At 44.5% G+C, this 70009-nt stretch overlaps 5 protein-coding genes and 1 pseudogene across 9 annotated transcripts; 3 read left to right on the forward strand and 3 right to left on the reverse strand.

The window, feature by feature from the left end:
• Positions 1-3901: 3901 nt before the first annotated feature.
• Positions 3902-5090, forward strand: LOC136484744 (uncharacterized). 2 transcript variants are annotated; one of them, XM_066481696.1, is made up of 4 exons: positions 3902-4037; positions 4277-4393; positions 4538-4663; positions 4763-5090. In XM_066481696.1, the coding sequence occupies exons 1-3, from the start codon at positions 3986-3988 to the stop codon at positions 4648-4650; spliced, it is 282 nt and encodes a 93-aa protein (XP_066337793.1). In that variant the 5' UTR covers positions 3902-3985; the 3' UTR covers positions 4651-4663; positions 4763-5090. The 2 variants fall into 2 exon arrangements, with proteins under 2 accessions (XP_066337793.1, XP_066337792.1); XM_066481695.1 differs by having other exon boundaries at positions 4538-4646.
• Positions 5091-11668: 6578 nt separating this feature from the next.
• On the forward strand, positions 11669-13908 carry LOC136484745 (uncharacterized). Of its 2 annotated transcripts, XM_066481698.1 has the most exons (4): positions 11681-12381; positions 12529-12681; positions 12837-12966; positions 13112-13904. In XM_066481698.1, the coding sequence occupies exons 1-4, from the start codon at positions 12354-12356 to the stop codon at positions 13146-13148; spliced, it is 348 nt and encodes a 115-aa protein (XP_066337795.1). In that variant the 5' UTR covers positions 11681-12353; the 3' UTR covers positions 13149-13904. The 2 variants fall into 2 exon arrangements, with proteins under 2 accessions (XP_066337794.1, XP_066337795.1); XM_066481697.1 differs by having other exon boundaries at positions 11669-12681; positions 13112-13908.
• Positions 13909-15857: 1949 nt separating this feature from the next.
• Positions 15858-37710, reverse strand: LOC136484746 (cysteine-rich receptor-like protein kinase 25). Of its 3 annotated transcripts, XM_066481699.1 has the most exons (7): positions 37635-37710; positions 36138-36305; positions 35571-35829; positions 35251-35479; positions 34849-34999; positions 33604-33858; positions 17344-17573 (listed from the first exon to the last, which is right to left on the reverse strand). In XM_066481699.1, exons 2-7 carry the CDS (start codon positions 36264-36266, stop codon positions 17472-17474), a joined length of 1125 nt encoding a protein of 374 aa, XP_066337796.1. In that variant the 5' UTR covers positions 36267-36305; positions 37635-37710; the 3' UTR covers positions 17344-17471. The 3 variants fall into 3 exon arrangements, with proteins under 3 accessions (XP_066337798.1, XP_066337796.1, XP_066337797.1); XM_066481700.1 differs by lacking the exon at positions 37635-37710 and having other exon boundaries at positions 36138-36340; XM_066481701.1 differs by lacking the exons at positions 33604-33858; positions 35571-35829; positions 36138-36305; positions 37635-37710 and having other exon boundaries at positions 15858-17573; positions 35251-35386.
• Positions 37711-52249: 14539 nt separating this feature from the next.
• Positions 52250-58038, forward strand: LOC136484748 (cysteine-rich receptor-like protein kinase 41). Its single transcript, XM_066481702.1, has 8 exons — positions 52250-52484; positions 52600-52756; positions 54649-54792; positions 54898-55153; positions 56095-56314; positions 56410-56542; positions 57189-57374; positions 57465-58038. The coding sequence occupies exons 1-8, from the start codon at positions 52348-52350 to the stop codon at positions 57849-57851; spliced, it is 1620 nt and encodes a 539-aa protein (XP_066337799.1). The 5' UTR covers positions 52250-52347; the 3' UTR covers positions 57852-58038.
• Positions 58039-62649: 4611 nt separating this feature from the next.
• On the reverse strand, positions 62650-63767 carry LOC136488717 (ethylene-response factor C3-like; annotated as a pseudogene).
• A 434-nt stretch (positions 63768-64201) lies between these two features.
• On the reverse strand, positions 64202-66348 carry LOC136484749 (protein neprosin-like). Its single transcript, XM_066481703.1, has 3 exons — positions 66234-66348; positions 65977-66123; positions 64202-64972 (listed from the first exon to the last, which is right to left on the reverse strand). The coding sequence occupies exons 2-3, from the start codon at positions 66088-66090 to the stop codon at positions 64595-64597; spliced, it is 492 nt and encodes a 163-aa protein (XP_066337800.1). The 5' UTR covers positions 66091-66123; positions 66234-66348; the 3' UTR covers positions 64202-64594.
• Positions 66349-70009: the final 3661 nt, after the last annotated feature.

Below are 70009 nucleotides of genomic sequence, written 5' to 3' on the forward strand. Positions count from 1 at the left end.
GCTACCACGCCCTGTGCCACGCATTGGCTCACATACCCCGTGGCCGTGACCGCTGCTTCACTGGCCAGCTGTGTGGCCGTTGGCTACCCGCTGGGCCAGGTGTGGCCGCTGCTGCTCTACGTCGTGCGTGGGTCATGGTGGAGCTACGGCCGTCCTCGCCCTTCATCGTGGCGGTCGCTCCACCCTTTGTCCCACCAACCGTGTCGTGCCACGGCGTATGCCATTACTTCCATGACTGATCATGGCCCCGAGTATAGTGGCGATGTGATGCTCCGCTGCCTCGCCCTGCTTACGCTAGCCGACCCTGGTGAGCCGCGTGGGTCTTACCGCTCCATTCAAGCATGTTGTGCCAAGTCCCTTGGGCCGTCACCTTACGCATGTATTCTTTCTACTGCCTTCACGTGGAGCCGCATGTCTTAATCTGCTCACTCTCGCGCAGGTGTACGCTCCATGGCATAACCACAGCTAGAGCTCCACCGTTCTATCCTCCAAATTTGCTTAGCTCAAAGCTTTCCAGTCCAATTCCTCATGCCGGTGAGTAGAATAGGAAGTTAGCTAGATGTCCCATTCTCGTCGAGCTTAGCCATGGTCTTTTGGTGGCCAATTTAGGGTTTTCCTCGCCGTAGGTCATCCTGCCACCGTGGGATGGCACGTTTGGGGGTAAGGCATTACGCTTGGTTTTAGTTCGATTCAATCCGGATATAGGCTCATCTTGATACTTTTGTGTCGGTGCGCGCCTTAGCTCCACCTAGGATGCTGCCGGTGGTGAGCTGACGTGTCGGTGTCTGCCTAGAGCACCGCCGCCCTCGCCAGCTCGCGCGAGGTGAGGCCACCTCGGCACTCGTCCGCCTCAACCAACACCACAGCGTGAATCCTGGTGAGCTACTGATGCTTCCCCGCTACCTCTACCCTTTTGAAGAGCGCGTAGGTTCATCGGACGGCTACGCCATCACTACGATCCACCACTCGCCGTAGCAGCGTACCCTAGGGCACCTCCCAATGCTCCATCGCTTCCAACCGTCATCGTCTGGATCATTGATGGTGGTTGGCTCTTTAGTTTGTCTAGAACGGCCCCTATTGCTTGGCGCAACCGCGGTTTGCCGTCGGTCGCCGCGCCGGTGAACGCGATGGCATCAGGGACCGTCCTGTGGTGAAGACGAGATAGTTCGGGGGCTTAGTTGCAAAAGGCGCGTCTTTGCGGAATAGTGCGTAGGTGCTCCGCGTAATAACTCGCTAGGTCAGGTGCTCTTTCGCAAAATGCGCAAGAGCGCTCATGCTGCGGACCTATTGGGCTGGCCTACTACACGCGCGGGTTCCCCGTCGTGGGCCGTTTAGGTTGCTGGGCCGAATAGTTGGCCACCGGCCTTTTCTTTTTCTAAAGCATTTTCCAAATTAGTTCTAAGGTAAATTTGTAAATTCAAGATAAATTTGTGTGAATGTCCAAAAGTAGTGAAACCAATTTTGTTAGGCTCCTAAAATCATGATCTATGGGAGTGGGAAGACTTGTCACTTTCTTGTCATGAGTTCTAGCTCTTTCTGAATCGACTCATTGAAGGTGGGAATGGTAGAGGTCTAAGCACCGCACTGAGTCTAGGACTCAGGCCCGGGGGCTTGGAGTCCAAGTTTGGATGGGGACCTGGACCCCATGACAGAGAGTGGTAGGTTGGTCTTGCTTGTGCCTAGGGTACAAGCGGGGCTTGTGTTTCGGGGTACCCAGCTGGGATACATTGATTCATGAATCACCGCATGATGCGGTACGGCGTGACTATGATCTAGCACCGTAGTAAGAACTGGAACATAAAAGAAGGTAAAATGGTTCTAACTGCTCATCACCTGCTTGAAAGTAGCATATGTGCTTACATAGAATGGTAGTTAATGAATTAATATGGACTGCTAATAAAAGTTGAATATAAGGACACATGTTTAGTAATGCTCCTGCAGATGCAATAAACCCACAAGCCAGATAGCCTTGCATATCCTTGGAGTCTTTTTTTTTTCTCCTGACGGGTAAGTCTTGCAGAGTACAATTAGGTACTCAGGGTTGTTCTACCCTGTTGCAGGTGACAGATGGATGATAGAGCTGACACTTGTGTGCGGGAACCTTCTGGTGGGCTCAGCGAGGATTTCCTTTCCGTTGCGGACATAGAGTTTATTTGAAACTTCCACCCAAAATGTTTTATAATGGAAAAATTTATAAAATGTTATTATGTATACAACTGATCATCATGTTAATATTTAGCTTGTCATTAAATGATTTTATTTCCACTGAAACTCTGATAACATGGTTGTATTCCGCTGTTATAAATAATAAATATTATACTCTGATGTTGCATGAAAAGTGATGTGAGAATTGGCTAAAATGTTGTAAGCTTTATTATCCCATTTATGGATTTTTGGGTTCTCCCATGGGGTGTGCTCGACAGAACTGCATAGTTTGGTGATCTCTCTTGGGTACTTAGTGTCTAATGAAAGACGAGTACCCTTTGGAGGGCATTAGATTAGGCGGTTCTGTCACAGGGGGGCCATGCTATCGTCGATGCCTCCATCTTGCGGGCCAGAGCGAAGGAGGCCCTCATAGCCCACCATTCTGGGCCACCCTTCGCCATGGGAGTTGAGGTCGAGTGCCGCCATGCCCATCCGGGGAGCATTGACGCTGCTCGAGCCTGGAAAGGGATATGCCGCGTCGGAGAAGATGTCGTAGCTGCCGACGGGGGAATACGGATCAGGCTGCGACAGGAAGTCCCTGGTGCGGTCGCCGTTGCCGTAGCCATCGCCATTGTAGCTGTCCATGTGCGACGCGCAGATCTAGATCTAGCGGCGGGGAGGACAAGTTGCAGCTACGCAACGGAGAGGAGGAGCTGGATCTGGGCAGCGGTGAAGGGCGAGAGCGGCGGCGAGTGGGAGCGGGGGAATGGATAAGGGTACCGAGCGAGCGGGGTGGGTGGGTGCGGGGGTAATGGGCATCCAGCTCGCGCCCCTAGGCGTTTTTGCCCAATTTTAGGCCTCTTGGGTAGCAAATGGCAATAGTTTAGCATCCTAGGATTTGCTCTTTTTTGTCCATAGTATTTAGATCCATTTTGTCAAAAGATGGGTTAAAATTGCTGGCCAAAACTTTAGCACAAGGAAATAAACAGGGCCTTAGTCAATGGCCTTATTGACAGCTTGGAGAAAGCTATCCAAAGTCCAAACTGATGCTGTATATTTTTCTCTTGTTGAATAATGGGGGAATTCCTTGTGTGCCATTAAAAAAATATCGCAATGTCCTATGAACCTCTGAAAAAGTTCAGCGGTCTTCAGCGCCACTGCACCAACTATTTTGGGTCCTCCATGCCACTGCCGTCAGTTTGAGCTCTAACGTCGTCAAACTGCAGGTGTGAAAAGTCGAAAATACCCTTAAGTCTAAATATGTCATTAATTTTTTTGAGCATCTTAACGACATTTAAATGAAAAAACTCAAAACTATAAAGTTGTAGATCTCGTCGAGATTTATAATTTTCATATAAAAATTATCTTCATTTAATTCCGCAAAAAATATGATTTGATATGATTAATATATCTTAGAAAAATCATATTTTTTTTTGCGGAATTAAATAAAATAATTTTTATATGAAAATTATAGATCTCGACGAGATCTATAACTTTATAGTTTTGATTTTTTTCATTTGAAGTCATTAAGATGCTCAAAAAAATTAATGAAATATTTAGACTTAAGGGTATTTTCGACTTTTTACACCTGCAGTTTAACGGCGTTAGAGATCTAAGTGACAGTAGTGGCATGGAGGACAAAAAAAAGTTAGAACAGTGACGTCGAAGACAGCTGAACTTCCCCAGAAGTTTGTATTACAATTTTTTTTTAATAGCACAAGAGGAATTCCGCCCCGAGTAATCCAACAAAACAAAAGGAGACTCGCGCAAGAGTGCGTCAACCCACGTTCCCCCTCGGTTGCCCTCGCCGGAGGAGAGAGAAGGACACCGGAGATCCGCCATGGCCGCCGCCGCTGCTGCTGCTGCCGCTGCCGCTGCCGCCGACCCTCCTGGTACGTGCTGCACAGCCTTGACCTTCCATCATCCCCTCCCCTGCACGTCTCTCAAGCTGAAAAAGCTCCAATAGAAGTTGCTTGTTTGATTGCAAAGTAGGTGTATTTCTCTCGTATCTCTTTGCCCGATCTATGCTGGATTGCTGGTTACCTTGCCCCCCATAGGCGATAGCTAACACTTTCTGCTGCCAATCGCCATGTGGCATGTGTTTCCTTCCTCCCGTCGCCTCCGAGCACAGGCTACTTCGTCGGCCACCCGTTGCACTACCAGGACCAGCAGCCACAGGCGGAGCCGCCGCCGGCGGCGGCGGAGGCGGCCGTCGACGACCAGAACGCTGTGAACGCACAAGTCCCTGGTGCGTTCGTGTTTCAGTTCAGTTCTTGCTTCCAGCTTCCTTCCTTCCCTGATTTCTCTCTCTCTTCTAGTAAACTTTTCCCATTGCATTTCGTGTTAATTTTTTTATGAAACTGGATCGGGATTTTTTTCCGGGCAAGAGCAGGTTACTACAAAGGGCGTGTGCATTCGAGACCAAGCGATGGCACTGAACACAATAACAACGCTGATGCTGCAGTTCAGCCGAATCGAGAACCGGGCTTCCTTGCCAAATTGTAATGAACCGTTTGATGTATGCTTTGACTTGTGTAGAGACTACTCAGAGCTCAAATCTGCTAATTGCCGTCAGTTTCAACGGTTTGATGCATGGTTCTCCGTTTGTTGTGCTCAGGTTCGGCGGGTGCTTCTCCGGCAGCAGCGGAAATTCGAATTAGACCCGTGAGGCCATGACACATCCCTGCGGGCAGTTCAGTGAAGGACATTTTTCTGGCTCAGCACGCATCGCACTGGTGCTTGTCTGGACGGATTGCAGTTGCAGGATCTTGAAATTCTCTGTTCTTTGTCAATTTGTAGCATCTTATTCTTAGCTAGAGTCAGTGAGGTTGTTCGCTGCACATGTTACCATTCGATTTTCGCTGCACTTGTGTAAACTGTAAACGGAGGGTTTATTTCATTCCTATAAAATATGGTGCTGTGTGTAAAGCCGGACCATTTTATGAGCAAGTTGGCAACTTTCCTTTTTTTTTTGGTATAAACCTCAGTTCAGTTGTCATAAGAGTTCTCCCCCGAATTGATACAAAACACTTTGGCTGAAGAGTTTTCACATCCAATGGGCTGTCTTTCCCGTAAATTGGATCAGTGGAGAAATTTCTTTTGAGAGCAATGGCCCTCTAAAGTATACTAATCTAATCTAGAACGCCACATGATCAGACAGCGGGAGAAGTGCTTATAAGGTACTTAGGGCCTGTTTGGAACGCAGGAATTTCACAGGAATCATACAGGAATTTCATAGGAATCAGTTCAATTTTACAGGAAAAACGCAGGAATGGGGAAAAAATCCCGCATTCCAAACAGGCCCTCATAGTTTAAAATAGCGGGCTACAGTAAATAGCGGCATCTTTGATATACAGCTACAGCGCCGCTATAGCGGAGCTATGCCAGATAGCGGTTTATAAGAAAGTTATAAAAAATATGAGTAATTGATTCAAAAAAACATAGCAATCATGAAATTTGATGAACACAGATATCTTTTCAAGGTTCTAAGGATGTAGGAAATAAAACTTGATATGATATTAGAGCAAGATTCATGAAACTCAAGTGTTCAATTTTGCTAAATACTAACTTTAAAACAAAATATAAATAGGTAATAATTAGATTGTCACTATTATACCCAAAATTAAAATAGCGGCGCTATTTCAAAGCTACGGCTAAGCAATTTAGTGACGCTATAGCGCAATATAGCGGTCGTAGTTGACATAGCGGCAAAAGTGACAATAGCTTAGCGTTGTCTCTCTCAAGCAGCTATAGCGACGGCTATTTAAAACTATGAAGGTACTATTAGAACCATCAGCATGTTCGCTTAGTCGTAAACGATCGTAAATTTCCAGCCAGGACAGTATTTTTCTCTCACACTAAACCAGCCAGCGGTAAATAATCCACGATCGTTTACAGCCTGCCGAACAGGCTGCATATTGCAAACTACTAAAATGGGAATTGCACGATTGCAGAAAGCCAGAAACAGAAAAGGTGATAGCAGCATTCTGTCTTCCTTTCAGGCACTAGACTAGAGATTATGAAGATTTGAAGACCAACTCAATCATTAGCGTTTTTTTCTAAAAAAACTCAATCATTAGCTTGTACTAGGCTAGCTTCGAGAGGAGGAACTTAAATGGTACCAAAGGGCTAAGGTGAAACATTTGCTGGAGGGAGATGCAAATACAAAATACTATCATCTGTTGGCAAATGGTAGACACCAAAAAACTCGTATTTTCTAGTTGGAAGATGGGAACAGTATAATCAGTGGTGATGCTCAGCTCAAAAAGCATATTACCAACTATTATAAAAATCTGTTTGGTCCATCGGAAATTTCTCCTATATTCCTTGATGAGTTACAAATTGAGGACATTCCTCATGTCTCTGTACTGGAAAATGAGTACTTGATAGATGATTTTTCGGAATCTGAGGTGAGGGCTGCGATTTTCCAAATGGAACACAACAAGGCATCTGGCCCGAATGGCTTTCCACCAGAGTTTTATCAGGTCTTCTGGAATATAATAAAAGTTGATATGATGGCTCTGTTCAAGGAATTTCATCAGGGAAACTTGCCTATGCAAAGCTTAAACTTTGGAACCATAATCTTATTACCAAAAAAGAAGGACGCAAAAGTGATTTAGCAATACAGACCAATCTGTTTGTTGAATGTCTCTTTCAAGATCTTCACAAAAGTTGCAACCAATAGACTAACTACTATCGCCCAAAAGATCATTAGACCAACCCAAACAGCATTTCTTTCAGGTAGAAATATTATGGAGGGCGCGGTAATCCTCCATGAGACGATACATGAGCTACATTCAACAAAACAGGATGGGATTATTTTTAAAATTGATTTTAAAAAGGCATATGACAAGGTAAAATGGAGTTTCCTACAACAAACTCTAAGGATGAAAGGGTTTTTACAAAAGTGGTGCACCTGGGTTGAGCAGTTTAAGCAAGGCGGAAATGTTAATATTAAGGTTAATGACCAATTAGGATCCTACTTCCAAACAAAAAAAGGCTTACAACAGGGTGACCCAATGTCGCCGATACTATTTAATATAGTGGCGGACATGCTGGCCATACTAATTGCTAGAGCAAAGGAAGCAGGTCAGGTAGAAGGGGTTATTCCTCATCTTATTCAAGATGGCATGTCTATTCTCCAGTACGTGGATGACACGGTGATTTTTATGAGCCATGATGTTGAGAAGGCGGTAAATATGAAACTGGTACTTAGTACCTTCGAGCAACTATCGGGGCTTAAAATAAACTTCACAAAAGTGAAATCTTTTGTTTTGGTAAAGCAAAAGAGCATGAGGTGTTTTATTCGCAGCTGTTTGGTTGTAATATTGGGAAATACCCCTTTTGTTATCTTGGCATACCAATGCACACTAGAAAACTAAGCAATAAAGACTGGCAAATAATTGAGAACAGAATTGAAAAGAGGCTTAGTGGGTGGAAAGGGAGTTTAGTTTTAATAAACTCGGTACTCTCTAGTCTACCGATGTTTATGATGTCGTTTTTCAAACTCCCAAGAGGAGTGCTAAAAAAATGACGGTTTCAGATCGAGATTCTATTGGCAGAATGACCAACACAAACACAAATATAGATTAGTTGAATGGGAAATTTTGTGCTAACCAAAAAATTCAAGGTGGCCTAGGAATACAGAATCTGGACATACAAAACAAATGTTTGTTGAGTAAATGGCTTTTTAAATTGTTAAATAAAGATGGCATGTGGCAGGAACTTTTGAGGAATAAATATATCAAAGATTTCACTATAGGGAGTTGCGTAAAAAACAACAACATACTCCCATTTCTGGAAAAACTTGATGAATGTTAAAGACACTTTTATGGTTTTTGGTTCTTTCAAGGTGAAAGACGGGACGCAAACCTGGTTCTGGGTAGACACTTGGTTGGGTAACCAGCCACTAAAAGACAAATTTCCCACGTTGTTCAATATTGTGAGAAGAAAACAAGATTTTGTGGCAAAAGTACTTAGCTCAACCCCACTAAACATTTCTTTTCATCGGAATTTAGTGGGATGGAACCTAAGGGATTGGCATAGAATCGTTGCCTCTTTACATGATGTGAACCTACAGGGGGATATGGATGCTTTTGTTTGGGCTCTACATTCATCAGGAATTTTTTCCGTCAAATCTACGTATGCTGCGTTGGTTAACAATGAGGTTAGAGTGTCACATGACATATGGCAAATTAAAATTCCTACAAGAATAAAAATATTTTTGTGGTACTTAAAAAAAAGGTGTGATTTTAACTAAAGACAACCTTGCTCGACGAAATTGGAATGGTGATACGAGGTGTAGCTTCTGTCACTCACCGGAAAGTATTCAACACCTTTTTTATTGTTTCTATGCCAAATTCTTGTGGCGTGCTGTACATTTAATGTTTGGGATATCGCCTCCCCAGAGTATAGATGACTTGTGTTAAGAGGTGGTCCAAAACAGGTGGTAACAAACATAATTCATTGTTATTGACTGCAGCATCAGCTTTGTGTTGGGCAGTTTGGATAACGAGAAACGAGGTGGTTTTTGACAAATATAGACCAAAATCTTTTTTACAGGTTCTTTTCAGGGGAACCCATTGGCTCCGTCAATGGGCAAGACTGCAGCGGTGTGATGATCAACGGGACCAGCTGATCCTAGTAGGGCATCATCTAGAGACGTCGGCCTTGCATTTTTTTTTGTTCTAAAGGGTGGTTGTCAAATAGGTCTACTGGTCTCGTTTAGTCAAAAACTTTACTTTGTTCATTTGTGTGGGTGGCTATAAGATGGAGTTCTTTATAGCTCGTGTGCTGCCCTACAGGTGGAACCTTATAATAATTAGCCTGATTCTAGATGAAATCGGGTATGAACTATCCTTTGTCTTAAAAAAAAAACTACTAGCTAGTGATGGTGATGGTGGCAGCAGTAGACCCACTTGCAAAACCGCACCCAGTAGCCCATGGTCCGACGTGGTTGGTGGGAGTGGGAGCACCTTGTTTTTGTTTCGAGAACTGGACGACCGGTGATGCCAAGTCTTCGTAGTCAATCCCTTATTACCAGCTCGACCAAAGCTGCATACCTTGCCTAAAGCCATATCTTCCCCGTCCAGCCGTCCTGTCCAACAAACACACGGGGAGACCTGCACAGCTCTCTCGGTCTCCTCTCTCCACCCTTTCTCCTCGTCACAGGTCGGAGGAATCGCTCGCCGGAGCTCCCATCCGATCCGCTAATGGCTGACAGCAGTCCCGCTCCCGGTAGGCTCCTCAACCTCACCCATCATATTTATATGCGTTTCCATGGCTTTCAAATTAAACAAGCATGACCAAATTAACGAAGGGAACAGCTATGTTATGCATGCACAGAGTATCGTTTAACCTGCTTGTTAATGTTAATTCGCCGGATCCACTCAATTCTCCCTCCTACCGAATTACATGGTTGATGGTTCTTTCGCTACCCGTTGGTGCTGGTGCAGGCTACTACTCCGGCCCTCCCGCCGCGCCGCACGACAAGCACAAGGCGCCGCCGTCCGAGTCCGAGCCCGTTGACGGCCAGGCCAACGCCTCAGTCCCTGGTGCGTGCACTACCTACAGATCCGGAGATCCAAGCGTTTCTTCTTCTCCTAAAAATTCCTCGTTTCGTTTCTCTCTCCAATCACGTTTGGTTTGCGCGGCTAGTGTCTGTTGACTGTTAGTAATAACGGACCTTCGCGTTTGGCAAGAGCAGGCGGCTACTACTCCGGCGGCCCTTCGACACCTGGCGCCGGCGGCCAGGGCAGCTCCGCTGCTCCTAAGGAATCGGGCTTCTTCGCCAGCTGGTGAGCATTCAGAGCTCAAATGATCAAATTAAATCTAGTCGCTGTTTCCTGCTCTTTTGATTTCACTTGATTATTCCTTCGCTGATGGCTCCCCGTTTGTTGTATGATGTATCATCAAGTTGTGCGTGCTTCTCTGGCGGCGAAACCGCAAGATAGATTCTCAGTGCTGGACCGAGACCGAGAGGACCATGGATGGCAGATATGGCAGTGATTGTGTTGGGTCGACGCAAATTTGTTCAGATTTATTTTCTTTGAAAACTGAAATATATATTTTCAGCAGTGGCGTTTTCAATTTGTACAAGCGTTGTATGCGCTATGTAGAAGCAGAGTCAATGATACAACTGTGCTTTGCTTTGATATGAAAATCAGGGAGTCTCTCATACAGTTTACCTTTTGAAGAAATTTGTTCAGATTTATTTTCTTTGAAATATATATTTTCGGCAGTGGCGTTGTCAGTTTGTACAAGCATTCTATGCGCTATGCAGAAGCACATAGCAGAAGCGGCTGCAGCTGCAGCCGAACAGCCCCAAAATCAGGTAGTCTCTCATACAGTTTACCTTTTGAAGAGATGCTCCTAGCCATCTAGGCTGGTGTATATATGTAATAACGTCCTGTGAAGCTTCGCTTCTGCCCATATTAGTTTTAATTAACAAATTCACTTTGTATGAAGAGGCAATGATTCTACTAGTCGAGGCAATGTACCGCATTTTACCTAGCTACCTGCATATAGTCCTACTGCAGCAAATGTTTTTCATTCTCCCTATCTTAGTTTGTCGTCCTACTGCACACATTAATGGATTCTTACATATGAAGCCGAAAGTGAAGAACATCCTTAAGAACACAAGAAATATTTAGTATATATTTCAGTAGGGGCTCCTGAGCCCCTCCTGTTCCCTCAAAAAAAAATATTATATAGAAAAACCTTGGGGTTTCCACGTTTCTGGAGGCTTGTGTGAGGTCAGACATGCATGCTCATTATAATTTGGGTTTCTATGTTGAGTTGATAACTTAGGAGAGTCTAATGAACTTAGGGTCTGCTTGTTTGAGTTGTATCTTTTGAGCTTTTCGCTTAAAAGCTGACTTTCTAGCTTTTAGGTTTTGTTATTGGTTTTGTAATAAACTTTTTGCTTCTCGGCACAAAAAAGTTACAAAAGCTTCTGTTAGCATGTTTTTCAGTTTCAGTTTATATTCTCCAAATCCATCTTTTCAAAAGCCAATTCAGGGCTTGTTTAGTTCGTGAAATTTGGAATTTGGGGCTACTGTAGCACCTTCGTTTTTATTTGGCAAATAGTGTCCAAACATGAACTAATTAGGCTTAAAACGTTCGTCTCGCAATTTCCCACCAAACTGTGCAATTAGTTTTTCTTTTCGTCTACATTTAATGCTCCATGCATGGGCCGCAAACATTCGATGTGGCAGGTACTGTAGCAACTTTTTGGACTTTGGGGTCCAACTAAACAAGGCCTCAATAGATGTGCTATTTGTTTCAGCTTTTGGCCTCTGAAGCCAGCAAAAAGCTGAAAAAAAAGAGCTAGACCCTGTTTGGTACATGTTCTCTAGGAAGCACTTCTCAGAGAAGATGCACCAGGAGAGTAAGAGCAAGCTTAAAATAAGCATGTCTGATCTAGCTTAGGCCCCGTTTAGATTCCAAAAAATTTTGCGCAGTACCCGTCACATCGAATCTTGCGGCACATGTATGGAGTACTAAATGTAGACGACAAAAAAAACTAATTACACAGTTGGTCGAGAAATCGCGAGACGAAACTTTTGAACCTAATTAGTCCATAATTAGACACTAATTACCAAATACAAACGAAATGCTACAGTGAGCCAAAATCCAAAAAATTTTGGATCTAAACGGGGCCTTATGTTTATTACTATAAAATGGGGTGGTGAGAATAATCACGGTCGGACTAAGCTGCAAAAAAATATGCCAACTGACTATTAATTTTAGCTTATTTTGGCCATAAACAACTTATAAGCTGTACCAAATATGTATTCAGTGTACTTGCTTTTTGGTTGAAGCCAAAATCCTATGCGGTGTTTTTGCTCTGTCTAAAAATCTTCTGGTAGGGTCTCAACCAGAACAGCCCCTTAGAGAAGGAGCATTGTAGGAGCAAGGAGGCACCCTTTATTATTTCCCTTTGATAGATGTATTACATGATTTTTTTTTCCCAACAAGGTTCCTTCTGAAGCAAGTACCCAGAGTCTTCTCACTCTAAGTCAATTCCATTTCCGCGTTAAGGAAGCTGCCTCCCCAAAGGCACCTGCTCCCTACTCTACTGTCTACTCCCACGTCCCGTTTCCATCTATCCAAGAAGCAGAGGCCGGCAGCGGAGGCGGTGCTCCACCGGCTTCCTCCTCTTCGCTCATCGTCCCACTCTCTCCGGAGGAGGCTGCCGGAGACTCGCCATGGCCGACGCCTCGGGCAATCCTGCCGGTATGCTGCTCAGCCTTGACATCTACCTTACCATTTCTGAAAACACAAAAACAAGCTCGATCGAAACGATAGGCAGTAGCGTGCAGACTACTCTCGTTTCCCTTGTGCGAATCACTTTGATTCTTCACTGGTTTTCTGTGGCTGCAGATGGCTACTACAGTGGCCGTCCCCTGGGCCTGGAGTACGATCCGCAACAAGCGCAGGCAGTGCCGGCACCGCCGCTGGAAGCAGCAGAGCCGCAGCCACGGCAGGATGTTGGCGACCAGGTCACCAACCACACTCATGTCCATGGCGTTCCTGGTGCGTGTTAAACAGATCCAAACTTTTCTTCTCAAATCTCACACCTAATCCCTCGCTTGGCCTTTTCTTTCAAAGTCCTGTTTGATGCCAGTAGCGTCTGTCTATATGCAGTTTCAAGTGCTCTGTTTGATTCCTTTGATTTGCTATACGAGCAGGATACTATAAAGGCCGCCTTAGAAACACGAACACTGCTGTAGCTCCTCTTTCAGCAACAGCTGCTGTTGCTCCTCCTCCTCCTGCTCCTGCTGTTGAACCTGAAAGGAAGCTGAGCTGGATTGACAAATGGTAAGTAGCACGCAACGTCTGCTTCAATTGATATAGAAAATGGTACCATCTCTAGAGCTCAAGTATACTCACTGACGACGACACTGCTTTGTGTAACCTTAATTATTTTTGCTTGGTGTGGCGGTTGTGTGGTTGCTATCTAAAGCATCATGTGCTTCACCGGCGGCAGAAGCACGAGGTAGCTCAAGAGTCAAGACATCCGTGGTCGGCCACGTTATTGACGAAGTTAGAGCGAGATTGCACGGCTGTGCTTGTTTTGATGTACAGAGAAATGTTGAGATCTTTGTTAGTTCTTCCCCATGCTAGCGCTATTCATTTGTACAACTGCATGCAGAATTGCAGATGCAGAGTCAGTGAATCTATTTATGATCCATCAGTTGGATTGTGCTTAATGATTTAAATCTGATCGTTTCATATGATTTGGTATATTTGATGGATAAATAAACACCACGGTGATGGGCTCCTCTTCAGCTGCAGCAAAGTCTGATCTAGCTTCGAGGATATGGGGTGATTACTAATTAGTGCAATGAGCATGGTGCCAAAATGAGTCTCTCACTTGTCGATTGGTCAATAGTGATTGGAGTTCAAATTAGGCACATTTATCCTCAAGGTTGTTGTCACTAGCATAGTTTGCACAAGATACTTATGTACCTGATATAGTGCAACATGGTCAACCGTCAGCACAATGGTATATTGTGTTGCCCTTCATCTTTGGTTGACTTAATGGCTGATCTCTGAATCAAGCTTGTAGAAATGTCATGAGGCACCCCCTGCTTTGAGTTCCCAGAGCAGTGGGATTTGATATTCCCCATCCATCCACACTACCTGAATATTTCAATCTTACCATGGTGCTCTAGAGTTTGGGGGAAGCAAAACAATTGTTTCATTTGTGCAAATAGATTTAACAAAAGGTGAAGCTATAACAACACTCCAATAATGGTATTTCTTATCATGTTTTTTTCATTAAACACGGTGTTACTAAACTCAAGTTAGTTAAGTTTATTAGGATGAAAAGCAAACATATATTTTAACTACAAGGACAGTATATCACTCTATTTAAAAATGCTAGGACTCAATGTCCTTGCAATATTTAAATAATAATGAATATAATTATGCAACTTTTTACAAATTACATTTATGCATATGTCTAAGCTTGCTTATAGTAAGTTCAGTTTGATAAAGGGTCATCAAGAATCAATATGGTCACATCATTAAAGGATGAGGCATCGATGGAATGGATCTTTTCATCGCATGATTTGAAGCCATAAAGGTGATAATAACCCTAATCAAGTTCTTGAATTACACATGATAAAAGATAGTATAGAGTGTTGCACTAGACCGATACTTAAATGAGTTAAATTTAGTTCTTCAATGTGTTAGAACAATATGAAATCGTACCTATTGTCGTGTCATCCTATTTATAAAATGATAATCAATTTTTTAATTGCTTTGGTTTAAGAGGATGGAAGGGGGTATAGAGAGAAAAGGGTTAAGAAGATGAATGGGAGTTACATGAGACAGAAAACAGGTAGGAAAAAGGAGTAGGAGAACAATAAGATGGGGGAGGTAGGGAATAAGATGAAGATGGTGAGAAAGGGGGATGACAGCCATGTGCATGCTGACATTTATTTATAGAAATTGTGCAAAAATATTTTAAGTACCCTCATCTAATTTATATCTATAATATATGCTTTCTGTAGTACGAACAAAGGAGATATGAACTTAGCAATACATCATATCACACATAAATATTTAAATTATACCAGGATATGTTGACATACCCTATTGTATCACTGCAAAATTCAATTATTTATTATATAATAAATATGAATTGACTAGTAAACAAATTTATTAATATTTATTCATTATGTATGAAATGTTTTTTTTAACATAATAGGTGCCTATTAGTTTGTACAAACCAGTCCGTGCATATGCAGTGACCCTTTGGAGCACCCAAAAGTCCTAGCAAGCAAGTCAAGTATTTCTTCTATCATGTTAATAGGTAGCATCATGGACTTTTGGAAGTTCACTCTTAGCCCTCTGGATTCAGTGAAAGTGTTAATGACAGATTTTAGGAAAAAAAACCCTGCCTGGCATCACCCTCACGGATAATCAATGTGTCATCAGCATACTAAATGATTGGGAAGTAATTGTTTGATTCTAAGGAAATTGGTAATCTGAGTAGCCCTAGCTCTTTGCCTCGGTTCGCCAGCGACTGTAGGAAGTCGGCAGCTAGCACAAAGAGGAGAGGTGAAAGGGGATCACCTTGCCTCACTCCTCTTAAATAATTGAAGGTTTTTCCAGGTGTCCCATTTAGGAGTACTGCTGAGGTTGCTGAAGAAAAAATTTGGTTCATCCATCGTAGCAACTTCTGTCCAAAGCCTTTTTTCTCCATTATAGTGAGCATTGCTTGGTATTCCATCTTGTCAAAAGCCTTCTCAAAATCCAGCTTTAGAATAACAATTTCCTTCTTTGAGTTGTGACTTAAGTGCAAATATTCCAGTGACCGAGCTAGGCAGTCTTGGGTAGTCCTTTTTTTAATAAAACTATATTGACTTCTGTGGACTAGCTTGGTGATCACTGTTTGCAAACCTATTTGCTAGCAGTTTGGTCAAGAGTCTGACTGAAGAGTTGAGTAGGGAAATTGGCGTATAATCTAATACAGTCCTGGCACCATCTATCTTTGGGATAAAAGTAATGAGAGAAGAATTGATGCTCATCATACACAGACTGTTGTTGTGGAAGTCATTGCATAGTTTATAGAAAATCCTCCTTGATGGTTGCCCAACAGACTTTTAGGAACTCATTATTAAAACCATTTGGTCCTAGTGGTTTGTCATTTAGGAGGTTTTTGATCACATGATCTATCTCACTGGTTAGGAATGGTTCCTCAAGAAAACCTAGATCTTCCCTTCTTTCTAGAATTTCAGTTGGATCAAGAGCAAACCCTCTAAAATCTGTCTGCCCCAATCTCTCCTTGAAACTTTCCCAAAGTAGCCGCTCTTTGTCCTTGTGTGCAGTAAGGATGGAGCCCTCTCTTTCTTCTAGATGAGTAATAAGGTTGCCTATGTGTCTAATTGTAGCATTTGCATGGAAGAACATTGTTGTTGCAACTCCTAATTTCACCCATTTGATGGCTCCTCTTTGTTTCCAATAGGCCTCTTGTTGCTCAAGCAGAGGTAGCAACTTTGCTTTCATTACAATTCTGAAGTTCCATTGTGCAAGGCGAAGATCTCGGAATTGTTCCAGAATGTTTAAAAACTGATTCAGTGATTTTGAGTCGGGAGGATATGTTGACATACCATATTGTATCACTGCAAAATTCAATTATTTTCTGTATAATAAATATGAATTTACTAGTAAAAAATTTATCAATATTTATTCATTATGTCTGAAATGTTTTTTTATAACACATAGGTGTCTATTAATTAGTTTGTACAAACCAGTCCATGCATATGCACTTGTTGAAAAATAGTATACAAACATACAGATACTCTAGTAAAAGCAGACAATGGATCGTCACACACATCTTCATACAATGCTGTGGCTTTTGGCTCCATTGAGATTCCCAAATTAAAACCGTGCTGCCCTGCAAAGTCCGCTACATCTTGACAACCAAGCTGCCAAAAACCAGCGCCGTGATAAAGCTACCAAGGGTCCCTGCAATGTCGCCAAAGGTGCTGCTAAACATGTTCTCAAGCATGCTGTCGACATTCAGGGCGCCATCACCCACGTCCCGGTTAAGGTAGCAGGCCTCCCAGCTGCGGCGAGCCATTTCCTTGAGGCACGCCACGTGCAGTTCTACAACCTCATCGCCGTCCACGTAGCAGCGGTACGCCCAAAACCAACGGCGTTGGCCCTTATTATCTGGGCACAAGGCACACGGCCGCGACGCCCTCCGGTGGAGGTCAAAGGCGCGTCCGTCCTGGAGAAAGCGGTCCGGCAGGGACGCGCAGCACGGGTGGAGGTGGACGTCTTGATCGGAGCAGTGGTAGACGAAACCCCTCGTGGCCTCGCCACAAGCGTCGCAGACCCTCCTGCCCTCCTCCTGGACAGGGGGCGACGGGGCCTCCTGGAGGACGCGGAACTCGAACTGCTTGCCGTAGCCGAACAGTGGAAGCACCAGACTGTGGAGATCGAACAGGGGATCCCCTGCGAGGGCACAACGCGTGTGGAGGTCCAAGGATTGGCCCCCGCCGCCGCGATCGCACGTGTACCTGGGCCCGTAACCGGGCTCCTTGCAGCCGTCGCACAGGAACGGCGCGCTGGCGTCCCTCATCAGCTTCAGCTTGTGCTCCGGGTGGGCCGGATGCGAGATCTCGGACACAAGATCACTGTGCACATTACCACGTTTCTGTTTCTCAGGGTCTGTTTGCTTGGGAGCGGGAGCCTCCCAAACATTTTGCTGTCCAGGCATCAATCCTAATCCTAATCGCAGATAGTCGAAATCTAATGTCTGGGGTGGTAGTAGCTCATCCAGCCAAGCAAAATTGTGTGGAGGCCAATCAGGGAATGTTTGATTCGCACCGTGGTAGATGCCATCCGGCGATCCAGCCGAGCAGGCACCTCCCAGTCCCAGTGGATAGCCAATCTCTAGATTGCTGGCCCTGCATACAATCAGTTTGATTAAACAAGGATAACATTTGAATAAATTAATTAACGCAACGACGCAACCTGTGCAGGCACGAGTCAAAATAAATACAGTAGCATGTCACACCATAGCTAAACCGAGAACAGAAAATAGTAGAAAAATATTCACTTCCAGGCTGTTCGTTTGAACTTATCAGCCGGCTTATCAGCTACTACAGTATTTTTTCTCACAAAAAAACAGCTTCAGCCGGCTTATCAGCCAGCTTTAATACTAACCGACTTATCCGTCGTGAAATATGATATATTTTCAGTTTGGGTTTCACACGACCCTCTCGCCCCCGCGTCGCCCGAGCGGGTGGCCCGGGTGGCTCCACCAGTCCGCGCCGTTGCACCCTTGCCCCCTCTTCTCCACCTCGCCGTTGCCGGAGTGCTCCGCCGGGAGGCCCGCATGGGCAGAAGGAAAGCGGCGGCAGGGTTGCTTTCCTTCCCCTTGGCAGTTGAGGTCGCTGCACATAGGCCACTGGCCTTGGCGGCGCCGGCGTTGGTGGCCCAGGTTCCGGTGCCCTTGGCCTGGATCCGTGCGGATCCGATGTGGCATGCTAGACTCGGCTAGCGGCGGGCAGTGTGACAACGGCGAGGCATCCGGGCAGCGGATACGGCATCCTAGCGGCCGGATCCAGCCTTCTCGGGGCCAGATCTGGCGCTCCTGCGGTGGCAGCGGCGTGCGGCATCGGCGCTCAGCTGGCACCGGCTTCGGTGATGGCTGGGCTGCATCGGTGCGGATTGGTGGCATGGTGGTGCAGCCTGGCACCATCAGACGTCGTGGTGATGTAGACGACTGCGCTGGTTGTGTGGCGTCGGTGCCATGGTGGCGTGGGCGGTGTCCTCCTGCTCGTTTTTTCGTGTCTGCAACCATGGCGGTGAGGCGGGCGTCGGTCGAGCAGGCCACAATAGGCTCTCCTAGTTCGGCGACAACAACAGCGGCTGTGCGGCATGGCGGTGTGGGCGGCTTGGGGCCAGCGGAGGTTGCTGGAGTCCAGGCGCGGCATGGTTGATGTGGGGCCGGCTCGATATGGGTTGGGATGTTGGTGGGCTGGGTGACTGGGGCTTCTTCTGATCCCAGCCCTTTTCTCCCCGCCATCTGCCACCCCCTTCCTTGGGTTGTGGCTTCCATGGTGGAGCTAGCTGGATCTTCTCGTCGCTGGCCGGCTTTGTCAGTTCCCGCGGGGAGTGGACTCTTCGGCGGGCTTCGCTCGACACTTTTCCTGGTGAAAGGTCCTTGTGTGGTTTTGGTAATTGAGTGACAACTTAGGTGGACTAATTGTGTTTATGTGAGATACACAGGTGATTAGTCCACAGGTACATATGTGTGAGCAACATATGCCATAAAGGTGAAAATGGCTTAGGAGATGTTGCAAAGCTCACACATGTGATGATGAAGGAGCTCATTGCATATGAGACATGACATTGAGTCATGTGATCAAGGTGGAGAAGATCAAGACAAGACTTGGCTTGATGGACTGGTTGCAAGCGTGAAGGGCAAGTCGGAGGCTTTGGAGCGATGGACCGCGTGGCGGTGAAGCTTGAGCAAGACATGACGCCGATGGACGAAGGCAACGGTGAAAAGCAAGTGAAGTCAAGATCGATGAACCAATATGATCAAGTGATGATATGAAGTGGATCATATCATTGTTGATCGTGTTGGTGCATGTGTTGCATCGACATTGGAGGAGATGGAATGGAATGCGCAAGGCAAAGGTATAACCTAGGGCAGTTCGTTTCACCGGTCATAGGTGTGTAGAGAAGTTTGTGACCGGGTTTAGGATAGATGGCCGTACTATCAAGAGGGGCAATCTTGTTTGCATATCGGTCATCTAGTGCCACTCGAGTGATCTAACTTTGCATCGTCACTAGGATTGAGTGGCGTGGCAAGTTGAGTGGCTAATCCTTTGAAAAATGATTTTGAAAATGCTAACACACATACACATGGTGGTGTACACTTGGTGGTGTTGGCACATTCACAAAGGAGATGAAGTTAGAGTTAATGTGGATCAACTCGGCGATGGAATGGAGGTGAGAAGGGTTCGGTACTCCACCGGCGATGCCACCCGGCGCCCTGTTCCAAAAAGATAGGGTCTTACAGAGTGGACCGGACACTGGTCATGTAGTGACCGGACGCTGGGTTCCAACATCCGGTCAGTAGTGGCAGTCAGCGGGCAGGGGTCAGTCATCGACCGGACGCTGGCGCTGGAAGTGACCGGACGCTGGCTGTGTGCGTCTGGTCAGGGCTGACGTATGGTGACACAGGCAGAGCAGAAGCTGGAGAGTGACCGGACGCTGGTGATGCGTTCGATCGTGATTGACCGGACACGTCCGGTCGTGAAATGTCGTTTCTGGAACCTTACTAGAAACGACCGGACGCTGGAGGCTCAGCGTCCGGTCAGTTGAAGCTGCTGCGTTCGGTCGTCAGATGACCGTTGAGATCGGATGAACAGCGTTTGAAGGAGGGGACACATGGCGAATATCGTGTGACCGGACGCTGAGGTCCAGCGTCCGGTCGATCGGACCGGAGCGTCCGGTCGTCCCGACTATTGCCCAGTGAAGGGGTAATGGCTCTATTTGTTCGTGGGGTTATAAATAGAAGCCATGGCCGGCCTTGGGCCGGTAGCTAAGCACACTAGAGCCTTGGTGGCTTGTGTAGTAGTGCTTGGGAGCCCTCCATCTCACATATACTTGATAGTGATCATTCGATTGTGTGAGAGAGCGATTCTAGTGCGATTGCATCATGAGGTTGCATCGAGTGGCACTAGGTGATCGAGTTGCAAGCCGGTGGTGCTTGTTACTCTTGGAGGTTGCCACCTCCTAGATGGCTTGGTGGTGGTCTCCAATGAAGCCCGCAAGAAGCTTGTGCGGTGCTCCGGAGAAGAGCTTTGTGAGGGGCATTGTGCTCGCCCCACGGGAGCCGCGAAGAGCAACTCTAGTTGAGCGTGTCATTGAGCTACCCTCACTTTCGGGGTAGGTTCTTGCGGTGCCCGACGTGCGGGCTTGGCGGGTGATGCCAATTAGCCACCGAACCACCAAGTGAGCGGTCGACACAACGGGGACATAGCATGTTGGCAAGCACGTGAACCTCGGGAGAAAAATCATCGTGTCAACCTTGTTCTTCCCGTTGGTTTGCATCCTCGTTACACAAGCTTGTAATTACTTTCATATACATTGTGCTTGTGTAGTTGCTCTTGTAACTAGTTAGCTTGTGTAGCTTATTAGTTACCTTCTTACTTGTGTAGCATAGAAGTAGCTCCCTTGCGTGGCTAATTAGGTTGGTGTAACCTTGTTAGTCACTTTGCTTAGTTTGTGTAGCTAAGTATTTACGCTTTCTAATTTGGCATTGGTTGCCTTATTATTGAGCATTGCTAGTGAGCTTAGTTGGCTTTGTGCTTTTGCTTACTAGCTTGTGTAGGAGCTCCTTTGTTGCTTAAAGTACTAGTGGCATATGTTTGTGTAACCTTGCTCCTAGAATTAGTTAGGTGAGCTCTAACTAGCCCGGCACCTTTGTTGCTTAATCAATATATTTGGAAGGTGCTAGAGAACATAGATAGAGGGGTGTAGTCTTGGCTAGACCGATTGTTATAATTCCGCACTTATTTCGGTTAGCCGACGCAATTAATTTTAGAAAGGACTATTCACCCCCCCTCTAGTCCGCCATCTCGACCCTACAATTGGTATCGGAGCTAGGTCTCTTATTTGTGGTCTTCACCGACCTGAGAGGATGGCGGCTTATGGGCTAGATGTTGATTGTCCACACATTTTTTATGGCACACACTTTACACGATGGAAAAATTGGATGATATGCAATTTTAAGTTTATTTGCCCTCAAATGTGGTGGATGGTAGATGTAGGCTTTTCTCATGTGTTGGATGAAGATAATCTAACTCAAGCACAAGAGAAATGCCTAGATCTCGACATCCAAGCTACTAACATCATGTATAGATCTTTGCATGATTGTATATTTGGAGAGATCATTGACATGAAGACCGCCCATGAGATTTGGAGTTATCTCAATGAGAAATATGGGACGGTCTCCGATGATGATGATGAGTCCAAGATGGAGGCACATGAGTGTGTTGAGCATAACCATAATTAGGTGATTGTGGAAGATTGCTCCACCTCATGGTCAAGTGATGATGATGATGATCGATCTACCACAAGTTCACTTAACAAGGTTGATGATGATGCCACAAGTGTTGCAAGTGATGATGCTACCACATGCACATTTGATGGTGATGATGGTTCATGCTCAAGCCATGATGAAGATGCTACTACAAGCTCTCCAACTACATTACCACATTGCTTCATGTCACAAGGTGACACCAAGGTAACAAAAGATAATGTGGTTGATCATGTTGATTCATATGATGAGCTTGTTAGTAGACTTGCTAGCATGACCATGTCTTTAGAAAATGAGAAAGCTAAAACATTGAACATAGAAAACGAAAACTCATTTCTAAAGAACTCTTGTGAAGAACATAAGAAATTACTTGATGCTTATAAATCTTCACATAATGAGCTAAAATTGAATCATGAGACACTACTTGCATCTCATGATGAATTATTAGAACAACATGCTTCTCTCATTAAAGTGTTTACAAAGAAACTTAAAAATAATGAGAGCTCATCACATGGATCAAATGATAAATTGCAAAATGTTGCTAACCCTTGTGATGTAGGCAAGAAGCATGTATCCACCTCTTGTGATGATCTATTAGATATGCCATGCTCTTCACAATTAGATGCTTGTTCTACTTCTATGTCTTGTGAGACTAACCTTTTGAAGGAGAACAATAAGCTCAAAAATGAAGTGAAGAAATTGAGCAACAAGTTAGAGAGGTGCTACAACTCAAAAGTCACCTTTGAGCACATGTTGAAGACTCAAAGAAACTATGGTGACAAGTGTGGTCTCGGCTTCAAGAAGAAGATGACAAAGGGCGAAAGAAAGAGAGAGAGAAAAATGAAGAAGCTACAACAAAGAAAGCTCTCTCATACCATGTGCTACCGATGTCATGAAGCGGGACACCTTACAAATGGTTGCCCTAACATTGAGAAGCTCAAGAAGATAAAAGAAGATGAGGGGCTCAAGCATGTCAAGTGCTTCAAGTGCCGTACTTTGGGTCACCTTATCTCAATGTGCCCAACCAAGCAATTGGTGAAGCAACTAGAAGAGTGAAAGTGCATCTTGCCCTTTAGTGGGTTTTGGATGATTGAATGACAACATGATTAAAGAACTAACCCGTTTGCTAAGTGTGGATAGGTAATAGGTTATCTCACAGGTACTTAATGAAAGCCAAAATGATGTGTTGTTGTATAAACAATCTAGTTCAAGCACAAGACAATAATGCAAATGGAATTCATGCAAATGCTTGTTTATTGTGGGATTTCCATGTACTATGTGAAAGCAAGCTGGTGGGTATTAGTTAATGAGACATGAGGGATTGCATATGGAATGGTCTCATATTTGAAGCTTACTAAATTGAAATGAAAAAGATAACAATATATATGAATGGATGATTCAACACAAGATGTGACTTAATGGCTTGAGATGGTGAAGATAGCAAGGAAAGGCTTTGAGGTACTAAGCAAGGGTGAAGGGCAAGCGACGGCTTGGCGGCCGAAGAACCTAGCTAGGGTGAAGAAGAAAGTACTTGCATTTAGTTGAGGTACTAATCAAGCTAAGATGGTCATATTGATGTAAAGGATCAAATCTATATTGGACAAGTTGATTAAAGTGACTTGATGCATTTGGAGTTATTCATATTTGATGAATGGAATCAAGTCACGTGCTCAAGATGGCTATGCTCAAGTGACAAGATCAATATTGACACGTTGGCACCCTCACTTGATGAAGATTGAAAGACACGGCATCAATTTAAAGAAGATCAACTCAAAAGGTTTAATTTCGTTTTTCTTTTGATCTTGAGTTAATAGGTATGCCGTACTATTAAGAGGGATGCAAGTTTAGGTTGTTTGAGGAAGATAGAGTGCTCAAGCATAATAATTAAATCAAAAGAGAGACACTCTAGCACTTCACGAGCACAAAGAATAATTTTCTGTGACTGTTGGTGTCGGAAGTCCCGACATAAGCCAGAACTCTCGACAGTCGGAAGTCATGACTCTTGCCGGAAGTGCTGACTCCCAGTCACAGCCTGCGCGGTGACTGTGGATGTCGGAAGTCCCGACGTGAGTCAGAACTCCCGACAGTCGGAAGTCCTGACCCAAGCCGGGAGTCCCGGCATCGATGGTTCTACTGACCTGCTGTCTGTGCCCATCGAAAGTCCCGACGATCGTCGGAAGTCCCGACCGTCGGAAGTCCCGACGTTTGTCGGGAGTTCCAACACTGACTTGACCCAGGCCGGGAGTCCCGACATCAGTGGTGCTGACTGTTTGTTCAACTGTGCACGTCGGAAGTCCCGACGAACGTCGGAAGTTCTGACTGTCGGAAGTCCCGATGTTTGCTGGGAGTTCCGACACTGTCTTGCACCCATGGACTTTTGACCTCGCGTGAACAATGTTTTCTTCATACGTTGGAAGTCCCGAGATCTGCGTCGGAACTCCCGACGTAGATCTGAACGGTTAGATTTTGCCTTGGAGTATATATACCCGTCTCCTCCATTCTAACCGTAGCCCACTCATTTCATTGCGACAAACACTCGGCCAAAACAGCCCCCAAGCATTCTAGGCTCCCCTCTCTTCACTTCTTTGCTTCCAACTTCGATTCCCAAAGGGTTTGAGTGATTGGAGAGTGGATTGAGTGAGAAAAACACTTTGAGCAAGCTTGAGCACTTGATTTCTTCGTCAAGCCGGTTTGATTTGCATTTGTTACTCTTGGGGATTTTCCCTAGCTGGCTAGACGTCGCCCAAGAGCTTCCATCTTGTGGAAGAGCCTTGGGAAGTTTATATTACCCTTGATTTCTAGTGAAGAAACTCAAGTGACCTTTGTGGTATCCTTGAGTGAGGCAAGGAGGTGGAAGAGACTCCGACCAAAGTGGTCACCTCAACAATGAGGACGTAGGAGCTCCTTTGTGGGGCTGCCGAACCTCGGGATAAATTCTTGTCTCCCGCGTGCTTGTTGTTGTTGTGATTTGCTCGAAATTACTTGTATTTGGTTGTCTCTCTCTCTCTAGCTATTTCTTAGGGTTTGGGACTCGATCTACGGAGTGGTGGCTTATCAACGTCAAGAGAGTGACCCAACACCTTACCTTACCACTAGGAAGTGGGTTTGTAAGTTATCGGCATCACAAAGTTCATTTTAGCACTTGTAGTTCATTTCCCGTAGGGGTCGGAAGTGCTGACAGTTTTGCGTCGGAAGTTCTGACCCAAACTGTCGGGACTTCTGACACGTCGGAAGTTCTAACCCTATGTCGGGACTTCTGACACGTCGGAAGTTCTGACTCAAACTGTCGGGACTTCCGACATTAACTGACTAGTGCATTTTGATTCAACTCTTTGGTTGCAGCTATTTGGCTCCATAGGTTTATCTAGTATCTTTTATATACTTTGTGGCTAACTTGTGAGGGGTGATATTACTCTGATTTGGAGTTTCCATTTTGGAAACTCCTATTACTAATCATTTCCGCTTTTAAAGGTGTTGATTTTTCAGAAACGCCTATTCACCCCCCTCTAGGCAGCATCCTAGGTCTTTTCAAAGAGCCTCAACCAAAGCCACAAGTTGAGCAAGAGAAGACACACCAAGTTCAAATCAAGATCAACCATGAAGATGGTGGTGATTTGATGATAAAGAAGAATAAAACAAGAAGGGGTGGAAAGGCAAGGCATCCAATACAAACTCAAGATGCCAAGATGATGAGCAAGAATGAAGATGAGAAGAAAGATCATGCTCACATCAAGTGCTTCAAGTGTGGAAGTGTGGGACACTTTGCCTCTAAGTGTCCTACCAAGCTTGAGAAGAAGGCTCAAGCAATCCATAAGAGACAAGGCAATGAGAAACACCACATGAGCAAAGAAGAGAAGGCTCAAGCAAAGAGAAAGTGCTACTCATGCCAGGAAAGGGGACACATGGCACATTCATGTCCCCTAGGTGACACTTCTAAGCCTATTTCAATTGTTGATAATAATTTGCTTAGAAAGGGTGGTAATGGTACCTCTATGGTTGCTATTGCAAAACATTCCGCTATTCATACTAAGGCTATGCCTAAGTATGCTGCACCTAACTTGATAGGACCCAAACTTGTTTGGGTACCATTAAAAAGTGGATGATTGATTGTAGGTACCATCGGCATTGGAGACTTGATTCAATTGATTTCATATTGATCATCATATGTTGAGTCAAGATATGAAGCCTAGTGCATATCCAAACCCAATGCCAAGTGAAAAATTGAGTGAAGTCCAAAGTGCTATCAACATACAAGTGCTATAATTCAAGTTGTTGGTAATTCATTGGATGTATTTGATGACTTTGCAAATAATTGAAGTTGAAGCTTGCTAGTTGGATGATCATGAGCTAACCAAGGTATATCTCTTGTTGATCATTTCATTTAGGTGCATATGAGTTGATTGAATTGGATAAATATGCAATGTTGCTTGTTATGAGATGATTGAATGGATAATTAATTAGTAGTCAAGTTTGGATTGATTTGTGTTGGATAAGTTCATAAGATGACATTTAGTAAGTGGATTGAATGGATTTATCTCTTATGGAAGTATTCAAACAAGTTTGATTCATATTTGATGAAGTATAGCTCAATTGTTGAAATCTGTCCTATAATTTAGAATCTGAGCTAGCTGTGATCTTAGCCATGTTTGAGTGATCAAAACTTATTGGATTGGAATAAAAATTGGTGTACATGATCTAGACTTATGGTATAAGATGCTGTACAATCTTCATGGGAATTGGATAAGAAATGCTTTAGTTTTGGAGTGGATCTTGTCAGCTATAGTGCAGCAGTTTTCAGCATATAGCAGTGGTGGAAGAATTGAAATCTGGTTGCAATCTAGAAGTCAAATAAATCTCAAATTTTTACGGCTGCTAGATAACTTAGTAATGCACACCTCCACAAAATTTTGTAGTATTTGGATTTGTACTTTGGGAAATATGCTTATTCCTTTGAATGGTACAAAATCTGTCAGAAAAGTGACAAATGTTGGATTGATCTAGAGTCACTTTGGTTGAAAGGTCCTCAAGTTGGAAACATATTTATAAGTAATTGAGGCACCTAAGTTTGGTTTTGAGATGATCTAGAAGCATGACAAGAAAAGAGTACAAGGCTATTTGATTGTGGAGTGTACTTTGCACACATTCGGTACTCAAATTGAAAGATCAAGATCAAACTAAAGATGAAGTTGAAGTTTAAGTTCTAGTAACTATTGGAAATCATTTGGTAGAAAGAAAAGGACTTAAATAAGAAGAAAGAAAAGTACTTAAAGATGGAATCAAGGTTCCTCACCAAGTTAAGTCCATCACTTGGATCAATCAATCAAGTCATTTCAAGTGAGTATCAAGAATGATTCTTGGAGAGAGGTCACTTCTCCCTAGTGTAGGGGCTTGCCGCCTATGTGTAGGTGAACCAAGTGTGGTACTTGGAAGGCTAACATGGAAGTGGTAATCCGATGAACATTTGAGATGCTTAGTTGAAGCAATCAAATGGATTGATCAAGAAAAGCAAACAACACCCAAAAGAGAGCTAGTCATGATATTTCAAGTGGTATTCTCAAATTGATACTCTCATGCAAGCAAAGATCAAAAGATAAAGCAAGCCAACCACAACAAGAAAGTGCATTTGATCATAAGTGGTATTCATTTCATATGGGTGAAGAATAAAATTCAACATGGCATCTATTGGTCTTCACCAAGCTTATAATTGGACTTCACATTGCTATTGGAGTAATGAATTGGAATCTATGTGACTATCCTCTACTCCAACATAGCAAAGGTATCATTGTAATGTGCATGATCATTTCATCCCTTACTAGTATGCGATTAGTGCATATAGTACATGCTTCATAGGATCATGCATAACAAATGAAATGCTTAAATTCATAGCCTACCACTATTGTTTGAATGATTAGTTGATCTAGTGGTTAGTACATGAATTTGTTCATGAGCTAGTGAACCCAAGCACTTGACTCAATTTGGATTGCTAACAATTGACAAGTACAACATTGGCAAGATAACTCTTGCAAGAGGTGTGAAGAAGCTTGTCATTGGTTCAAACTGGACTTGGAAGCATAGGCAAATCAATTTAGTTGAAGTCAATCATAGAAGCTCATGATAGTGATAAGAGTACAAGCACAAGACAACAATGCAAATGGATATCTAGTTTGTTTGTTTCAAATGGTATCTAGACTCAAAGTATTTTATCAAGAATCTACAAATGATGTCTAGATCAACTCACAAGTGATATCCTATAAGTGGTACTCATGAAGATAGCAAATGTTCAAGAAATGGTTTTTTATTGAAAAATCCAACAAGTGGTTCCATACTAGAAGATTCTTTCAAGTGATATCACATCTACACATAATATCAATCATGCAAGAAAATGGTTCAACAAGTGATCCTCAACTTTAAGTGATCATCAAATGAAGAATGCATCCCTCACCTACAAGAGCTCAAGTGTATCAAATGGATAACCCATGCTATCACATAGGGGGTGGTGTACCACAAATTGATATCAAGATCAAAGATCATATGTGTGGTATCTCAAGAAGCCCTACACAAGATACAAGTGGTATAAGTTACAAGTGGTATCTTCAAGTGGTGTCATTCCACAAATCAAATGATGTCCATAAAAAATGCAAGATTCAAGCCTCAACCATCTACCCCAAATGCATACCTTTGCATCAATGAGAAGCACACCTTTTATAGAAATTGATGACAAAGGGGGAGAGATTGTACAAAGATATGAAAGCTTTAAGATTGAGATTATACAAGGAGGAGAGATAAGATATAAAATCTCAAAGAAGTAGAGGTTGGACATGGATATGGACAAAGAGGGAGCAACATTGAATAAAAGAGATGGATCAAAATTTCTTGGACAAGAGAAGCACACAAGTAGGGGGAGCAACCTCATGAACTTTGATTGATTGCATTTGATATATGCATATTCATGTGCTTGCTTGCATTGCATAAGCTTTCAAATTCAATATGCATGCTTGTGTGGTGCATGCTAGTTGTAGAACTTGAATGATGATTTGATAACTAGCATGCATAGGATGATAGCTAGACACTTGGTATGCTTTTCAAGTAATGCTAGTACCTTGCTTTTAATGTTGATCTCACAAGGTATCTAGTGCTTTTTGTTTCCAAGTGTTATCTAGCTAACCATGGTGCTAAGGATGAACTTAAAGGTGCAACTCCGATTGGTACACGCTTCAAAGGTTTATTCTATACACCTTAGCATCATTTAGTAGTAATTACTCTCCCACAATTGTAATCTATGCATATGTGCGACCTTCAAATCAAACACTCTAGCACATATATAGGGGGAGCTAATACTATCATTTCGAGTTTGTGGTACTTGTCCAAAATCATTTTCACATGGTAAAATTGCTTGGGCAAGCAACATGAATCCAAAAGAGCTTAATTTCCATATCTTTGTAGAGTTGTCATCAATTACCAAAAAGGGGGAGATTGAAAGGTCCTTGTGTGATTTTGGTAATTGAGTGACAACCTAGGTGGACTAATTGTGTTTATGTGAGATACACAGGTGATTAGTCCATAGGTACATATGTGTGAGCAACATATGCCATGAAGGTGAAAATGGCTTAGGAGATGTTGCAAAGCTCACACATGTGATGATGAAGGAGCTCATTGCACATGAGACATGACATTGAGTCATGTGATCAAGGTGGAGAAGATCAAGACAAGACTTGGCTTGATGGACTGGTTGCAAGCGTGAAGGGCAAGTCGGAGGCTTTGGAGCGATGGACCGTGTGGCGGTGAAGCTTGAGCAAGACTTGGCGCCGATGGATGAAGGCAACAATGAAAAGCAAGTGAAGTCAAGATCGATGAACCAATATGATCATGTGATGATATGAAGTGGATCATATCATTGTTGATCGTGTTGGTGCATGTGTTGCATCGACATTGGAGGAGATGGAATGGAATGCACAAGGCAAAGGTATAACCTAGGGCAGTTCATTTCACCGGTCATAGGTGTGTAGAGAAGTTTGTGACCGGGTTTAGAATAGATGGACGTAATATCAAGAGGGGCAAACTTGTTTGCATATCGGTCATCTAGTGCCACTCGAGTGATCTAACTTTGCATCATCGCTAGGATTGAGTGGCGTGGCAAGTTGAGTGGCTAATCCTTTGAAAAATGATTGCGAAAATGCTAACACACATACACATGGTGGTGTACACTTGGTGGTGTTGGCACATTTACAAAGAAGATGAAGTTAGAGTTGATGTGGATCAACTCAGCGATGGAACGGAGGTGAGAAGGGTTCGGTACTCCACCGGCGGAGTGTCCGCCCGTAGAGTGCGGATAGTCCGACGGTGCCACCGATGCCCTGTTCCGAAAAGATAGGGTCTTACAGAGTGGACCGGACACTAGTCACGTAGTGACCGGATGCTGGGTTCCAACGTTCGGTCAGTAGTGGCAGTCAACGAGCAGGGGTCAGTCATCGACTGGACGCTGGCGCTGGAAGTGACCGGACGCTGGTTGTGTGCATCCGGTCAGGGCTGACGTATGGTGACGCAGGCAGAGTAGAAGCTTGAGAGTGACCGGACGCTGGTGCTGCGTCCGATCGCGATCGACCGGATGCGTCCGGTCGTGAAATGTCGTTTCAGGAACCTTACTGGAAATGACCGGACGCTGGAGGCTCAGCATCCAGTCAGTTGAAGCTGATGCGTCCGGTCGTCAGATGACCGTTGAGATCAGATGAACAGCGTTTGAAGGAGGGGGCACGTGGTGAATATCGCATGACCGAACGCTGAGGTCCAGCGTCCGGTCGATCGAACCGGAGCGTCCGGTCGTCCTGACTATTGCCCAGTGAAGGGGTAACGGCTCTATTTGTTCATGGGGTTATAAATAGAAGCCATGGTCGGCCTTGGGCTGGTAGCTGAGCACACTAGAGCCTTGGTGGCTTGTGTAGTAGTGCTTGGGAGCCCTCTATCTCACATATACTTGATAGTGATCATTTGATTGTGTGAGAGGGCGATTCTAGTACGATTGCATAGTGAGGTTACATCGAGTGGCACTAGGTGATCGAGTTGCAAGCCGGTGGTGCTTGTTACTCTTGGAGGTTGCCACCTCCTAGATGGCTTGGTGGTGGTCTCCGTTGAAGCCCGCAAGAAGCTTGTGCGGTGCTCCGAAGAAAAGCTTTGTGAGGAGCATTGTGCTCTCCCCACGGGAGCCGCGAAGAGCAACTCTAGTTGAGCGTGTCATTGAGCTACCCTCACTTTTGGAGTAGGCTCTTGCGGTGCCCAACGTGCGGGTTTGGCGGGTGATGCCAATTAGCCGTCGAACCACCAAGTGAGCGGTCGACACAGCGGGGACGTAGCGTGTTGGCAAGTACGTGAACCTCGGGAGAAAAATCATCGTGTCAACCTTGTTCTTCCCATTGGTTTGCATCCTCGTTACACAAGCTTGTAATTACTTTCATATACATTGTGCTTGTGTAGTTGCTCTTGTAACTAGTTAGCTTGTGTAGCTTATTAGTTACCTTCTTGCTTGTGTAGCATAGAAGTAGCTCCCTTGCGTGGCTAATTAGGTTGGTGTAACCTTGTTAGTCACTTTGCTTAGTTTGTGTAGCTAAGTATTTGCACTTTCTAATTTGGCATTGGTTGCCTTGTTATTGAGCATTGCTAGTGAGCTTAGTTGGCTTTGTGCTTTTGCTTACTAGCTTGTGTAGGAGCTCCTTTGTTGCTTAAAGTACTAGTGGCATAGGTTTGTGTGACCTTGCTCCTAGAATTGATTAGGTGAGCTCTAACTAGCCCGGCACCTTTGTTGCTTAATCAATATATTTGGAAGTTCCTAGAGAACATAGATAGAGGGGTGTAGTCTTGGCTAGACCGATTGTTATAATTCCGCACTTGTTTCGGTTAGCCGACGCAATTAATTTTAGAAAGGACTATTCACCCCCCTCTAGTCCGCCATCTCGACCCTACACCTGGCCGACATCTTTAGGGGCGGTGGCCGAGCGGGGCTGCTGTTGATCCATCACTGCACCCTACCACCCTGGTAGGGTTCGGTCTCCGACGGCGACGATGTTGGAAGTTCTAGAGATCGGGGCGCAAGCTTGGATGACGACGTGTGCGGATGCCATTCTCTTCTTGGAGGTATCCTTTCCTATCTCTCCTCATACCGTCTTGAATGTTGTAGGTGAAAACCTTCCCATAGTGGGCTATCTTGTTGGCGCTTTTAGTGTCGTTTTCTCTTTGGAAGCTTGGCTAGGCTTTCCAGTTCCACAGTTACTCCATGTCTTATGGACAGTTTGGTGTCACCCGGCTCTTTGTCGTGTTTTTTCTTTTGTTCTTGTCAGTTATTTAGTTGTTTTAGTTGGGTTGATTCGACCAAGTAGGAGCAAGTAGTGCCATAAGTTGTGTTAGTTGTCCAGTTGGGGTGAGTTGAACACTCTCCAGAGGTCATTTGATATAGAACATTTCTCCATCTAAGGTCATTTGAAAAATTCAAAAATTTGGAATTCAAAATCTGAGACTTAATTTATATATTTGGAACCCTAAATGATCTCAAACAAAAATTCTATCAATTACAAAGTTTTAGATCTCATCGAGCTCTATAATTTTGATATAAATTTTGTCTCCGTCCGACTTCATTTAAAAAAGATATGAAATTATTTGTGCTGCAACTATTTTTAAGGACGGCTGACTTAGCCAACTGCCTTTGAAAATCGATTTTCAGAGGCAATTGACTTAAAAATCACTCATTTTCAGAGGCGGTTGACATAAGCAACCGTTCTTGAAAATAGCATTTTCAGAAGCAGTTCTCTTAACGGAATACGTTTTAGAGGCAGATTTCTTAATGGAACCGCCTCTAAAAAATAATTTCTAGCAATGGTTGTATAGCTACAGTGCCTCCCACGAAGATTAGTGACGGCGTGCTAAGACAACCGCTTCTGTTAGAAAAGGAAGGCGACTCTAAAAATCATTTATGTAATAGTGTCCTCAGTTGTATGTTTTTTGGGCCCAGTTTCCTTTCAAAAAACTAGGCGGGCACTTGCCTTTTTTCCTTTCTTCGTCTAATAGAAATCGTGGCAAAGCTTTTGCCGTCCTTTCTAAATATATACATATTTTTTAGTTTGTCCCAAATTAACATTTAAGTTCAATCAAGTTTACATAAAAGAGTTGTACAATCTACGACATCAGAGAGATAAATTATAAAGATACATTTCATAATGTATCTAATTAAGCTCATTTAGTATTAGTAAATATTATTTCAAAAATTAGTAAACTTAGGGTGTTTGGAGATAACTAAAAATCCATAATGTTCTAGGACTGAGAGAGTAGCTCAAGGATTATCGGTTTGCTTTCTTGTTCAAAGACCTACGATCTTTGAATGGAGGATGTGATAAAATCAATATTAAGTGGCATAGGAGTATTTTTGTCATTTTTATATTTTCAAAATATATATTTGAAAAAATTTGGCATTTTTTATAGTGTTTCCAAAAAAATGTCAATACTATATGGCATGCATACAAAGTCTAGTGACATATGATGTACCAAAAGTTTTGAATTTACTATGAACATAGGTAATTTTTCCGAAGAATGTTATACTCCCTCCATGTTGCTAAAAGAAGTCGTTTTGGAAAAGGTTTGGGTCAAACATTGCAAATATAAAAAAAATTAAGTTGTTGAGTTTGGAAAAAAATGTGAAAACCATATGAGTAGATTTGTCTTGAAAAGTCCTTTCATAAAAATATACATATATCACTTTTCAATAAATATTTTTATATAAATAAGAAGTCAAAGTTATGTTTTCAAGACCGTGTCGCTATTAAAACGACTTCTTTTTGCAACATAGAGGGAGTATTGTACGATTGATAGTTTACACACAACAAATTAATAAATGGTACCTTTTCCTTTTCTGTTTCTTTTTCTTTTCTTATGGGCAATAATGACACATTTTCCAACGGCAGCTGTGAGTCAAGTTTAAAATTTCCCATCTCGTCCAAATCGCTCACAATATCCTTTATTATAGGCCTTTTATGTCTATCATTCTCCATGCACCTTCGTGCAATTACGATGCATCTTTTCACTTGATAGCAGTCTACTTCAAGTGATGCGTACATGGGTATCTCTTGTAGACATTTTTTCCAGTTTTCATGAACCTTCGAAGTCAAAAACATAGTACAGTTAACATCAATGAAAATTGGGATCGTACCTAGCAACAAAAACTAGTCTGCCCTATTGCAAATATGGGCTCATATTTAACAATAAAAATCGTAGGAAATTGGGACAATCAGGTGGTCTGAAGATGAGCCTCTTGCACTACAAAACTTGAGTTTTTTTTATCAACTCTAACTAATTAAACAATATAAGCACACAACGTGTAGATTGAAGAGTCTGCAGACTGCACTATAATTTACCCCTTCATTCCAAAGAGTAATGTATTCTATTTTATCCTAAACCAAAACTTTCTTTAATTTTGAACAAGTTTATTGAAAAAAAATACACTAATATTAACGATTTTAAATTAGTTTAACGAGTTCGCTATTAAATATATATCGGTGCAACATTTATTTGGTGTTCTATATGTAAATATATTATTCTATAAATATGAACTTGATGAAAGTTAGAGAAGTTTTACTTGGAAAAAACTAAGAGATTTATATTTAGAATGTAGAGAGTACAAAAACTTATGCATTAACCGTAGGTTGACAAAAGCAACAGGACTAATGAGATTTTGGGCATTGCTACTGATGAAGGGAGAACCGGAGAAACGATATGTTCAGCACCCTTATGATTGGAGGGCGTTGCCATAGATTTTGCTTTTGTTTTTGCTTCCAAAGGAGAATAATTAATAATAGACTTGGTTTCCTGTAATTTTTTACCTCTTTCATGTAATGGTTTCCGTATGTAGCAGCTGGATAGCCGAAAACTTTGTAATAAAAGTCAGGCTGTGTGCTTAAGCAAAGGAAAGAAACTAATCTGTTTTCTAAAAAAAAAAAGTATACAACATACGAAAAACTAACACATGGTAAATCTAAGAGTATTTTGTTAGTATGTCAGATGGTGTGATGCGAACTTGGCACAATGAGAAGCTCCTGATGGAACTCTAGTACGTATTAATAGAAAAACGTTAAATAACATATTCTTACATGTTCAACAAATTCTTGGGCACCCATGTCGGCAACATCTGAGTAGCCTGTAATTCCAGTGATAATTTTTGTAATTATAACACCTAAACTGTATATATCATACTCCTTCGAGATTACTTGATAATTAATGAACTCTGGCGGTAGGTGTCCACTGCAGCACAACATTAATGACAAAGGTAAGGTGATATTAAGGTCAGTCTCAATCAAGATTTCACAAGAGTTTCATATACATTAAATAAACTGATGTGGTATAATATTAATGAAGACAGATGTGATAAAAATTTCATGGGATGAAATAAGTTTCATGGGGGATGAAATGAGCTTTATGGAGATGAAACTTGTCTAAGGAATATATACAATTCAGCTGATTAAAAGCTCTGTCCACTTGAGCATTACTCTTACCGTGTTCCTAGAGGAGTCAACGTCTTTTTGGTATTCTCTTCACCAATGAGCCTAGATAAACCAAAATCTGATATTTTTGGCATCATCTCTTCGTTTAGCAGTATATTATCTGGTTTTAGATCAAAATGGAAAATGGGAAACTCCAATCCCTCTTGAAGATATTCTAAACCCCGGCAGATTCCCTTAATTATTTTGTAGCATATAGGCCAATTCTTGCCAAGATTTTCACCTGCAAGATAAAAAACATACGTTCTCATCGAATAATTTTATATTCACATTTTTTGCAGGTAAAATATTCATGCAATACGGTAATGACCAACCATTAAGGAGCTTGCCAAGGCTTCCTTTGGGCATATATTCAAGGCAGAGTGCCCTGTGTATCCTTTGACAAACTATTAGTTTGCCATTGTACTCTACAAGTTCTTCTTTAGCTTCATTGCAGAACCCTACTAGTCGGACAATATTGGGATGCTTGAGGCGCTTAAGGATGTCAAATTCGTTTTCGAACTGCTGGTCATTGGTATTACCCATGAAACGGAGCATCTTGACAGCAACCTCTTCTCCATCTTCCAGCACTCCCTATTCATTATTAGCTTTTATAGTTACTCATACAAAGCTTACTATTATTTTTATGCTCGTATGGATTGGACTTGAAACAAACAAAATAAGTACTTTCTCCATTCTAAATTATAAGATGTTTTGGCTTTTCTAGATACATAACTTTTATTATGCACTTAAATATACAATATTTCTAGATATATAGTAGAAGCAATGTATGTTGAAAAAATAAAATGTCTTATAATTTGAAATTGATGAAGTAAATAAATAACTAAAGCACCATTTGTTTTGTCCACATGCATATATATAAGCACCATTTACAGTTTTACCTTGAAGACTTGTCCAAACGCACCGCGCCCAAGCTCCTGGTCCTGGGAGAAATTATTTGTAATAGATTTTATCAGTTCGTATGGTAGCTTCCTTGGATTGTCAGTTGCACTTTCTCGGACTGTTGTCATTCCTTCGGCGTCGCTTATTCATGTTATATGCATTTACTCCTGTACATAAAAATTAGCATCCTGAAGCCCTCTTGTTTTCTAATACCACTGCACCGCTCTTACTTTTGCAACAAATGACAGAATAATTAGTAATACAATGACTTGCCTACGACACTTTATCATGAACGACGGACATCCTACTGAGCAGTAATTGGTGGAAGGTGAGAGTGGGACATGGGTTAGGCTATCTCCAACAACATTACCTAAAATACAAAACTCATTTCATGTTTGGGTACCGCTGCAGATAAAGGGTTCCGTACCTCTTTTTTATCTTCTCCAACAACAGGACCTAAAAGAGAACTATTTCTGTAAATGAGTCTCTAGGAAAGATGATACTCATATTTGGGTTGTGTCTTTGCTGTAACCCAAAATGGGTCTCGCATATAGGTGCTCTGTTGGAGGCTGATACAGCACCATTCGAGACCCATTTTAAGTATTGGTGCTCATATGGGGCAAGAGACAGTCTTATTCAGGCACCGAAGCTACGGTGGCACCTAGGGATGCAAGGCGGTTTACCACAAACCTATAAATAAGCTAAATTTTTGTGGTTTATATTTGTGAACTCGCAAAAATTTAGCCTATTTACAAATTCACAGACGACCCGCCTTGTATCCCTATACGGTGGTCATCGCAGATCTGCTTTGAAAATAGCAATGCCATCTGAAAGCAATTTATGATGGCCACGGACCAATAGATAAAAGCAGTTGTAGAATATCAATACCATACCAGGTGAAATAAAGGATTTCATCTTAGCACGATGAAAAAAACGCAGAGAACCTCGGTCCTTGGTGGCGGAACAATCGAGTTGATATTTGAAAACTTTGTATTAATAATAAACAAATTATAGGAATAGAACATTTGGGTCACAAATAAGTTTCCAAGAAGTTAAAATTAATAGTTAATTAAACAACAACTTTCCAGAAAAAAAAGGAAAAACTCGAGCTTGCTTGCGATCCATGGTCTTCTTCTTCTTCTCGTTCAACAATATCTTGGAGTTGTCACATACAGACTATACCTTACAGCCAAACTGAAAGGTGAAAAGAAAATACACATCTACTGGTGAAAACTGAAAAGTCAAAGAAAATGCAGATGTAGTGGTGAAAACTGAAAACACATCGGCACTGAAAAAATACAGGTCGACTGGTGAAAAATGAAAATGCAGATCTACTCGAGGAATACCATTCCTAAAGTAAAACAGAGTCCTAGTTCAAAAGAGAGAGAGAGAGAGAAAGAAGTAAAACAGAATCCCATCAGACATCAGTAGAAGATGAACTAATTCATAGCCATCATGTTACCTCCTAACCTTGGCAAGCAGACAGAGGCACGCACCTCGCAATCACAGTGGAGAACTGAAGATGGATGACTGCATCTCACACCTTCTCAACGCCGAGGGGGCGAAGACTTTTTGCTCGGAAGACCGAAGGGACGAAGCCCTCGTTAGCTGCTACCAAAGTAGTAATAAAGCTGGTAGGTACCCTACTCGTCTCTTATTTTTTCCGGGTGACGTCTTCCTGCATGCATCCTCACAGAGATTCTGTCGGCCTGGTAGGTACCCTACTCGTCTCTTATTTTTTCCGGGTGACGTCTTCCTGATTGATACAGTATTTTCCTCTTATAATAAACCAGCACTAGCTGGACTTATAAGCCTATAAATCAACCAGCGAACAGGTTGAATGTCTACTGCCCTGAACAGTTCTTTTTTGGACACAACACCAGTGAGAATGGTCGCACAGCGAACGCTATTTCCGCGATATTACCGAAAAGAATATTTTTTGTATTGTTGACAATCGGAAATCTTTGTATTCGAGTCGGTTAGACAACTACAACAAAATAAATTAAATTTGGGTAAATCTGAGCCATGCTCGCAAAATCCAGTAAAAATCAGTCTACACAAGTTTGGTGACGTTCGGACAAGGCAGACGAAACTGGCGCAGACAAGGCAGACGAAACCGGCCAGAGGACGGGGCGCAGAGGCTGTATGAACCAGTTGAGGATGGTTTTCCTTGTCGAGTCTAGTTCTTCCCAAACTCTACTCCAATTTCTCTGATCTCGTGAAAAAACATGTAAAACATGACTTGGGAAGGTTTCTAACTAGAATAAGACCACCGTATCCATGTATATCAGAGGATCACAACCCATTAAGGTTATCCATACACAATCGAAAAAATCAATCTACTACTACTTTTTGCCACCTCTAGCTATTCCAGCCCTCTGTTATCCAGTGCCTCTCTCAACGAGATTCGTTGATGTTCTAAGTGGCCATACCAATCCTAGGACAGCCTCGACGTGCCTCCTCCCCAACGGGTCTTCCCGGAAGGTGTTTGTGAACTTTTCAGGCGAAGAATGGATGTCAGATCTACGTGGCTGACTTCCTAGTCGGCCTTACTGTTTTTGAGCATTATTGTTGCATGCTAGGCCATGTGTGGCCTCGGACATGCTAGCTCTTACTAGTGTGCGACCCGAATCAACGTCAATAGGTATGTTTGGGCAAGGATAAAATTTACTTGCAGTTATTGAACTTGTGCAAAGTTTTTACCTTGTCTCGGTATTTACAAATTGCACACTTAACTCCCTAAACTTGTTCTTTGTTCTCATTTTGGTTCTGATAGTTGTAAATTTCACGCTCGGTTCTCAAACATTGGACACTCAGCTCCCTAAACCTGTTCTAAGTTCTCATCCATGTCCTGATACTTGTAAGTTGCATACTCAACTCCCTAAATTTGTATTGTTTTTGTACCATTCCGGTCCATCCCTTCTACCATATTATACCGTTAAACACATCTAGGCTCCATTTATGGGGATCATGGGGTTTTGGTGATCGATGAGTACAAATGTGTCACTAGTGTGTGTGTGTGTTTTGCAGGGAGTAATGCAATTGAATGTCACAAATCAGAATAGCCACAAGGTCTTGGTCCCAAGACTTGGTGATTGAAAGTATATGATGCAAAGGATGAATATCAAGGCGAAGGACACTTTAGAGCGAATGTAGCCTGCGATCATGTTTCCTAAAGTTGCTAACTCACCAGAAAATATACAAAAGGATAGAAAGTAAAGAGAAGGATTTTTAAAGGCAAAATAGTCATTTTGGTCCCTCAACTATTGCCCAAGGTTCAATTTTGTTCTTAAACTTCTAAAATGGTCCTTAAACCTTACTTTTGGGCCTGGTTTCATCCTAAGCCTATCAAATTAACCGTTTTAGCTCTCAAACTTCACACTTTGGGCTTAGTTTCATCTATTGCACTATCAAAGTGCATTTCAATTGATCTACTCCTTGAATATTGATGTTGGAAGTATTTACTTCGGCAATACCGATCATCATATTCACGTATAGGGAATCAGATGGGTAGCATACAAGACACATGAATTTATATTGTTTCAAGCACGTGGTACCCTACGTCCAGTTTAAAGTATATCTCTCTGTATTCTTATGCTCGGTTACAATAATTGTTGATTGTAGCTATGCGATAGAATGTAAAGGATGGGATCCCGGTTGGGAGGCCCCTACCCATGACATGATGAAGCAGTGATGAATAAAATAAGACAACAGATTTTAAAGCTTCTACTTATAAAAATATTTAGTGAGAGTTATAAATAAAACTATGATCGCAGCGTAAAGGAATCATCTCTGAGCCCACTAGAAGGAATCCACACACAAGAGTCAGATCTAGCATCCACCTGTCACCTACAACAGAAGGAAATAAAACCCTGAGTACTCAATTGTACTCAGCAAGACTTACCCGATAGGAGAAAAAAGACTCTAAGGATATACAAGGCTATCTGGCTTGTGGGTTTATTGCATCTGCAGAAAGCATTACTAAGCGTGCGTCCTTATTTTCAATTTTTATTAGCAGTCAGCATTAGTTCATTAACTAACCATTCTATGTAAGCACATGTGCTACTTTCAAGCAGGTGGTAAGCAATTAGAATCATTTTACCATATTTCATCTTCCAGTTCTTACTACGTTGCTAGACTGTAGACAAGCCGTACCGGATCGCCCGGTGATTCACGAATCAATGTGCCCAGCTGATTACCCTGAAACACACGCCCCGCTTGTACCCTAGGCACAAGCAGGACCAACCCACTACCCTCCTGTCACGGGGTCCAAGTCCCCATCCAAACTTAGACTCCAAGCCCCTATCCCTAAGTCTCGGACTCAGTGCGGTGCAAGGACCTCCACCAAAAAACCAGCCTGAAAGTCAGTTCTGAAAGAGCCGGAACCCATGACAAGAGAGTAACAAGTCTTCCCTACGCCCATACACAAGTATATGTTCAGGATAATAAGTCAGTGACCTGCCTAGAACCCAATGCAACGGTCAGTCCTTAACCGACACAGACAGGGAAAACAGTGTAACAAAGCTATGCCCCGTTGACCGCAGGACACAACCTTTTACATCCACCAATACCCAAACCATATCCCTGCCCGGTCTCCATTCTTCCTTTCACCATTTATATATTCCAAGTGATAATAATATAGTAACAACGATAATATATTTCCTATCTCTCACGAGTGACATGTAAGCACTCGACTTCTACCGGAGTCCTGTAGCATAACAATCTACACGATCCTGTCATACTAGTAAGACTCATAGGATAAGGATATACATATGCAAGTGGGTTTCAATCAACTCCTTAAAACTTAATGCACAAACATAATTTATAGTGCAGAAAAGTAGGAGTTATGCACCGGGGCTTGCTTGGGTAAAATATAACCAAAAGTTAGCATTCCATCTTGGTGACACGATCATCGAGACACCATCTTTTCCGATACTCCAGATGACTCCACGATCCATCATCGTCCCTATTATGGTATGCAATGCGATGTAGAGATGATGCAACATTTAATTAACCAGGTAACAACAACTTTTAAAACTGAGCACATACAACGAACTAACAAACTAGCTCTAGTGACTAACGTACTAATCTAAGTATCAACATCGTCGAGAAAGGTGTCATTTCCCAACAAGTGTTTTAGTTATAAAATTTTAAGGTGTTTCTTGATTTCATTTATTTGACTTACTATATATGCAAACTAGGGCTCATTTGCTATCTTAGTAATTTAATTTCTCTGCAGCTACAAAAATTATAGTGGACACCTAACCATATGATGAACCTACCATAAAAATTTCACAGCATTTGGATCAAGGAAACTAATTTAATTAATTACAACAACAATAGATTAATTTTTAAGGCAAATTATTTTGCACTAAAGCATATGATTTTATGTGTTCAAAGTGTAGACTTTTATTTAGAGTTCAACAAAACTGGATTTACCATTTTATGATTTTTATTTGATTTATTATGGATTTACAAACTTTAGCCATTTTAAACAAAATAATAAAATTAACAGAAAAAAGAAAAACGAACCACTGGCCGCATTAGGCCCAGCCGGTCAAGGTAGGCCAGCCCAAAGGCGAAGCCCAGGCCACAGGTGGCACAAGGCCGGCCCAGGCGGTGCGCCCGGCCGTGTCGATGTTTGACCACCAATAGCCTGCCACGGGGGTACCTAGGGCAGTATGTTCGGGCTCCGGCGTATGCTGAACTCGATGGTTAACGCAAGAGACAGTCGATTTATCCTGGTTCGGGCCCTCGATCGTGGATCGAGTAATAGCCCTACGTCCAGTCGACGTTAGCCTTTGCGTTGGATTGATTATGAAGTGTTGTGTTGTACAATTGCTCTGTTGAACTCCTGATCTAAGGAGCTCTGCCCTCCTTTATATAGTCAGGAGGCCAGAATCCTAGTCGGTTTACCATTGAGAGTTCCTAGTAGGATTACAGAGTAATACTACTACTAAGATTTACAGGAGGAGAATCCTAATTGAACTATGTCTTCTTCCTTCCTTGCGGGGTATCCTATAGGTCCCGTACCGACAAGCCCCCAAGCACTTCATGGTTGAGTTCTGGAAGCCTCGTCTTATTCCTTCAGGTCTTGTCGAGTAGGAACAAGCGTCGTCCGAGTGCTTTCTTGAGTGAAACCATGTAGCGCTTCTTGAGTCTGGAATCCCGGCAAAGATTACTGCTACTGTCCCTCTGGATTTTTGGAACCCTTTGTCATCGTGGTTGTCTTCTTCTTTTTTCTGATTATCTTCTTTATTGTTTCCCTTGCTATCTTTTCTAGTGTACCTTTCGTTGAAGGTGTAGCAATTTCCGATGGTGTGCCTCCCGTTAGGGTGCAAAGGGCAACGCATGTTCTCGATGTCGTCATATCTTCTGGGCTTGGTAAATTTCTTTGATTTGTCAGCCATTGCTACCGTGTTGTCTGGACCTCGCTTTCTCTCCTGATGCCTATTGTTTCGAGGATTTTGCCTGTCCGGGTTGTCTCTGTTGTTCCTTTCTGGGAATCTTTCTTTCGTTTTTTCTTCCGCAGTAATAATCTTTTCTACTGTTCTTCTGAATTTTTCGTTATTTCTTGGGTTTTCTTTGCAGAAGTCTTGGAATTGCCACCTAGCCATGATTCCGTGAGAGAAAGCTTCGATTACTTCTCGTTGTGTGATGTCATGTACTTGAGCTCGTAGTTCGCCAAATCGTCGATAGTAATTTCTGAGACTTTCACCTCATTTCTGCTTGAGTCCTTTTAATTCTGCGTGGGTGATTGGATGCGTAATAATTCCTGCAAAATTTTCACAAAAAGCTCTTTGTAAGTCTTTCTAATTTCTGATTGATCCGGGATTTAATTTGTCAAACCATTGAAGCAGCATGGTTTCTAGGGCCATGGGGAAGAACAAGGTTTTGATGTCATCGTCTCCTCCGGCTAGTTCAATTGATTGTGAGTAAATCCTGAGCCATTGCTTTGGTTCGGTCTTGCCGTCGTATTTGGAGTGGTTGGATGGCTTGAATTTGTGAGGTAGTCGAATCAATGCAAGTCTATTTGCAAAACAGGGAAATCTATCGTGTGTTCTGGCTTCTGTGTATTCTGATTCTGCGCCCCCTTCTTGCCAGCTGTCGTCTTGGTAAGAGTAATTTTGTGTGGCCGTCCGAGTAGGTGCTCTGCTCTTGTCCTTTCTTTGTTGCTCGACTCGGTTATTTTGACTGTAATTTCTTCGGCTTCCTTCGTTGTGACTTCCACTTGGTCCTAGTCTTTCGAAAGCAGACTTTCTTTGATTTTGGTCTTCCTGTTCATGAGATGTTGCCTTTCCGTCGTTCGTTTTAAAGATTGTTGATCGGAGGAAATCTCGAAGCTGTTCTTGTTTCTCATTGGGGTGTGAGGTTGCCCTGAGTTCTTCTAGTGCTTCCCACTCGCTGCTCGTCCTTCTTCGATTTCTCATTCTGATTTTCTTCTATTGTATTCGGCTAGGTCTGATTCATATTTGTTCCAAGTGTCTTTCCGCTGCTTTGCACGGCGTTGTCGTCCCTGTTTCAATTTGTTCTTTCTTTCTCTTGCTTGCCTCTGGCTCTCAGTCTCACCATCGTATCCCTGGATAAATGGTGATATATTGGACTCGGATTCATGTGAAGACCTTACGTCGGGTGCTTCTGGGGGGATCAATGGTGATCGAGGACGACGAATCATGAGTACTTTTCTAGCGTGAGTTGTTCCGTCTTCATTGTTGTTTTCTGTACTGGCAGAGCTGTTGATGACTTCAGTAGAGGTTTCAAAGTCATAGATGGAATCTCCTTCTTGGTAGGGTAGAATTGCTGTTGCCGCGCCATCGACTAGTTGGGCGTCGTCATCCTCAGGAACGGTATCTGGCCAGTGAATGATGCAGTCCTGAGATGTTATGGTTAAGACGAGACCTTCCTGGGCTCCCTTCAGTGGCATTCTAAGCATGGAATAAGTGGATCCTTCATGCCATGTCTGATAGGATGTTGTCATGTTGTGGAGTCCAAACGGAGAAAGATCCGACTTCTTTGAAGTATTCTGGGTGTGCTCCGAGTAGTATTCCTGACAGGTTGGCATCATGTCTTGGGGCTTTGTCAGAAAAGAACTCGGTCTTCCGAAAGAACTCGGATAAGACTTCATTTCGGAAGCGGAACTTGAGTTTGAATCGAATACGTGATCTTGCGAGAACTGAGTTGGATTGAGCTGTGCGAATCTTCTGGCGAGCTGATCTGTCGTTATCGTCGAAATAGGATGGTCCTAATGATGATCTGATTCTTCAAGAAGACATCCTTGGAGCTTGCCATCGTCGCCTGCCTTGCAGATCCATGAACCGAAGACGAAGATTGATCCCTTCGGGAAGATCATGTTGTCGAGGTCCATCAAGCTCTCGGATGCAAAGTTGCCGAAAGCCCCTACCTGGCGCGCCAGCTATCGATGTTTGACCACCGATAGCCTATCATGGGGGTACCCAGGGCAGTATGTTCGGGCTCCAGCGTATGCTGAACTCGATGGTTAACGCAAGAGACAGTCGATTTATCCTGGTTCGGGCCCTCGATCGTGGATCGAGTAATAGCCCTACGTCCAGTCGGCGTTAGCCTTTGCGTTGGATTGATTATGAAGTGTTGTGTTGTACAATTGCTCTGTTGAACTCCCGATCTAAGGAGCCCTACCCTCCTTTATATAGTCAGGAGGCCAGAATCCTAGTCGGTTTACCATTGAGAGTTCCTAGTAGGATTACAGAGTAATACTACTACTAAGATTTACAGGAGGAGAATCCTAATTGAACTAGGTCTTCTTCCTTCCTTGCGGGGTATCCTGTAGGTCCCGTACCGACAGGCCGCAGGCCCCGCAGAGGCTCACGGCCCACCAGGCGCGCACGGGGCCAAGGCCTAGAGAGGGCGCACAACTATGCAAAAAGGACCCTATGCTTTTCCTTATTTAACTCGAGGTAAACGACACTATGTGATACTATTCATATAAGTCATGTATGTTGCAATAAGAACCCTAGGACATTCTCTATTTCAATTTCTCACCCGTCAGCATCCCTGAGCGAGGCAGAGGAGCACCGGCCGGTGGTCAAACCCGGCCGGGGAAGTCACGGCGACGGCGGGAAACCCGTTGGCGAGGTGCACGGAAGCCTGCGCAGCCTCAGGCTGGATGCGGCAAGACTTGAGCCAGCCCTCGACAACACGCCCGCGTGAGCCGATGTGGCGAGCACACCGGCTACGGAGACGCCGGCCAGGCGGGGACGGCAGGACGACGCGTGGGGCATAGGCGGCTCCATCCGCACGCGTGGGCGGCAACAGTACGACCGGTGCGGCCAGTGGAGCACCCACGGCGAGCATCAGCGGCAGGGGTGGACGGGCGGCACGGCATGACGATGTCGGCGCGCCGACGCGGCAGCAGCGTGGTGGGGCTCTCGCGCTCGCGCGCACACGCGAAGGGGAAACGACGGGCGGGTGGGCGACGCAGCGACGACGGCCTGGCGTAGGAGGCAAGTAGAGAGAGACCAAGAGAGAGAGCGGGGAGGGTGAGCAGGAGCTGGGGCTGTGGTCCAGCGCGGATGACGGCGAGGACGCTGCTGGGCGCTGCAACGGAGGTGGCGCGGGCAACGCGGGCTTGGGCGGCGGCGCAGCGGCGGAGGAGCGGGGTGGAGTCGCGTGCGGGAAGGCAGCGCGGGGGAGATGTGGACCAGCGCGAGGCCACGGGGCACGCGCGCGCTCACAAGGGAGGAAGAGAAGGGGCGTCGGTGCTACGCGCGGAGGAGCAGCGCAGTGGGCTTGCGCACGCTCGCGGGGAAAAAGAGCTGGCGACGGGTGGCATAGGAGGCAAGCAGAGAGAGAAAGAGCAAGCAATCGGCTCGACAGTGCAGCGTGATGCGAGTAAATCGGATGATTGATTCCGAGCGGAGACGCACCACCGTCGTCTAGCGGTCAGGACGGCAGTGAGGTGTCTTGTCGCCCTAGGAGCCGAAACCGACGGCCACTACAAGACGACTGCTAAGCGGCACGGATGCACGATGGGGTTGATGGATCAAGAGGCGAGGAACACGCCACGATCACCAACAACGATGTCACAGCGGCCATGCGTATTGATGGTACTCGGCTCGGCGGGCACGGCGAGGAGACGGACGCGGTAGCGGCAGCGGGACAGCCTGCCTAGAAGCGGCGTCGGTAGCGCGGCCGCAAAGGCGAGACTGGCAACGAGGCCAGCGCACAGCAAGGCAGCGACGAGGCTAGGTGTGCACACAGGCGTCCATGAGTGCGTTGTGTACGTACGTGTGCTTTACCATTTTCTTTCTTTTTCTTTTACCAAAATATATAAATAATTATGTGATTACAAATATGTCATTATTTCTTTATCACTAACATCCATACACACATGCGTATATTTATTATATGTTTAAACGTATATTTATCTATAGAGATACACTCCGGAAGAAATAAGTTTGTACACTACTTTAATTAATATGGCAACATGCTTATCAAAACGAAATACGTGAGTGTGTGTCTATATATATATATATATATATATATATATATATATATATATATATATATATATATATATATATATATATATATATCGGTTTACTAATTTAGACAATTAGCCACATCTAGGCACAAGAAAATTTTCAACAAAGCTCGAATTTAAATTAGATTCAAAAGCTATATATATATATATATATATATATATATATATATATATATATATATATATCGTTCTATTTAATAAGGTATTTTATTTCATTCTATTTTTGAGTTCTCTTCTACTCTAGTCTTGCTCTAATTTATTATTAATAAGTTAATAATTACATGTTTAGTGCTAAAAAGAGCTCATGTAACACTGGAGTAGACGGGTATGGGTCAGCATATAGGCGGTGAGATATCTTGGTCCCATATATCCGACAATTGATAATTCATGGATGAAGTTGAGCCTAGAATGCAAACTTTGAGGACTGAATGATCACTTACTAAAACAGTCATTTTAGAAGTTAAGGGACGAAACTCAACGTCAAACGATAGTTGATGAACCAAAATGACTATTTTTGCCAATTTTAAATAGTTGTGTGACACCAAATGCATTCGCTTACTATATTTCGAACTGCTCATATTTGAATTTGCTAACTCATAAAGGAGGTGAGGAGCATATAGATAGATGGTACAGAAGAAATATAGTACCCCTCCATCGAATGTGACTCTTCCTTAATTACGAGTAAAATATTATGCTTACTATATTTTGAGTCTAATTATGAAAATTAATGATATGCAGATATATGATTACTGCTGTGTGACAATTAATTCACCTACATTATAATTTGAGACAAAATTTGGAGACTTTGAAGTTTGAATTACTGGTTTTTCTTTCTTTGAGGGGAAATATCATAGACCAGAGAAAACTTGGGTTAGCTCAAACTGAAAATATAATCCAGTAGTGACGAAAAAGGCTTGTGAGGGAATAAAAAAACAGAAGAGCAACGAGTCAAGTCAACCCAAAATAGCAATTAGGCCCCTCCATGGCCACGCCTCAGCAGTGCGAAAGTCTTATTTTCCTCCTGAACTCTAAAACCGGATAAACTACCTCCCTAAAATTTTAAAATCGTTCGTTTTAACTCCCTGACCGGTTATAAGCGGTTTTCAAAGTCGGTTTTATCTTTTTTTTTCTTTTTTATTTATTTCAGCTGAATCTTTGAAAAAATTATAGTAAATCACAGAAAAATCATAAAATGAAAAATTCAATTTTGGGTTGGACTCCACGTGAGTAGATCTACATGGTGAACATATAATATCATATGCTTGGTGGAGGTAACGTGGACTTTTTTCTTTGTGGAACTTGAAAGTGGAGGCAATGCTGTGGACCCTGCCATGGGCCCATTGCAATGGTGAGGCGGGCCAACTATTGTTCGGCTTTGGCGTGTTTTTGCTCCAATGGTGCACCATATGACGCATGATGAGCCGAGAGAATTGGTTGACTCGGCCGGCCCTGGTCGTCGGCGGCTCGTCGGTCGTCGCCTATTAACCTCCGGCTGGTGACAACTGCCGCCAGCCTGGGCCCGGAAACCATCTCTTCCGACGGGGTCGGAGCACGCCCTGCTGATAAAAGCGTGGTGAGGGCGTCTCCTCCTCCCCCGTGTCTTGGTCTTGGCCGTCGCCGTCATCGTCCCGCCGGCGGAGCAGTGCAGGCGGCTGTTGTTGGGCCACATAATCGATCCCATCAGCCATGGGCGACTCTGTTCCTGGAGGTGTGTGCCACAAAGTTCACAGTCTCGCTCCATCCCTCTCTTTCTCTCGCTAATCATCTTTGGTTTGCCGTGCTACGAACATATACTACATAGGATACTTCATCGGCCGGCCGGCGAGCAAGGCGGACGACCAGCCGCAGGCGGCTGCCGCTGAACCCAAGCTTGCCAACACCCAGATCCCCGGAGGTACTACGCCACATGCATGCTCCACTGACGACCCACAGCAACGCACGCAGCCACGCACCACACCATTATCGAGTTTGTTGAATATGTATAGTAACTTTGCCTTTCGAAACGAATAAAGATTACTTCGTCGGGACACCGGAGAACCTTAGGCCGCAGGTGGCGACGGCGGCGACCGAACCAGCACGGCCGGCCGGTGACCTCAAGCGAGCAAGAAGCTTCATGGAATGGTATATACTCCTGCTGCTGAACCCACGCACCTCCTCAATTTGCTTAATTCTTCGCTTAGCGTTTCGTGGCTAATCGTATTTCTTGCGGCAGGTTCCCTTGTCTCCGCGGCGGACAAGTTGCAAACTAGGGGATCGATCGGCAAGCCCAGCGGCGGCGTGATCGATCGCAAGATTCAGCACAGCAATTTGGGCAGGGGCGGGCGACAACGAACCCTCGACCTTACCTGAATTTTAGGTTCTGTGTCTATGCAACATGTTCTGTTTCACGAGTGTCCCGGAATTTGATACGCCGTGTTCATTTCACTCCAATGTGCAAATGTAAGAAAGATTGGTACCCAATCCGTATATATTGTCTAGTTTTGCTATGTTCAACCGTTCCGGTTTCTGGTTGTAAATTTTAATGACAATGAGGTTGTGACGTAGATCGGTTTTTTTTTTTACCTCTTGTCTTCACTATGTGCTGTCCTATCGCGTAGTTGAAAATAAACAAACTCAACTTTGAAAGTTCCTCCTTGTAAATTCACTGTATATACAGGTATTGCTCATTGGTACGAATGAGCTAGATGGGCCACAGGCCGACAGTCGGTTAGAGGGCCCAGCATACCATAGTGGCCGTAGCTGATGAGCTTCCCAACAAACGTTCCACACCCGGTTGGACAAGTGCTGGTTAAAAAAAGTTACTGTATCTGGACATTGGGTCCCACACCCTGTTAGTACGCCTATTTTCCATGTCATTAGGTCTCGCACCCTGTTAGGACAAGCGCACGGCCCAATGAAGCTCGCCTCTGTCACCTGCTAACTATCACTATTGCATAATGCATTTTTTTTAATTACAAACGCAGACGCTCAACATGTACGTACCCTCACCCCTATGAACACACGTGCATAAACTCTACCCCTAGGAGCACATCCGAAAGACTGTACCGACACATCTCGAGATTGACGAAGTCACCACAGGCGTCTCGCTGTCGATGGGAACATCACCTACTACTGAAAGTACAACACCGTTTAATTCTGGAACAAATCCAGGACAATGCGAGCACCAGTGACAAGTAGAGGACTTGAACTCGGATGTACAGGCTCCACCAAAGGGAACCTAACCAACTGAGCTAGGCTCGGTTCGCATTGGATAATGCATTTTGAAACTGTACTAGTCAAAAGTTAATTTGGTCACCATTTGTTGAGATTTTTGAATCATTTATTAAGATTTTGATTACTTATCCTTCTAATTTTCTTAGTCAAGGATAGTTCACAGTATCTTATTGTTGAAATATGCTTTGTATTGTCTTGCTGTTGTCCTGGCACTAACAGCTGAAATATGCCTTCAGTTATTGTTTTCTTAGTCAAGGATAGTTCAAAGTATCTTATTTTATTGTTTCCAGCAATGGTTACTTGGTTGCCAACCAATAAGAATAATAGAATGGAAAGCATTAATTGCCCACGGCAGCCAAACAGATGCCGGAATCGATTGTTGTGCAACAGTTACGGGTGGGAATAGTTTCCATTAGTGTTCCCTTTCCCTCTGCTCAACCAAACAACACCAAAGGTGCATAGACCGGTATCTAATTACGTCCTACTTGATTGCGGCCTGGCCTTAACCAAATGCATGTAACACTTTCTATTCCGCTCTGTGAACAGATAATGTTACATTTTTCGAATCAAACAACATCGTATATGCTTGTTCGAGTCAACTAGGACGCAGGATGTAAATTGTTGTCCCAAGTGAATTGAGATGAGTAGGAACTAAAATTGGCACATGAATTAGCCGCCTCGCGGATCGGCCGTTCTTCGGCTGAAAAATGAGCGTAGCGTGGATATCGGAAGAACCCAAGCCAAATCTTGGCTTGCACTGCTTGCAACCAAATCACATCCTCGCCGACGGGAAACGGCTAAAATTAGACCCTGTTTCCTCTAGCAACAATCCAAACATGCTCGTACATTCTCTCAGTTTGTGACATAAAGACGAGGGTAAAGACCACCTTTTACTCCGATCTCCAGTTGCGAAGGGGTATTGGAACCAGAATTGATGTTGCTTTTATGTATTATTATTATTATTGATATGATCATTATGTATTACTCGTTTGTTAGGGCAGGCAGTTTTTTATGCTAGCATTTTCGGTTTTTATGTCAAATGGAAGCTTGTTTTAAATAACAAGCATTTGATCTACTATATATGTTTATGAAGCCTATAGATAAGAAATAAATCATCTATAGTTCAAGAGCTTTGGCATCCTGATGTTTGTGTTTTCTTTAGGGTACATGTATATCTTATCAAATTTAACATCGCTAGCACTAGCGCCTGGACGTCCGGACGGACCCCGGCGTCCGGACGCCCGCGCCTGCTGCATGCACAGGCGGGGTCCGCTCGCGCCACTCTCCCACGTTTCCTTGCTTCCCGTGCCCCTCCACACCTACTGCACTTGCAGCTGCAGCAATAGCTTACATTGCAACATGTATAACACCCCGATCTACTTTTGAAACATCTAAAAGAAACAATTACAATATACATACGAAACAGCTGAAACATTCGAAACATACGCCTAAAACACATGCAAAAACACATGAAAAACAATTGCAAACATATGTAGCATCCAGACATAATACTTGCAACATATGTGTGAAACACATGCAACATCCAGATAAACACACTTGCAACATACGTCTGAAAAAACAGATGAAACATTGGGAACAGACACTTGCAACATACGTGTACAATTATTGTAACATATGCAGCATCCCGATCTACTTTTGCCACATCCGCATGAAACAGTTGAAACATACCTATAAAACATCTGAAATACTTGAAACATGCGCTTGCAACATGGGGGAGTGGGGGGTGGGCGATTCCAGCCGTCGGTGTCGGAGCCGGCGCCACGTGAGCACCACCACAACCACCATCGCTAGTATCACCGGGCTTGGCTCGGCTGGGCTGGCGGTGCGTGCGAGGGCACGGGAGCGAGCAGCGCAGGATGGGCGAGAGTGACGGGTGGGAGTGGGCGGCGCGGGATGGGCGTGTAGACGGACGCCCACGTGCCAGCATTATCCTTTTAATGTATGTAACACGTTGAGCATGGCTACTTTGATTCCTCTCATACACCTATCACCTTTGCAATGGTGGAGTGCGGCATGAGTGTACCATCAATCAGGGCACACCTGATGATTGCATATTCAATCATGTAGTTACACCTGTCACCTTGTTGTTTTTAATACGTACTAATCTTGTTCTGTTCGCTTGGTTGATAAGTCATGGCTGAAAGTACCATTAGCTGATTTGTTGTGAGAGAAAAATGTTGTTCGTTGGCTGAAAAAGTACGGCTTATAAGCCAAGCGAACAGGGCTCTTAAGAACACAAGAATTAATGTTATCGAACCACTGACAGCCTGGGGGACTGACTGAGCTGCTGGAGGCCGCCTGCTAGTGCTAATGATAAGAACGTGGTCACACACACACACAGTGGGCTTGCTGTGTCCCGGCCCCTACGTCTTGGTCTTGGTCGTCGTCTTCTCTCACCTCAGCCTTGCCGCCAGAGGAGCGGCGCAGGCACCTAACCGGCCACAGATCCACCAGCCATGGGCGACGCGCAGGCTCCCAGAGATCTCGTGTCATCTATCGTCGACGGGTATCTCTCTTCCACTGTGTTCCCTGGAAGATTAGGCCAAGCGCCGGCGCCCGGTGGCCAGAAGAAAACCGTCTTCCTCGGCAACCTGTACTACTCCTGAACTCCGCCTTTATTGTTAGTGCACATGAGCAAACTAGCTTCTTGGTAAAACTTTGGCTGGTTGGTTAATCTGCTATTCCTCTGCTTTCTTCTTCCACTCCAGGTTTTCATCCTTCTCCGGCGGCCGAGCGCTGCAAGGCCAAGCGCCGGCGCCCGGTGGCCAGAAGAAAACCAAGATGCTCGATGAAACGGAAAGTACGGATCAGTTTACCGAACCTGATGAAAAGGAATCTGTGGACGAGTTTAAACCTGATGAACAGGTCAGTGTGCCCAGGTGAATGGGTCAGAATATTAATAACAATAATAATTGCACATGGCTCTAAATTAAAGCTTCATTCCTTACTGTTTGACCTACGTCTCTCTAAAACTGCCTATGATGGCTCCCTAAACATGCATTGCCTCAAAATATTATGTTGACAGATAAAAAAAGTGTTAGTTGACAACACTTTGTGCTATATATAGCTAGTCGCCGGTCGTGCAAAAAAAAAGTTATTTACTAATTATAAGCTTATATATTACTCCCTCCATACTAAATTATAAGACATTTGGACTTTTCTAAATATAGACTTTTTCGTATACATTTAGATATACACTATGTCTATGTATATAGTAAAGTTAATGCATCTAAAAAGCCAAAACATCTTATAATTTGAAATGGAGGGAGCATTTGAGAGCCACAATTTTCATTAAATATTTCTTCTGTCTGTTTCATATAATATTTTTGAACTTCATTTTTAATACCTTGTTACAAACATGTAAACTAGCTCTTATTTTCTATAACCTCACATGAAAACTTAAGCATTGCATACATTATCGTTTCACCATATAATACCTACTCTTAGACATCAACATATATTGCAATCTCTACATGAAAACTTAAGCATTGCATTCCTACTCTTTTCACCGTATATTTTTGTATTTTTATTATGAAAATCTTTCAACTTTGGATTGAGTTGGTCCACATGAAAGCCGGGAAGCTTATATTAGTGAATTTCATATGTCATAACAGTTAACATTTTTTAGTACATAAGCACTGCTAGTATTATCATTTCATCATGTTGTTAACATCTTTATCCCTTTTCATATCGTTTATGAGTACTACAAATTATGATGAGTGAGTCAGCAGGAAAAGAATTGTACCTTATAAATTGTTGTTGTCAAATTAAAGTAAATAAGATTTGGCCATCTAGATAATGTCAGAAAATGGCAATATAAAGTTCGTGACTTCATCGAGAGCTATAATGTTCTTATAAAAATGATCTCCTACTACATAACAGTAAACCACTTTGGCCTGAGGTGCTAGTCCAACTTGTATATTATCAAAGGCTCATGCGTGCTTGCCAGGTAGCCGATGTGCGGTTTGATAATGTGAGCACGAGCCTATGTTTTGGCACCAATACTCACTATCCATATTGGCACAACATGAGTGACACATATAGTATTAGTGCCATCATTGAACATAGTCCAACATGAGTATACCTCTATATATACACGTGCGTTTGTCGCTGCATCCATGTCCCCTCACTCCTCTTGGACATGGGAGGAGGGGAATGGACTGTACCAGAAATGGTAGTGGATAGATTTGGGAGAAGATGGTGTTGAAGAATACCGTTTGAGGGATTGTAATAAAATTTTTAAGTTTTTATACGCAATAAATATGGTAAACACAACCTTTTACTAATGACCTCCAATATGGTTTGCTGGTAATGTGAATATTTAGGGCGTGTTTGGGACTGCTCCACGAACTCTACTCCACAAACTCCACTGTGGAGCAGCTCCATAAAAACCTGGAGTTTGTGGAGCATCCTGCATTAAGGTGCTCTCACAACTTCATATTTTTTCCTCGAACTGAGTGCGTGGAGCTAAACTTGTTTGGCTAAAAAACGTGGAGTGGAGCTAAAAAAACGTGGAGTGAAGTAGTCCCAAACACCCCCTTAATGGAGATGAAATAGAAATTCGTATTTCATTAGAACCTTGTAGTCCATCTGTTTGGAAAGTGTAGCATGTTGAAAGTTAGCTGTTTTTGTATCATAGTGCTTTTTTTTTTTGCTTATGGCATCTGTTCCAAAACTTTTTTTTACATTGTCAACAACACTGAACTCGTATTTCATAAACAAAAAAACTCACCGTTACATACCCTGCATTGGTACAGACTATGGATCTCAACACACTCGAGCGTGTAGTAGCTGGAAGTGAGGAACCAAGCCATCTAGATTTGTCACTTCTACAGAGCATCACAGAAAATTTCTCTGAGCAGAGAAGAATTGGTGTTGGTGGATGTGGAGAGGTTTACATGGTAACTGCAATTTTTATGGCACCACACCTTCATGTTTGCTCTTTTCATAGCATTACTTGACATAATGATCATGGTCTTTCTCATAATTAAGGATATTATAAACAGGGCATGCTTCGAAATGGAATTGTTGCTATGAAAAGGCTTTTCAAATGCCGAACAATTAAAGACAAGATGTTCCATCGGGAGGTTCAAAGTTTGATCACGGTTAGACACAAAAATATAGTACGATTTCTGGGTTATTGTTCTTTTACGGACGAACGCGTGTTCATATTTGAAGGAAGAACAATTATGGCTGATATACGGGAAAGGTTGCTCTGTTTTGAGTACATAAGCAACGGAAACCTTGAGAGCCATCTCACAGGTATGACTTTGTCGATGTTTGACCACCGATAGCCTGCCACGGGGGTCCCCGGGGAAGTATGTTCGGGCTTCAGCGTATGCAGAACTCGACGGTTAACGCAAGAGACAATCGATTTATCCTGGTTCGGACCCTCGATCTTTGATCGAGTAATAGCTCTACGTCCAGTCGGCGTTAGCCTTTGCGTTGGATTGATTGTAAAGTATTGTGTTGTGTACAATTGTTTCCTCCACCCTTCTAAACTCCCCATCTAAGGAGCTCTGCCCTCCTTTATATATTCAGGGGGCCAGAGTCCTAGTCGGTTTACAATGTAGAGTCCTAGTAGGATTACAGGGTAGTATTACTACTAGGATTACATGGGAGGAATCCTAATCAAACTAGATCTCCTCTCTTCCTTGTGGGGTATCCTATAGGTCCCGCGTCGATAGACTTCTTTTTACATGATATCAGTAGCTCTCCAATTCACATTATAAGACAGCAGATCCAATAATCAGCAATCTAACACAGTGCTTGCAAGCAAAAATATGCCAAACAAAAAATTAAACTAAGATCATCAACAGTGAAAACTAAATTAAAGAGCACAACAGAGAAATAATCTGATCAAGAGTCAAATCCCTAATCATGGCCACTTCCTGAATTTTAAAATAAATTTGTAAATACTCAAGTAAACGCTATCAATATTCTTCTATTCATTTGCTTACATACAGTCCAGTGACCAAAGCGCACAACTGCATTTTCATATGATATGGTTACTTTCTTGATCGCACCATGCATCTTCACTACTGTAATCCTAACTTTTAAATTGCATTTGATGAATAATCATGGACAGTCTACAGATAAAAAAGGCCAACATTTTGTTCAATGCTCACTTGCACATACACTGGGCACGTTATTATTTATTTGCAGCTTCTAAAATACTCTTGATTCTTCATATACTTCTTAAGATGAACTGAGGGGACTTGAATGGCATACTCGTTATGAAATTATTGTGGGGATCTGCAAAGGTTTGCTCTATCTTCACAAGGAGAAGGATGTCGTCCACATGGATCTCAAACCTGCGAATATACTGCTAGACGATCTCATGGTGCCCAAAATTACAGATTTTGGTCTATCGAGACTTGACAATAATTCACAAGCAGCGACCACGTCGCGTTTTATGACACCGTAAGCTACTAATAATACATTGTTGTTTCTGACACTTGTCTTCTTACAAGGTCTTTATGTCATAGCGTGTTGATATGTGTGTTCTTATCATGCAGAGTATATTGTTCTCCAGAATACTTTCACGAAGGCAAATGGTCCAGCAAGTCAGATATATATAGTTTGGGAGTACTGGTCATAGAGCTGGTGACAGGAAGTAAAAAGGAGCCTGATCTTACTAATCTTACCAAAGTAAGAGTTGTGGTTATGTCGCTGTTGCATGGACATGCATGTCCTCTTTTCATCATGATGCTAATATTAAAAACCTATAATGAAATTAGTTGTGCTGGTTATTTCACTGGTAAGATCAATCTAGAATGGAAGTAGCACTTACGTTTCATTAGGGTAGGGATATTTCCAATATACAAAAAACAATAAAAGTTACTGTTTGATACTTTCCTTTCTTAAATAATTGTCTACTTGTTGTGAGTCTTTTTTTCTGTAGTTTTTTATTTATTTTCAAAACAACTACTCTGTTACACTTCATAAATTGATTGCGCATCATTTCATACAAGGATCACACAGGAATTCCACTAGAACTTTATAGGTCGTTTACTGGAAACAGTACAATTCTCAGTTGCAGGAATTAGAATACTTTCACTCTGTTCGCTTGTTGGTTTCAGCCAGCCCAAACCAACCAGCCAATAGTGTTTTCCTCTCACAACAAACCAGCACCAGCCAGCCCAAACCAGCCCAGAAACCAACCAGCGAACAGGCCGTTTGACATATTCCTGTGTCAGTATAGCAAACGTTGTCTCTGTAGTTGTATTCTTAAGCTGATATCAATATACATGTCATTTGCATTGAATATTTTGGTGCCATTTGAATGTAAATGCAGGTACTTCGAAGATGGAGGTACAGGTGGATTAAATCATCGAAGCATACACCCTTGGGTTATCAACAAGTGACAAAATGCCTCGAGCTGGCCCAAAGATGCATCCAAATTAACCTGACAGCCAGACCTGACATAGTATACGTAATGGATGAGCTCAACACAATAGATAGTAAGGGTGGCCAATTCCAGGTATGCCCTATGTGCTCCCTGAAGCTCAAGGGATCTAAAGCTTTGATAGGCTCTGGTAAAGCTAATGCATCTTTAATTTCTCCATCACAGGAAATCCCTTGCCTGGAGGACATGCTTGGGATTGAGCCGCTGGAAATACACTTCCCCTTTAAACTTGACCCCCAGATATCACACTCAATTGAGCTGACCAACGATACGAATGATTACATTGCCTTCATGACAAAGGCAAGGTCACGCTGCTTCCGCATAGAGCCAGACAAGGGCATTGTCCCACCAGGATCCAAGTGTAGTGTCAATGCACTGCCAAATAATCACCACAAGGAGGAGATCACCGTGCTGAGCACCAGAGTAGATGGAGGTCTTGCTGCTATGGATATAACTGGAGACGTGTTCATTGAGAAGGAGGGTACTGTGGTTGATGAGGTGAATGTGATGGTTGTTTTTGACAAACCACCACCGGCTGATGAGGAATCCTGATAGAGTGAATGGCAGAATCAACTTCTTCTCTCTGTTGAGATTGGGAATTTCAAACACTTTAGGCCCGTTTAAGAATGGAGGTGAAACGAGGGAAAGCCTACATTATTTCAAACTCTTAATTACTATATCATTATGTCCTCACATTATTAGAATATGAATTTTACCTTATTCATCCATCATCTGGTTCATGTGTTCGCATTCCTGTGTTTTTTTCATCCTCTATTTTGCACATTCATTCATTTTATATTCATGTATTTTTTCCTCGTTCCTGTCAAGGGCGTTGAGGGATAGGGTAGGAGGACCCCGGCTACGTAGATCGTAGCCGCGATCCGTGGTTAGGGGCGAGGTTTTACCCCTCAGCGCCCCGTTGTTTCAGCAGAGGAAGATTAGGGAATTGGGTAATTGTTCTTGCTTGATTATCACCATACTGAGTACAAGATTATATAGGCCATTCGGCCATAACAACTTGGAGCCAATTGCTCCTCAATCTAAGGCCATGATTGGCTCTACTGCCTTCCAGACACTTGCCTTCTTCCGCGCGCATGCAGAGCGTGGTGACCGTGCCTACGGTGCCGCTGGCGCGTCGTTTGCGGCTCTGCGAGCATCCCGGGCACGCCGTTTCCCTTGTGTAGGCGCGGCCCCACATGACATCTCTCCCCCCCTCGACTAGCAGCTCATCCTCGAGCTGGAATGCTGGGTACCGGTCGAGGAAGGAGTTGACATCTTCCTATGTCGCGGAGGCAGCAGTCTCACCCTTCCAGTGAATGAGCACCTGACGGACTCCGCGCGCCAAGCGGATGCGCATCGCATGTTCAGGCTCGGGGATGGCGGCACCGTTGTGGACAGCCAGGAGGGGTGGTGGCACAGCTGGTGGGACGCCGATGAACTTCTTGAAGAGGCCGACGTGAAAGACGTCGTGGAGCCGAGTGCACGGGGCAGATCAAGGCGCACCACGACAGTGTTGATGAGCTCGGTGATGCGGTACGGCCCGAAGAAGCGAGTCTTGAGCTTCCCTTTGGTCGCCTGGGGCAGGGAGGCGGCAGCATGATGACGCTAGCGGAGCAGGACCCAATCGCCAACCGCGTAGGAGACGGGGCGGTGAAGCTTGTCGTAGTGGCGCTTCTGGACCGCCTGGGCCTATTCTAGCCGATAGCGGACGTCTGCGAGGAACTCGTCGCGGTGCTCCATGTTCTTGGCGATAGCAACCACACGCATCGCACCCGGCTCATAATAGCGAATGGTCGGCGGGTCGCAGCCATACACCACATGGAATGGCGTGTCGCTGAGTGAAGTCTGGTAGGCCGTATTGTAGACGTACTCGGCATAGGACAACCAGCGGAGCCATTGGCGGGGGCGGTCGCTGGTGAAGCAGCACAGGTACATGACGATGATGTGGTTGGCCGCCTCCTTCTGGCCATCCGATTGCGGATGGAAAGCCATTGTCATGTGCAGGTTGGTGCCCATGAGGCGCATGAGTTCCTGCCAGAACGTGGAGGTGAACACCGGATCACGGTCGAACACCATGGAATGCAGCACGCTGTGGAGGCGTACAATGTCGGCGAAGAAGGCGCCACGAACTCTGCAGCGTACGGGTGAGCCAAGGGGATGAAGTGGCAGTACTTGCTGAAGCGATCGACCACCGTCAATATGACGGACTCCCCCCCCCCCCCCCCACGCGCGGCAGCGCCTCCACGAAGTTGAGGCCAATGTCGATCTAGACGGCTTGTGGTACTGGAAGGGGCATGAGGAGGCAGGTTGGATGTAGGTGCTCTGACTTGTAGCGCTGGCTGGTGGAGCACGCGCGGATGTAGTCCTAAACCAGGCAGCGCATGTTGGGGAAGTGGAAGTCGTGGTGGAGGCGGTGCACGGTGCGCTGCACACCCTCATGGCCGTCCTCGTGCACGACAGTCATGATCTCCAGCAGCAGGGTCGACCTTGGTGGAATGTAGAGGTGAGAGTCGAAGGTCACCATGCCGTCGATCATGGACCACGGCGATGCGCTGGTACCCACTGTGATCTCGTCCCGAATGGCGACGAGGGTCGGATCGATGGCCTATGCCTGGCGGAGGCGTGCGGTGTAGTCGAACCGTGGTGCGGAGATGGCCAAGATAGCACCCTCGTCGGTGTTGCGGCGCAAGAGGGCATCAGCCACCGTGTTCGTGGCGCCAGGCTTGTACTCGATGGTGAAGTCGAACCCGAGGAGTTTGCTGACCTAGTGGTGCTGCGGAATCGTCGCGAGGCGTTGATCGAGGAGGGACTTGAGGCTATAGTGGGCCGTTCGCAGCAAAAAACATGGCCCTAGAGGTACGGTCACCAATGGCGGATGGCGTGGACGAGGCCGATCAACCCCTGTTCGTAGGTGGTGAGGGAACGGTGATGAGGCGCGATGGGCCAGCTGAAGTAGGCGACCAGGTGCTTCTCCTGGATGAGCACCGCCTCGAAGTCGTGGGTCGAGGCATCGCATTCGATGACGAACGGCTTGGCGAAGTCTGGCAACGCCAGGACTAGGGCCGACGTGACCGTGGCCTTGAGCACTTGGAAGGACACGGCATCGGCGTCATTCCAGCTAAACCACTCCTTCTTTAGGAGCGCCGTGAGGGGGCCACGATGGAGCCGTAGTCGTGGATGAATTTGCGGTAGTAGCCCGATAAGCCGAGGAACCCTCGCACCGCGCGCGCCGAGCAGGGCCAGTCATGGATCGCCTGCACCTTGGCGAGATCCATGGCAACGCTGGCCTCGGTGATGATGTGGCCCAGGTAGGAGATGGAGCCAACCCTGAAGGCACACTTAGAGCACTTGACGAAGAGGAGGTGCTGTCGCAGCACGGTGAGGGTGCGCGTGGACGTGCTGGAGGTGATCCGCCCAGGTGGTGCTATAGATGAGGATGATGTCAAAGAATACAAGCACGAACCGGTGGAGGAAGGGGCGCAGAACGCCGTTCATGAGGGCTTGGAAGGTGGCCGGGGCATTGCACAGCCCAAACAGCATCACCAGGAACTCATAGAGCCCATCGTGCGTGTGGAACGCCGTCTTGGCGATGTCGGCCAGACTCATCCAGACCTAGTGGTAGCCCGAGCATAGATCGAGCTTGGTGAAAAACTTGGCGCCGTGGAGCTCGTCTAGCAGCTCGTCGACCACTGGGATGGGGAAGGCGTCCTTAACGGTAGTTGACGCAGAAGCGCCACGAGTGCCCGTGCGCTCTCCCTCCACCGGCAGCCCCGGTGCCGGTGCGCCCCGGCGTCCCTGCTCCCTCCCTAGCGGCTCTGGTACCCGCCGTGCGCTCCGGTGTCCGCGCTCCCTCCACCAGCGGCCCCGGTGCTGGTGCGCCCCGGCATCCCTGCTTTCTCCCTCGGCGGATCTAGTATCTGTGCACTCCGGTGTCCATGCTCCCTCCCCCAGGTGGCCCTGGTGCCCGTGCGCTCTCCCTCTACCGGCGGCCCCCGTGCCGGTGCACCCCGACGTCCTTGCTCCCTCCCCCAACGCGCTTCACCACCACCCTTTTTTGGCTTGTTCTTCTGCAGGTAAGCTCCAACCCCTTCTCCTCCATTCTTGCTCCACTATGCAGCTGATTCGTTGCAGTGGTCGGACATGGATTCATGGCGGTCTGATGTGCTGCTGTAATTTTCTGTGTTACATAGCTTCATGTGCAGTGTAGGGGATGGTCAATTTGTTTGTAGCTGTAGCACTGTCTCGTTATGCAATCAGTGTTGTATCTAAAGCCTCTCAAGAGGCATCATTAAGGGGATGAGGTGATTGACTTGGTTCTGAGCAGGGCAAGGTGATTTAACTTGGTTCTGAGCATTTCGTTTTGGTTAGAGATGTCCGATTAAGGTTTTAATTTCTTCAGCTTAGCTGCACTTGGTTCAGAATCTCGTGGTCTTGGTTTGTTGAGCTACTGTGCTAGCCTTCTAGATGACTACTAAAGGTAGATTTGAGAAATGCTTCATTGAACTAGTGGTAAAATGCTTCATTGGTTACTGTGTTAGCTACAAGGTGCTCATCATCCACAAATTATCTTTTGTTTTTACCTTTGTGAAATGTTATCTTTTGTTTTCTTACTAGTCGTTGTTTCCTATATATACTCAATTATTTTATTCCAAAGTAGCCAGTGTAATCCTTTTGGGTTTGTAACACATGGCAGCATTACAAGTCTGTTTCTACGACTGATAGCCATTGTCAAATTGAGCCGATAGCCATTGGATGCTAGGAATGATTTTTATTGGGCACCATGTATGTGCTGTCCAAGTTGGTAAAGAACATGAATTTTCAATGCTTGCCATAAAAATCAAATTATAGTGCTAAGCAACACTTGCAGTCCAACAAGTACAACTGCTCTGCCCTTTTGGATATATGCTCCTCACTAAGGCCCTGTTTGGCATGGCTCCAGCTCTGGGTAGAGTTGCTCCACTCCAAAACTCTAGGTGGAGCCAGCTCCACTCCAGAACTCCAAAACTAAAATGTGGTGTTTGGCTAGATGGGTGCTCTCAGCTAAAAAAAACCGATTTCAGTGTGAATTGCCATTGTTGTCCCCCAATTCAGGACCCACTTGTCATCCTCTCTACCCCCATCTTCTTCTTCAGAAGTCTCCTGTGTTTAGCTTAGATGAAATCGTGATGCACCATTGCTGCTGCAACGTGTACTTTGCTCATAGCTTGATTCATTACGTACGTGCCTCTATCTTATAGCATATCCCTATCTATCCTGTATGAAGATCGTATCTATCTCATTGCTCATAGTATGAAGATCGTATCTGTCTCATTGCTCATAGTAGATCCCATCCCAGCTCAGGTACCAAGATTCAGATGGAGTGGTGGCTCCAGCACCAAGATGACGACGACGACTCCTCGGTGGCAGTGGCGCCCAGCAGCGCCTCCAGGTAGTCTGCTCCGAGGTCTTCTAGCTCCATCACCTCGCTCCTTGTCGCCGCCTTCGCCTTCCGGCTCCGGCTCGCAGGACGCCGCATCCGCATGGAATGGTGCATCACGCATGGCGCATCCGCATCCTTGAGTGCCACCACGGGCGAGCCAGAGGCAGAACCAGAGCCGGCGCACACATCCATGCCCATTCCTTCCAGGGACTGGCGGACCCGCTCCACGGGGAAGTTGAGTACGGCGGCGGCGCCACGCATGGCGAACGCCGCCTAGTCGTACGCCAGCGCCGCCGCCTCCGCGCTGTCGAAGGTGCCCAGCCACACGCGCACGCCGTTGCGCGTCGAGTCCTGGATCTCCGCCGCGAACTTGCCCCACGGACGCTTGCGCACCCCGCGGTAGGGCCGCCTGCCAGGCCCCATGGCTCCCGTGCCATTATTCGCCTCTGCTTCTTCCTGCGTCGACGTTGCCAGGGCCAGGCTGGCCTCCTCCTGCAAGTGCCGCTGCCCGGCGATCATGTCCAGCAGCGCCACCTCGTCGGTGTCGTTGCTGCGGCAGGAGGAAGTCACAACGCGCAGGTTCGCGAGAAAAGAAAACGAATCGTTTTTTTTTGTGTAACGAGTGGCATTGGTGGGTAATTACCCACCAACTCCACGAGGAGGCTCAAGAAAGGGGTTTTGGAGCAGCAAAAGAGGTGCTCCAAAACTCCACCCTCATTTGCACTACAGCTCTATGGAGTTGGCAGCTCCATGGAGTTTTGGAGTTGGTGTGTTTGGCTGGATTTTTTGCTAGAGTTGATGGAGTTGTGGAGTGGAGCCATGCCAAACAAGCCCTAAATGTGTACTTGCATTGAACAGTCGATGATGCTGGTTCAGAAAGAAAAGAAAAAGGAAAAAACACACTGAATGTGAACGATGAACGATGTGAGACCTAGTCCTACTTATGTTTTGGTTGCCGGTAAACAGGGTCTTCCTTTTTCCGTTTACAGTCCTGCGGGGCAAGGTTTTGTTGGCCTGGGGAATTGTGGCACATGGTTGGACCCTGTCATGTTTTCACAACGGCACAAAATTTTCCAGCGTCTCCACAAACCCATATACCAACACGCACAGAATTGACATTTGAGCTGCCGCTGTTCTGCCCCCCACGCCAAAACAAACCGTCGCCTCTCAACTTGAACGTCCCTGGCCTGTCAACCAGTATGGGTTACTTAAACTACTTGTTACTTTTTCTTTCTCCAAACCATGCACAAGAGATTACCACCAGGAAGAGCCAATGAAAACATCAGATTGATGTACATGTCATTGGTGCACTATACCTCCACTAAGATCTGGAGTACAGAACATTTCATAATCTCCCAGATGTGGTCTATTCAGAACAATCAACAATGCAATGGCATGGACAATCCTTTTTTCCCCCCTTTTCTTGTTCTTGTTCTTGTACTCAACCAGCACCAGTTAGACAGTTAGCCACTCATCCATCAGTGGAACACAAAGCTGCTGGCCTAAATCTGAATTCTGCCCATTCCACCTTTCGGTGCGCTGCACTGACATCCATCAAAGGTGAAAAAAAAAGTGACAGGAAAACAAGCACAGCCCATAACCATAAGGACAAGTGAATCTACCATATAGGAAAAGGAGGTAGGCCACCAGTAGGGTAGAGCATCACCACCACATGCCATGCTTCTCTTGAGAAGCCATCCTGGCACTAATCAACAAGGGGAAAAAAAGAACAAGAAGAAACTCGAGGGAGAACCTACTACAAGTGACACACCAATGACGACCCAATTCACATCACATACTACCTAGAGCTACCAGAAAACTGATGCGGACCGTGTATTCCCACTCGGATGGCTGTCACACACTCACACCTTGAAAGTTACTGGCAGTTGGAGCTCCTCCCAGGGCCGCCGTAATAGAAGTAGGTGCCCCAGTCGCCATTGTTGCCGTTCTGCACGTCGTAGCAGTTGGACTGCTCCGTGAAGGTGCCCAGCCCCTTGTGGGCCTTGAGGTTGTTGGTGCTGTCCACCACCTGGATGTTCTTGAAGTAACTCGCCTTGCTGAACCCTTCCTCCGGGAAGTGCCCGCTGCCCATCTGCGTCGAGGTGTGCACGCCGTCTGGCTGCGAGTTCACCACCTCCCCGCCCCACTCGATCATCGAAGCGCTGTCCGCTAGGTATAAGAAGAGGAAGGACGGCCAGTAGCCGAGCACGTAATCCTTGCCAAATTGCATCCAACAGTTGCCCTCCTTTGGGTCCTGCACAGATGACATACATATGGAAGATATTACTATAGATATAGCAGCCACACATTGGAAAGGTGTATCACTATATTTCTATGCAAAATCCTTTTCTACATTTACATAGACACATTTGAGTATCAGGGAATAATAGCAGCTGAACATACACAAAGGTGCCGTTTGGATGCTGGGTGGGTATGGGATAAAGATATTATAAGTAACTTGGTGGGTTTGGATTAGGGATAAAAGATTCTGTTGCCATTCCCATGTCTGGATGCATATGGTTTGGGTTTGGGTTAAGTATGGAAAAATGCAAAAGAGAAGAAAGAAATGGAAAATTCACATCTCCAGAAGTATTCTGCTGCCCATCTCTTTGCTTCCACGGCGATCCTTGCTGACTCCTATGTACGCTTGCTGGTAGTTAGTACTACAACTCCTGTGGCGTGACTTGCTAGGGATGTTGTGTTAGCTGTTCCTTGCGGCGGCAAGTGGCCACAGGTGCAATACATTGGACTGACAGGAGTCAGGTATGGGATATGAGCCCCTTTATCCCTATTCCAAACCCAACTCATTTCCATATCCCTTTTACCAAACAAGGGAAAAACATATCCTACCCAGCCCATTTCTCATTCCCATCTGTTATAACCCACAATCCAAATGCCACCTAAGTGGATGCATTCATGTTCTTCTAGCATGCAAATCGTGCACTCATTACCCATGCTCAATGGAAATGGAAGAACACTAGCTGGTTGAGGTGAAAAGTAGCAATGGTTGTTTCTTTTGAAAAATCAAAAGTAGAGTAATCATTGGCGACAAGAAAGAGGTTGTTGAGAAAAGGAGTATGATAACCACGGGTAAGGAGGAAACCAATTTTCAAAGCCCCAGGTACAGGTTCACCAGTCAAGGAGGAGCACGAGTAAGAGCATAACAGCAAGTGGGCTAAAGATTCTCTGCATGTCTGATAATTCTGTACGTACTAGGCATGGCATGTGGTGAGTTACTAGTTTAATTACTTAGCTCACCTTCCAGATCAGTATACTGATATCATATTGGGAGCCAGAGTAGCTTGAGGTTGGGAAGATGCTGGCTCCCATGGCAATCTGGTTGTTAACCTGAATGAACCCTGAGCACAGCATGTTGTAGCACCCTGTTGCCTGGTATGCATCACTCTACACATGCCACATAGCGAAACAGTTCAGGAACTGTAAATGAAAGCGTAATCTCTCTTCAAATGTTGCAATAACGGTAAGATAGGATAGGCAGAATGTTCAAAACTTACAGTCCAGTATGTGAACAGCCTTGTGTTGTTATCCCCATAGAGGTCCGGACTAACCTGATGAAACAGAGAAGCACAGAAGTGATTCAGAGCTCGTGATGACACACTGCATCGCGGCCCGGCAGGGCAAACAACCGCGAAAACGGTGGTGCATTTACTCGATGCTGATTATGAATGTGAAGCTCATGTGCCGAGGGTCTTTTTCTTTCTCGCCCTCCCTTTCAGCGGCCAGTTTCTCCCTGTGCAGCTTCTCTGCTGCCTGCATTGCTGCACGGTGCTCTGCCTACAGCCGCTGCATCTCCTCTTCCTGCTGCTGCCTCTCGAACCAAGTGTCCGCATCAGCCCAAACTAAACACAGATAAAACATACTCGTGAGAAATAAGGTTATGTGTTGTTAGCAATCAATGATGATGAAACACTCAAACGAAGCTAAAACCCCATACCAGTCATTTTTTAAATGTCTACAAGCTCAAATAATTAAAGCATAGACAGCAAAGGGACAATCTAGGCATCTAGCTATTCTGGATTTTCTTTTGGGTCTTACTAAGCAATAAGTAATACAACAGATCCACAAATAATGAAAAAAAATATGCAACTTTTTGGACAAGAGATAAAGAGAATCAACAGTACGTTTTTAATGCACTTTCAATTGGATTGACTAGACCTCAAGTGCTATTGCCAATTTACTATCATCTGAGCATACAAAATTTACAATGTTAAGATGAAAGGAAGTATAAAAATTTCAAGGGAATAATTACAATTATTCTACTGAGCAAGAGTTCATCAGACCATAAACTACAACAAATGCTCCTTCCGTGTTTTTTCTTTTTCAGTTGCAAGGGCCAAGGGATACAACTGTTTATTTCAGCAGCTCGGAAGCCTAAAAGTCCATCGATTTTCTGCTAATAATGAGACCAATGCTGCTGTTTTTTGACTATTTTTGCCAGCAGCTGCTGCTCTATGTTTGCTAAGCAGTTGTTGCTTTTTTTTTTGCCAAATCTCCCCTCTCCTCTCCTCTCCTTTGTTTTGTCGATGATGAAATTATCCAAGTCCATACATTATATGTAATATGAGCTGATGATCAAGAACTTGTGAGGAACTTGCATCATTACCAGCCGCCCCTACATTACCTTCTCCTCTCTTCTCTGTTATGATGTCTTGATGCTCCAAGTTCAAGATCAGATGGTGGTTGACATGTTTCTGAGGCATCTACTACTGCTACTACTCGTTTTTTTGATATATTGTTGTTTTATAGGACTATTTTGGTTTATAGACCTTTTTGATTTCTTATACCTTCTCGCGTACCTAAAGCACACTTTCTTGCATCTATTAGAACAAAGCGCGAAATAATATCGTGGACACCAGACAGTGTAGCCCGATGCCCCAAGCATGATGAGCAGCCAACCTATGAGGAGCAAGCATTAGAGGACCAGTTTACTCAGGAGCAGTTCGATAACGAGTTAGAAAATGATCTAGAAGTGATGCTTACTTAGGAGCAGTATGACGAGGAGGAAGGGGGAGTAGAAGGAAGAGCAGGAGAGGCTGCTGAAGGCGAAGAAGAAGAGGATGATGATGATGATGAGGACTCAAAAGAGGGATATGTAAGTCCCGAAGATCCTTTCCCACGTGAAGCCAGAAAGAGGCCAACGGAGGAAGATTTGGACATGGATTTTGACCCGAACGAGAAGGTAGGGATAACGCCTTTGCTTGTAAATTTTGCTAAAGCTTTGACTGTGTTACCTCTGCTAACACTTTGACCTATCGTATATATAGGTTCCTCCTGAAACTCAGAAAAGACGATGTTGACGTCCACGACATCTCGCCGGACAAGACGGAGTAGAGGAAAGGAGAGCAGAGGCAACAGCCACAGAGACGGACATTGAGGCCTCTGCTCCACAACCTCAAGACACAACCACGAACACGACTACCAAGCCAAAGAGGAAACGAGGGGATAGAAAAGCAAACCAATATCCAAATAATGCATGCTATGTGATAACGGAGGTCGGTCCAGCAGGGGAGATCCTTGAGCCGAAGGAATTCAGAGGACGATTCTGTATTACGATCGGGGTCCTAGTAAGAGATAAATTGAACCCAGCAATCCCTAACTAGAAAGAGATACCAGAGAAGAAAAAGGATGAACTATGAGATAAGCAGCTGAAGCTCAATTTTAGATTTTTGAAGGGTAAGCAAGAACTGGTAAAAATGCTTTCAAGATCATGGGAGAGTCATTCTGACGTTGTAGGTCAAAGCTCAACAAGAAGTATATCCAAAAGGGGTTAACTCCCTTCAACGAGTTCGGCAACATAACTCCTAGTCAATGGGAGGAGCTCGTGGCTCAGAAGACTTCACCGGAGGCATTGGAGCTCAGTGCCCGTAACACCGAGCTAGCGAAGAGGAACAAACACCACCATCATCTAGGCCCCGATGGCTACTATGCCAAGGAAGAGCAGTTTAGGAAGATGGACGAAGAGGCCGCAACTTCTGGGAATATCGATGTGAAGAATTTGAAGGTACGCTCAAGGAATTGGATATATGCGAGGAGTACAGAATCATCCGGTAGTAATCTTAAGTTTGATAAGCCAGAGACCCAATAGGCAGTATCAAGGATACTAAAATATGCTGAAGACAAGGAGAAAGGTTCATTCAATCCTTCCAGAGAGAGGGACGAGCTTAGCCTTGGCTTGGGAAACAACAAGCACACATGCCGCTCCAGGGGGCTAGGGAAATGGACAACCTGGAAGCACGAATTCGAAGAGGACATGCACATGTACAAGAAACATGGCAGAGACCAGGAGGCTAATCTTGAGCTTCAAGTGAAGGCTCTAGTTGCAAAGGTGCTGGAGGAGCAAGGACTGTCTACGGAGCCACTGACATTAATGGCGCCGCCGGGAGAACTGGCATTAGTTGGCAGCCCTCCGAAAGTTCCTAGCAGCCAAGGTTCCACTACAGCCACAACCCCCATCGATCGCATACGGGAACTAACTAGTTGCACCTTGGTGTTTCTCTACGACCGGCAGAACATTATGATGGAGGTGGCAACGGGTGTGGCACATCCTCTCGGTGGCTTACACAACAATAATAAGATACCGCCGGACTACCCTAGGGTTGAGGTGCATACCGTGAAGCCTGAGTTCATATAGTGGAGGATAAACTACGCAACTCCCGAGGGGCTGGTGTTACTCGGAGACGTAATGGGGCAGTTCATCCTCTGGCACAAACGGGACATTATATTGACTGCTTCTTCGCCGCCTCCCCCTCTCTTAAATTTGGAGCGAGTTGTTGAGGATAGGGAGATATTTTCACCGTCTCATGACCACCACATTCCTGAGATGCCATATTCTTTCCCGCCTCCTAGTGTGCATGTGCCTGATAAGCCACAACCTTCTCCAGCTCGTACCGAACAAGTGCATGATGAGATGCCATAGTCTTCTCAACAAGCGCAGCCGGTACATGAACAATAAGTTCCTCCTAAAAAAGGTGATGCACAAGAAGATGAGGATGTGCCTGAATAGAAACTTTGAAAGAAGCATCCAATCACCATAAGGCCAATTTATGTTCCGATAAAAGACGTCTCGTCGGTGCATAAGTGGTATGCCCATGACCAGTTCAAGCCTGAGAACCAAGTTAAAAAAGTCCCAACACGGGCTTCTAAGGAGGTCGTCACTAGCAAAGTCCACCAAACAGCAAAGAAGTATCCAAATATTGATGCCATCAAATGGTCAAAGGATTGCACGAAAACATATGAAAGAGGCAAGCCCTTCCTACCAAATCGGGACATC

This window comes from Miscanthus floridulus, chromosome 10, assembly GCF_019320115.1.
Source record: "Miscanthus floridulus cultivar M001 chromosome 10, ASM1932011v1, whole genome shotgun sequence".
Lineage (NCBI taxonomy): Eukaryota > Viridiplantae > Streptophyta > Magnoliopsida > Poales > Poaceae > Miscanthus > Miscanthus floridulus.

Bases quoted from the DNA above. Each gene is read 5' to 3' on its own strand.
- LOC136484744 (XM_066481695.1), top strand. From the start codon at position 3,986: ATGGCCGCCGCCGCTGCTGCTGCTGCCGCTGCCGCTGCCGCCGACCCT. The intron at 4,038-4,276 runs GTACGTGCTGCA...CTCCGAGCACAG, and splicing joins CGCTGCCGCCGACCCTCCTG to GCTACTTCGTCGGCCACCCG. The intron at 4,647-4,762 runs GTAATGAACCGT...TGTTGTGCTCAG, and splicing joins CCGGGCTTCCTTGCCAAATT to GTTCGGCGGGTGCTTCTCCG.
- LOC136484749 (XM_066481703.1), bottom strand. From the start codon at position 66,090: ATGCTGTGCTCAGGGTTCATTCAGGTTAACAACCAGATTGCCATGGGA. The intron at 64,973-65,976 runs GTGAGCTAAGTA...TCATCTGTGCAG, and splicing joins TCAGTATACTGATCTGGAAG to GACCCAAAGGAGGGCAACTG.
- LOC136484745 (XM_066481697.1), top strand. From the start codon at position 12,354: ATGGCCGACGCCTCGGGCAATCCTGCCGGTATGCTGCTCAGCCTTGAC. The intron at 12,682-12,836 runs GTGCGTGTTAAA...CTATACGAGCAG, and splicing joins TCATGTCCATGGCGTTCCTG to GATACTATAAAGGCCGCCTT. The intron at 12,967-13,111 runs GTAAGTAGCACG...TGCTATCTAAAG, and splicing joins CTGAGCTGGATTGACAAATG to CATCATGTGCTTCACCGGCG.
- LOC136484748 (XM_066481702.1), top strand. From the start codon at position 52,348: ATGGGCGACGCGCAGGCTCCCAGAGATCTCGTGTCATCTATCGTCGAC. The intron at 52,757-54,648 runs GTCAGTGTGCCC...GCATTGGTACAG, and splicing joins AGTTTAAACCTGATGAACAG to ACTATGGATCTCAACACACT. The intron at 54,793-54,897 runs GTAACTGCAATT...TATTATAAACAG, and splicing joins GATGTGGAGAGGTTTACATG to GGCATGCTTCGAAATGGAAT.
- LOC136484746 (XM_066481699.1), bottom strand. From the start codon at position 36,266: ATGACAACAGTCCGAGAAAGTGCAACTGACAATCCAAGGAAGCTACCA. The intron at 35,830-36,137 runs GTAAAACTGTAA...AATAATGAATAG, and splicing joins CGTTTGGACAAGTCTTCAAG to GGAGTGCTGGAAGATGGAGA. The intron at 33,859-34,848 runs GTAAGAATATGT...TTGACTTCGAAG, and splicing joins CCCAAGAATTTGTTGAACAT to GTTCATGAAAACTGGAAAAA.